Source organism: Phoca vitulina, unplaced genomic scaffold (assembly GCF_004348235.1).
Source record: "Phoca vitulina isolate PV1807 unplaced genomic scaffold, GSC_HSeal_1.0 scaffold10, whole genome shotgun sequence".
Classification (NCBI taxonomy): domain Eukaryota; kingdom Metazoa; phylum Chordata; class Mammalia; order Carnivora; family Phocidae; genus Phoca; species Phoca vitulina.
In genome coordinates this window covers 33926492-33998580 of record NW_022589713.1, presented here as the reverse complement: position 1 = coordinate 33998580, position 72089 = coordinate 33926492, and the positions used below count along the sequence as shown (strand labels likewise).

Here is a 72089-nt window from a genome sequence, read left to right as displayed (position 1 = left end):
GCTGTGTACCTTCTGTCAGACACCTCCCCATCAACAGATTTCCCTGGAACCCTAGAGGGCATATTTCCAGCAAATTCCACCAGAAGGGCCCCACAGCAACCTCTCAACTGTTCAGTGAACCATGGCCACATCTTCTCCAACAAGGTCTGGAGCTCAGTGCTGAAAGGGATGAACTCATCCTTGGGCACCTGACCTCAGCCACAGGGGTGGTGGCTGCTTCATATAGCTGCTGGCTCTATATTATTTAGAGATCTCTTTACTTCTTACCAATTCTTCATTACACAATCCTCTGTTATAGTTAATAATTCTTTATATGAAACTTCCCCTATTCAAATTGCTATATGGTTTCTTTCCCTTTATTGAACTAGACCATTTTATCCTTCAATAATGCTTTAGTATATCAGTATGTAAAATAATTCATTATATGCGATGACTCATTTCCCTCTCTCCATTCTCACCACTCTCACCATTACTATTTAATATAGTACTGGAAGTCTTAGCCTCAGCAATCAGATAACAAAAAAGAATAAAAGGCAACCAAATTGGCAAAGAAGTCAAACTTTCATGATTTGCAAATGACATGATACTCTATGTAGAAAACCCAAAAGACTTCACCAAAAAATTGTTAGAACTCATACATGAATTCAGCAAAGTTGCAGGATATAAAATCAATGTGAAGAAATCTGTTGCATTTCTATACACCAATAACAAAGCATCAGAAAAAGAAATCAAGGAATCGATCCCATTTGCAATTGCATCAAAAACAATAAGACACCTAGGAATAAACCTAACTAAAGAGGTAGAAGATCTGTACTCTGGAAACTATAGAACACTTATGAAAAAAATTGAAGAGGACACAAAGAAGTGGAAAAGCATTCCATGCTCATGCATTGGAAGAACAAACATTGTTAAAATGTCTATACTAGCTAAAGCAATCTGCACATTCAATGCAATCCCTATCACAATACCACCAGCATTTTTCACAGACTTAGAACAAACAATCCTAAAATTTGTATGGAACCACAAGAGACCCCAAATAGCCAAACAGCAAATCTTGAAAAAGAAAAAACTGGAGGCATCACGATTCTGGATTTCAAACTATATTACAAAACTGTGATCATCGAGACAGTATGGTACTGGCACAAAAACAGACACACAGATCAATGGAACAGAATAGAGAACCCAGAATTGGACCCACAACTATACAGTCAACTAATCTTTGATAAAGCAGGAAAGAATAGCCAATGGAAAAAAGACGGTCTCTTCAACAAATGGTGTTGGGAAAACTAGACGGCCACATGCAGAAGAAGGAAACTGGACCACTTTCTTATACCACACACAAAAATAAACTCAAAATGGATGAAAGACCTGGGGCACCTGGGTGGCTTAGTCAGTTAAGCAGCCAACTCTTGATTTCGGTTCAAGTGATGATCTCAGGGTTGTGAGCAAAGTCTGCTTAAGATTCTCTCTCTCCCTCCCCCTCTGCTCCTACCCCCATTCATGCTTTCTCTCTTAAAAAAAAAAAAAAAAACAAACAAAAACAGATGAAAGACTTAATGTGAGACAGGAAACCATCAAAATCCTAGAGGAGAACACAAGTAGAAACCTCTTTGACCTCGGCCACAGCAACTTCTTGCTAGACACGTTGCCAGAAGGAGGCAGGAGAAACAAAAACAAAAATGAACTATTGGGACTTGGAGAAGATATCTTCAAGCAACATATCTGATAAAGGGTTAGTATCTAAAATCTATAAAGAACTTAACAAACTCAACATCCAAAAAACAAATAATCCAGTTAAGAAACGGGCAGAAGACATGAACAGACACTTTTCCAAAGAAGACATCCAGAGGGCTAACAGACACATGAAAAGATGTTCAACATCACTCATCATTGGGGAAATACAAATCAAAACCACAATATTACCTCATACCTGTCAGAATGGCTAAAATCAACAACACAAGAAACAAGTGTTGGCAAAGATGTGAAGAAAGGGGAACTCTCTTATACTGTTGGTGGGAATGCAAACTGGTGCAGCCACTCTGGAGAACGGTACGGAGGTTCCTCAAAAGTTAAAAATAGAACTACCCTATGATCCAGAAATTGCACTACTAGGTATTTACCCAAAGTATACAAAAATACAGATTTGAAGGGGTACATGCACCCCGATGTTTATAGCAGCATTATCAACAATAACCAAACTATGGAAAGAGCTCAAATGTCCATTGACTGGTGAATGGATAAAGAAGATGTGGTGTACATATATATATAACGTAATATTACTCAGCCATCAAAAAGAATGGAATCTTGGGGTGCCTGGGCAGCTCAGTCAGTTAAGTGCCCGACTTGGTTTTGGTTCAGGTCATGATCTCAGGGTTGTGAGATCGGCCTCCATGCTCAGGGCAGAGTCTGCTTATCCCTCTCCCTCCCGCTCTGCCCCTCTCCCTGCTCATGCTCGCTCATTCTGTCTCACTCCCTCTCTCTCTCTAAAATAAAGTCTTTTTAAAAAAAGAATGAAATCTTGCCATTTGCAATGATGTGGATGGAACTAGAGTGCATTATGCTAAGTGAAGTAAGTCAGTCAGAGAAAAACAAATACCATATGATCTCACTCATATGTGGAATTTAAGAAAGAAAACAGATGAACATATGGGAAGAGGGGAAGAAGGAGAGAGGGAAACAAACCATAAGACTCTTAATGATAGAGAACAAACTGAGGGTTGATGGAGGGAGGTGGTGGGATGGGCTTGATGGGTGATGGGTATTAAAGAGGGCACTTGTGATGAGCACTGGGTGTTGGATGTAAGTGATGAATCACTGAATTCTACTCCAGAAACCAATATTGCACTGTATGTTAACTACCTAAAATTTAAATTAAAATAAAAAACTATAACCAGTTCATTGAATAGTATCAACCAAATAGAGTGCAAGATAAAATGGTTTTCTTTTTTTCCAAATACTCTCCCCATTTGTGTTATGTTGTATCACTCTCTCCCATCACATCTCAGGTAGATCCTGTAGCTTTCTGTCACTTTCAGCTATTAAAATTCCATTTTTAAACTTTAGCATAAATGTTACCATAACCTCTTCTCCTCCAGGTCAGGCTACATCATGAGTAGGAGAGTAGAGTAGTATGGTCTGCTTCTGGAGTACCTTCATTCTCTCTCCCTCCTGTGTGCTGGGGTGAGGAGGATGAAGAAAGAGAAAAGTATTGCTTATAACTGATGCTCGATGTCAAATGAAGGACATGGGGCACATCCTTTAGGAGCCCTGGAAGGGCCTCTACACTGGAGATTCCTAACGGGAGGTCCAGCCCTAGTCAACTTCTTTCAGATGCCCCCTCAGCTCTTGCCCCTGACAGTGCTCCCACAGCAGCTTCCTGCTGGAGTCCCAATGCCCAGCGGGCACTCCTTTTGCCCTGGGTACCAGCAAGCTGCTTCAAGCCACACCATCATCTCTCTCTAGTTTTCCTTTGCCCTGCCCAGGTAGGCCCAGGGTCCACCACCAAATCCTAATCCACTGCCTTAACAGTGTTCCATCTGAGGAATGGGATGCCTGACTCCCATTCTTGCAGATACCTCCAATCCTTGAATTCAAATCTCTTCTAGTTGCATCTTCACTTGGTTTAGGGAAAAAAAGAGAACAAACATGGGAGAATCACAGCACTCCCTACCAGGCTGACAACCTACAATTCCAAAAATGAACCCCTTCTACCCTTCCAAGTCATTTAATACCTAGAACCATATGTTTGGGGGTAGCATTTCCAAGTCAGCTCTTCCTCAGAACGTCCTGGGGTAGATATTAGGCCCAATCGTTGACAGCTCTTCTTTTTTTTAAAAAAAAAAAAAGAGAGAGAGAGATTTTATTTATTTGAGAGAGAAAGAGAGAGCGCATGAGCAGTGGGGGAGAGGGAGAAGCAGGCTCCCTGACACAGAGCTCAATCCCAGGATTCTGCAGGACTCGATACCAGGACTTTGGGATCATGACCTGAGCCAAAGGCAGACACTTAACTGACTGAGCCACCCAGGCACCCTGGCAGCTCTTACACTGTGAAAGACTTACCATCACTTTCAACCCCAAATGAATCCTATTAATAGTTCTAGACAGTAATCTCTCTCAGCCTCCTCACACACAAGGAAATATCGATTAAAATACAGCATGATTCTTTTAAAAGATTTTATCAGAGCGAGAGAGAGTGCGTATGCGCACATATAAACGGAGGAGAGGCAGGCAGAGGGAGAAGCAGGTTCCCCGCTAAGCAAGGATCCTGATGCAGAACTCGATCCCAGGACCCTGGGATCATGACCTGAGCCAAAGCCGGATGCTTAACGACTGAACCACCCAGGTGTCCCTAAAATACAGCCTGATTAGCACCGTAATAATGATGCTCTGTGGGTACCTAACCCAGGCTTGAGATGGTTTTTGCAGAGTAGGTAATACCTAAGTTGAGTCCTAAAGGACATGTAGGTTTATCTAAACACCAAGTATGGGGAGAAGGTACCTAAAAGAGAGAAGAGCTCATATGGAAGTCTGGAGGATAGAGTGTTTTTTCCCCCAGGAATTGCGAGTTTTTCCTCCAACAAATATTACCAGCATTTACAACATACCAGGCATTGTTCTGAGTGCTGGAGGTATAGCAGAAAGCAAAACACCACAAAGATCCTGACCTCACAATGCTTGTTATCCTGGTGGAAGGGAGGGGGCAAGACAGGGAGCAGAGAGAGATGAGGCTTCAGGGGAAAGGGGGCCAGATACGAAGGGCCTTGGAGCCTAGTCAAGAAATTTTGGCTTATCTGAGGGCATGGAAATACCACTGATTTTAAGCAGAGAAGAAATGTGATAGATTTATATCATACTACTCTGTTTCAGAGTATATTTTCCTTTGTATTTTCCGTAAAAATCCTCTACATTCATTTTTCAAGGCTAGCACAATCCTCTTGGTACACCTGACAAAAGTATCATACGAAAGAATCTCAGTTACAAATGTAGGCACAAAAATCCTAATGACATTGCAGCAGTTAGTTATAAATTCAGAAAAGAATACAGATAGGACCTCATGCTATAGATAAGTAAAAATAAATTTCAAGTGGATAAGAGGTTTCAATATAAAAATAGAACTATAAAAACACTGGAAGAAAATATAGAAGGATATTTTATAATCCCGGAGGGGAAAGACATTTTTAAACATAACACAAAATATTCAGATTTGACTACTAGTCAAATTTTTAAGCATCTAAGAGGCAAAAGTGACTGTACACAAAATTTGAAATCACACCTAGGAAAACAATTACAATGTATATGACTACAAAGGGGCAATACATATAAAGCTCTCATGAATCAACGTAAAAAAGTTTAATTTCACTCCCAATAAAATAAGGGCAGGCAGAAGATATAGACAAACATTTCTTAGTAAAAAAAATATAAATCAATGTTATGAAACACTTTTAAAAGATGTTTCACATTTAAAAATAAAACCTAAAATTGCATTACCATCTTTGTATATGTTCTTTTATTTTTTTTTAGCTTTATTGACATTTTCTCAGGTTTTTTGCTTCGCTGTGTTGCTGAAGTTTCTTAAGTGGACTCCTGATCTCTCCCAGAACTGTATTTGTTCACGGATAGCTGTCTAATTGTTGATCTTTGTTGGGGGACAAAGGCAAGGGTCTTCTACCTCACCATCTTAGGATGTCCTGCACTGGCTTTTTTAGTAATCACATTTACAGACTTGTGTCACACCTTTTAATGCTTGTAATCAACCAAATGCTCTAGGATTTTTTTCACAAATTAATACCAAACTGGGTTTTCTCCATTCTATGCTGGTATGATTGCTCTTTTGAAGCTAAATTCCAGGTCTTTATTTCTATTACACTCAAATTTCAAAATGATCTTAACAGGTCTGAATTCTGGGCTGAAATGAACAATCATAATTTCCTATCTGTCATGCCAGCTCTCAATCCCAGGTTATATTTTTATCCCGAGTAATTCTTCTTAAAGATGAACATCTCAGGAACAAAGACAGAAAGCAGATGCAGTCAGATCAAAGGAGGAAACCTCAGCATAATCCGTGCATGGGAGAGGGCTTCTGTGAAGGTGGGAGCTGCCCCAAGAGAGGCCCAAGCTTGGAGATGGCAAAAAAAGGGTACACAAAGGAGAGGCAATCAACCACATGCCCGGTGACATTAACAGGTAATGTCACCAGGTGGTTCATCCCACACCACCTATGCCAAGCAGAATGAAGCAGACGGATAGATGCTTGGATGAAAGAGGCCATACAGTGCCTGGGGTAGCTGGAGAAACCAGAAATAACATGGGACTCTCACCATCAGATAAATGGATACTAGCATTCTACCAACACCACATCTTAACTCTCTCTCCATTAGAGGCAATAAGGCATACAATAGGAAATCTCAACTATCCAGATGAGTACAGAAGCAATAATGTTCTAAAATCTGTAGGAACCTAACAGCAGGAAAAGGAGGTATTAAACTCAACAAACAGGGGCGCCTGGGTGGCTCAGTCGTTAAGCGTCTGCCTTCAGCTCAGTTCATGATCCCAGGGTCCTGGGATCAAGCCCCGCATCGGGACTCCCTGCTTGGCGGGAAGCCTGCTTCTCCCTCTCCCACTCCCCCTGCTTGTGTTCCCTCTCTCGCTGTCTCTCTCTCTGTCAAATAAATAAATAAAATCTTTAAAAGAAAAAAAAAAAACTCAACAAACAGAACTAACACCCAAGGAAACAAAGTTAATGGAACAAACAGGTAAAAACATTAAAAGAAGTATTGGGAAAAGAACCAATTAGAGATCTTGGGAAATAGTAAAAATAAACAGCACAATAGATGCAGCTGAGGAGTAATTAATAAGCCAAGAAATTCAGAATGCAACCCAAATTTTCAAGGGAATTAAAAGATGAAATAAAAGTCAGTGTCATTTCTGCTGCATTCTCTTTGTAAAAAATGAATCACAGGTTGGTTAACTAGCCCAGATTCAAGGGGAGGGGACTACACAAAACCGGGAAGGATGACTCATTAGTAGCATCATTGTGACACCCACCTCCCATGCTCTCCCATTACTCTGTATGGGCCTCTATTATCACCTGTCACGTGATGTTATAATTCAGTTGTCAGCCTCCCCATTACACTATGAGTGTCATGAGGCAAGAACCATCTCACTCATCTTTCATAGCCACAGTGGCTGGCTCAAGTCCTAGCACGTAGCAGGTGCTTACTAAAGGTTTGTGGAACTAAATTATTCCTGTTGTAATCATCCAGAATACATAGAGTCAAAGTACCTGGTTCTAAAGATAGTTCTGGACCATGTGGGCTGTATCTCTAAAGAAAGTAAATTAAATCAATTATTTTCAATGTAAAGGTAACCTCCAGAAGAACTAAAGTAGAACATGTAACTTCCAAGACATTAAGGGAAGAGGGACACAGAAAACATAATCAATTTAACAAAAGCCTTTTATATATCTCACTCAGAAATCTACATATAGACAAAACATAATAATATAACATGGTTATGTTATTTAGATCTGCCATCAGACTTGAACTAAAGATACAAAAAGAGAACTTTGCTGTCAACAATTTGTGAGCAAACACATGTCACATTTACAAAAACTATGTATGAGGCCACACAGAAAACCTGAAAATTTTCAAAATGCAAACATCATGCAGATCATATTGTAACATAATTTAAAATCCATAAAACAAAAAAATTGATAGTCACTTCCCCCCCACCCCTCCATCAAAGAATCTATCTACATAAAAATGTGAAATCTTAAAAAATATCTGGGTACACATGAAAAGATGCTCAACATCACTCATCATCAGGGAATACAAATCAAAACCACAGTAAGATATCACCTCACACCTGTCAGAATGGCTAAAATTAACAATACAAGAAACAACAGGTGTTGGCAAGGATGCAGAGAAAGGGGAACCCTCTTACACTGTTGGTGGGAATGCAAACTTGTGCAGCCACTCTGGAGAACAGTATGGAGGCTCCTCAAAAAGTTAAAAATAGAACTACCCTATGATTTACCCAAAGGATACAAAAATACAGATTCAAAGGGATACATGCACCCCAATGTTTATAGCAGCATTATCAATTATAGCCAAATTATGGAAAGAGCCCAAATGTCCATTGACTGATGAATGGATAAAGAAGATGTGGTATATATATATATATATATATATATATAGACAATGGAATATTACTCAGCCATCAAAAAATGAAATCTTGCCATTTGCAAGGACATGGATGGAACTAGAGTATATTATGCTAAGTGAAATAAGTCAGTCAGAGAAAGACAAATACCATATGATTTCACTCATATGTGAATTTTGGAAACAAAACAGATAAACATGGGACAAGGGGGAGAAGAGAGGAGAGAAGGGGAGGCAAACCATAAGAGACTCTTAATGATAGACAATAAACAGAGGGTTGATAGAGGGAAGTTGGTGGGGGTAGGCTAGATGGGTGATGGGTATTAGGGAGGACACTTGTTATGATGAGCACTGGGTGTTGTATGTAAGTGATGAATCACTGAATTCTGCTCCAGAAACCAGTATTGCAGTGTATGTTAACTACCTAAAATATAAATAAAAAATAAAAAATAAAGTTCAGTGAAAATCAGAAGGGGAGACAAACCATGAGAGACTATGGACTATGGGAAACAAACTGAGGGTTTTAGAGGGGAGGGGGTTGGGGTATGGGTTAGCCCAGTGATGGGTATTAAGGAGGGCATGTATTGCATGGAGCACTGGGTGTTATACACAAACAATGAATCATGGAACACTACATCAAAAACTAATGATGTAATGTATGGTGACTAACATAACATAATCAAATAAAAAATAAATAAATAAATAAATATAATAAATAATAAATAAAATTTCAGTAGAAATTTTTAAAAATGTCTGGATAAAAAAAGAAATAAATTAGATATTATAAACCTAAGTAGAACACTAACCATAAAGAAAATATATAAAAGATAATCAAATGTCTCCTCCCTGAAATTGTATCATTTAATTTTATAGGTGGGTTCTGTCAAGCTTTCAAGGTCATAATTTCCAAGTTACATAAACAAGCCCAGGTCACAGAGGTGAAAAGATTTTTAATTAGTATTATGAAGTTAGCATAATACTGATATCAAAACCAGAAAAAGCGGGGCACCTGGGTGGCTCAGTCAGTTAAGTATATGACTCTTGATCTCAGCTCAGGTCTTAATCTCCAGGTCATGAGTTCAAGCTCTGCATTGGGCTCCATGCTGGGTGTGGAGCCTACTTTAAAAACACACAGAAAAAGAATACACAAGGAAAAAAACGCACAGGCCTATCTCATGTATGAATATATAAGCAGAATATTTACATAAGAGAATATTTAAATAATGGAAAATTACGACTGATTCCAGGAATTCAATGTTAGATCACATTTTTTAAATCTTACATACTGAATGACATTAACAGATCAAAGAAGGAAACACACATAAACATTTCAATAGATGATAGAGGAGCACCCCGGTGGCTCAGTTGGTTAAGTATCTGCCTTCAGCTCAGGTCATGATCTCCGGGTCCTGGGATCTAGCCCTGCATCAGGTTTCCTGCTCAGCAAGAAGTTTGCTTCTCTCTCTCTCTCTCTCCCCGCTGTGTCCCCCCGCCAAATAAATTTTTTTAAAGTGGTAAATTTAGTGAAATTCTGCCTCTTGAATGTTGAGAGTACTTCCCAGTTCCCTTTCCCAACCAAGCTCCCAGAACTCCCATAACCACGGTGCAGAAACCTCCAAAGCGCAGGACAGACAGACCCTTCTCAGGAGAAACTGCATAGCCCCAGAGAAAAGACATCCAGTTACTAAAATCTCAGGATCTCCCAGTGAAAAAGCCAGCTCACCCTCAATCACTGTATGATGGAGGCCAGCAATGAGGCCTGCAACCCACCACACACACACACACACACAGGTCTGCCAGTTTTCAGCACCTCACTCTTCATTCTAACAGACCCATGGCTCAGCAATACCTGATATTTAAAGGAGGACTTGAACATAAAACAGAGAGCAAAGCAAATAAATAGGAAAAGGAACTGGAAGAAACTGAGCTATGCACAACATTTTTAAAAAAGCAACTTGTAGAAAAACACTTAAAATGAAGAGACACAGAGTCATAGGAGATATTGTCACATCCACAAACCAAATACAGGCTGCTATTTTTAAAAAGCAACAAGAACAAGAAAGAGAAAGAGCCCTGGGAAGCTAAAATTGTGATAATGACAACTGAAAATTTAACAGGAAGTTTAGAGATGTCAACAAAAGAGATACCCCAGATGATAAATAGAAGGAAAGGACATAAAATAAGCAAAAAGCAAAGAAGAGAGTAAGAGAATTAGAGGTTCAATCTGTGAGATTCACTATCCAAATATGTGGAGTTCCAGAAATGAAGATGGGATTGGGAGGGCAATGGGAAAAAGAACTTTAAAAAATAAAAAGAAAACTTCCAGAACTGGAACATGTGACTCTCTGCATAGAAAACAGCCATTTATTGGTTAAAATTAACATTCAAGAAACAATAGATGTTCACAAGGATTTGGGGGGGGAAAGGAACCCTCTTACACTGCTGGTGGAATGCAAACTGGTGCAGCCACTCTGCAGTATGGAGGTTCCTCAAAAAGTTAAAAATAGAACTACCCTATGACCCAGCAACTACACTACTAGGTATTTAACCAAAGGATACAAAAATACAAATTCAAAGGGGCATATGCACCCCAACATTTATAGCAGCATTATCAACAATAGCCAAACTATGGAAAGAGCCCAAGTGTTCATCGACTGATGAGTGGATAAAGAAGATGTGGCATATATATACAATGGAATACTACTTAGCCATCAAAAAAAAAAATGAAATCTTGTCATTTGCAATGATGTGGATGGACCTAGAGTGTATTATGCTAAGCAAAATAAGTCAGTCAGGGAAAGAAAAATACCCTATAATTTCACTCATATGTGGAATTTAAGAAACAAAACAGATGAAGATAGAGGAAGGGAAGGAAAAATAAAATAAGATAAAAAAACAGAGAGGGAGGCAAACCATAAGAGACTCTTAAATATAGAGAACAAACTGAGGGTTGCTGGAGAGGTGGTGGGTGGGGGATGGGCAGTTGAGTGATGGGCATTAAGGAGAGCACTAGTTGTGATGAGCACTGGGTGTTACATGTAAGTGACGAATCACTAAATTCTATTCCTGAAACCAATACTACCCTATATGTCAACTAACTTGAATTTAAATAAAATCTTGGAAGAAAAAAAAAAAAGAAAGAAAACAGCCATTTATAACCCACCACAATAAAATTTAAAAGACACACCCCACAATAGATCATTGTGGAATTTCAGAACACCAGCAATAAAGAAGAGATTTTAAAAAGCTTCCAGAGAGAAATGGAGGAAAATAATCAAGGCAGAAGAAGGCACAGAACCAGGAAACAGAGAACCCAAAAGAGAAGAGAGGAGAGAAAACTTCTAAGAGGAAAAGAAGTCCCATGAGGACAGTAAGCCCCAGAGCACAGAGTCCAGATTTAGGCAGAAAGGTGGACTCTAGGAAGGAGGTCTGGGGAGGCAGGGGAGTGGGATTAGTAAATTATCTGCCAGAGGGTATGGGAGAGATTAGCAGTAGGTATGAAGAAAACTAAGCAAAATAAATGGATGTGATTAACTACTCTGGGAAAAGTAAAACAAAAGGAACTGTAATCTTAGTGCAGTACTTGGTTCAGCAATAAACAGTCTGTACATGTAAAAAATATCTACACAGGTGCTGAAATGGGGCAAATGCAACAGAACACACTGGATGAGGTGTGTTTGATCCTGGGTTCTTGTCTCCCCCAATTGCTACCATCCTCTAGTTGTCATATTTGTTCAGGTTTTGTAGGACTTCATGAGTAGCTGATTTGCTGATTTTGTAAATATAACGTGTTAGTCTTCTCCATGTTCTTTTGGAGTTGTATTGTTTACAAACTTCTTTTTGTATTGAGAAAAACAGCCAAAACATCTTTGACCAAAGTTCTTACAACAGGCAAAAGAATCTGGAGCATAGCTCAGTGAGCCCTCTTCTTCAAGTGTGGGGGTCTTAAACCATCCTTTCTTCTACGTTCCCCTTCCCTTATTTCCTATATTGGGCCAGATCTTCTGCCCTAAAAACTTGACTCTCACCCTATTCCCACTTCTATCTCCCCCAAAAAAAGCCCCCACACACACATATTAATTTGTGGTGTGTCTCCACAACTTCTAAATGATTTGTGCAAAAATCTCAAAGAAGCTATGAACACTCCATCCCTGGCTCCCAATCTCTTGTGTCAAGACCATTCTTTAATGTGATTCATACTGATACACTTGTATTTGGATGGATCAAACCTACTTTAATCTCTAATCCTAGGGTAGAGAGAAGCAAAAGCAGTGAGGGGGACTTCCACATAGAAAACAGGGTCAGGGAACACCTGAGTTGCTCAGTTGGTTAAGCATCTGCCTTTGGCTCAGGTCATGATCCTGGGGTCCTGGAATTGAGCCCCAGGTTGGGTTCCCTGCTCAGCAGAGAGCCTGCCTTTCCCTCTCACTCTGCTGTTCCCCATGCCCCTCCCCCCCACTTCTGTTCTCTCTCATTCTCTCTCAAATAAATAAATAAAATAAGAAAGAAAGAAAGAAAGAAAGAAAGAAAGAAAGAAAGAAAGAAAAAAGGAAAGAAAGAAAGAAAAAAGGAAAGAAAGAAAAAAGGAAAGAAAGAAAGGTAGGAAGGTCAGAAGACAAGAAAGGGAAGACAAATATATATCCAAGTCACTCAGGAACTTTTATGCAGGTACAAGAAACATGTCAAAGTGGCCACTAGATTGTTTAATAAGAGATGGACAAATGTAGCACCCTGCATGTTTACTACTAGAAACCAAAGCTTCTGGTGCAATCTTGAACTTATTGGGGCAGGGGGTGGAAGGGAGGGTACAAAGTGTGTACCTCTCTGTTCTTTCCCTGATTCCTTCTCCTCTCATTTCTGAACTGCAGGAGACTGAGCCCTCTTGGACTTTTGTGACCCCATCACAAGGGAATGCTTATTTGATGGTTGATTTTGCTGTGCTAGGTACTTCCTTTCCCATTTGCTAACGTTTTATAACACACATACTGACCTTTTTCCCTTCTCTTTACCCTGGAAAAATACAATGAATAAATAAAAACTTACTGGTACTGAAAAAAAAATTCCATTCACTATAGCAACAAAAATTATAAAATGCCTAAGAACACACTTGAAAAGAAATGTACACGGGAGCCTGGGTGGCTCAGATGGTTAAGTGTCTGCCTTCAGCTCAGGTCATGATCTCCGGGTCCTGGGATTGAGCCCCACTCTCTCTCTCTCAAATGAATAAATAAAATCTTTTTAAAAAAAAAGAAATGTACAAAACTTATATGAATAAAACTATAAAAATTTTCTCCAGATGATAAAATGTGATCTGAATAAAGGGAGAGATATTCCATGCCCCTGGGTGTGAAGACTCATTATTGTAAAACTCATTATTTCCTTCCTACATTAACCCCTAAATTCTCAATACAAACACACCAAAATCCCAATATGATTCCTTAGTGAAATCTGATAAACTGATTATAAATGCCCTCTGAATGAGAAAATATTCAAGAATAGTCAAGCAATGCTTTAAAAATAAGAACAATACATGAGACTTAATCTACCAGATATTAAAAGATTTTTAAGGTGTCACTGGTGCAATAATAGACAAAGAGAAAGATGAAAGAGAATAGGAAATTGTAAAAAAGACTCATTATGGATCAGAATACATTTAGATAAAAATAATATTTAAAACCAGTAGGGAGAGGCGCCTGGGTGGCATAGTCCATTAAGCAGCTGACTCTTGGTTTCTGCTCAGGTTGTGATCTCAGGGTTGTGGGATCCAGCCCCACGTCCAGCTCTGTGCTCAGTGCAAAGTCTTCTTGTGACTCTTTCTCCCTCTTCCTCTGTCCCTTCCCCTGCCCGAAAAAATAAATAAATAAATCTTTAAAAAAAGAGGGGAAGGAAGAATTATATAAGAAATGTTTTGGGGAGGGGGGCGCCTGGGTGGATCAGTCGTTAAGCGTCTGCCTTCGGCTCAGGTCATGATCCCAGGGTCCTGGGATGGAGCCCCGCATCAGGCTCCCTGCTCCGCAGGAAGCCTGCTTCTCCCTCTCCCTCTACTCCCACCCCTGACTCGTGTTCTCACTCACTTTGCTCTCTCTCAAATAAACACATCAAAAATCTTTAAAAAAAAAAAAAGAAAAGAAAAGAAATGTTTTAGGGACAACTGGACACTGATTTAGAAAACATTTAAGTTGGATCCCTACCTGACACAAATACTTAAGATCTAGTCCTAAGAACAAAAAGGAAATTTTCTGTTGTTGTAGAGCTAACAGGTAAGAAAAAAGATATTAAATCAAAGAACCATGCAAATAAATAAAAATTACTATTGTTGTAAGGGCTACAAAAAAAAGTGCTTTCTGTTATAAAAACTCAAAAGAGTAGGAATTAGATTAGGAAAGTCAAGATAGGCTTCCCTGAAAAGGAACTGACTGAACTTCGTCCTGAGATCTGAAGAAAGAATAAGGATTTGCTCAGCTAAGAGTTGGAAGGCAACATATCTAGGAAAGGATATAGCTGTACAAAGGCTTGTGGAGAAGAATGTATGGAGCATTAAAAGAAGTGGGGGTGGGCTAGTAGGACTAGAATTTAGAAAACAGAAGGGAGCATAAGGCCAGATCCTGCAGGGCCTTGGAGGTCACATTAAAGATTCTGATCCCTATCCTAAGAGCAATGGAATCCCTTGGGAGTGACAAAAGGAGATTTGGGTTTTGAAAAGATCACCTCTGGCTGCAAGGTAGAAAAATGGACTGGCCAAGAAGCTGTATTAGGTCAGAGGATATACAGAATGTAGGCAGCAGCAGTAGTCCATACAAAAGATATTAATTGTTTGGACAAGAGTGGTAGCAAGGAAAATAGAAAGACGCGGGCTTATTAAAGGTGTATTTAAAAGGGGGCGCCTGGATGGCTCAGTCATTAAGCGTCTGCCTTCGGCTCAGGTCATGATCCCAGGGTCCTGGGATCGAGTCCCACATCGGGCTCCCTGCTCAGCGGGGGGTCTGCTTCTCCCTCTCCCACTCCCCCTGCTTGTGTTCCCTCTCTCACTGTGTCTCTCTCTGTCAAATAAATAAATAAAATCTTTAAAGAAAAAAGATGTATTTAAAAGGTAAAGTGCACATGAGTTGATGATGGATTGGATACTGAGGGTGGGAGAAAAGGAGGTGTCAAGAATGAAGGGATGGTTGCACCACTCACTGAGATAAAGGGCACAGGACCAGTTTGGTTGCTGGGGAAATCACAAATTCAGGTCTGGACATGTAGAGTTTGAAGCATCTTGAGATACGCCATGGGAGCTACCAAGCAGGCAGTGTAGAACCTCAGGGAGAACATTCCCATGTCACTCTTTCAACAGAACATGAAGTAGAACAATATTAACTGCTGTAGCAAACCAACCTCACAGACTGACCCAGTCACCAGTGCCTTGCTCACTCACCAAGCAGTCCAAAGCAGGGTGTGAGCGGCTCCCCTTCATATGCGATGCAGGGACACCTGTTTCTCCCCGCCTGTGGCCTGCTCCTCCCCTCAGGCACCCAAAGCCTCTGCATTCAGGCAGAAGGGGAGAGTGGAACACACACACCTTAACCACCTTAGCCAGGCGGCGACATACACCACGCGTTACACGTCATATCTCACTACGTTCCACTGATGAGAATAGAGCCCCTGACTGAGCAGCTACTTTCTGGTGTGGTGCTGCCAGATAAAATACAGGATGCATAGTGAAATCTGAATTTTGGGGGGGAAAAAAAAAGAATCATTTTTTAGTATATGTCCCAAATATTGTACCTGAAATTCAAATTTAATTAGGTGTCTTATTTTTCATAATCACTTGCTTGCTTGCTTGCTTGCTTGCTTGCTTGCTAAATCTAGCAACCCTATCCCAGGGACAACCCTATCTATGAGAGAGCATCACACATTTTGAGGGAGAGTTAATCATTCCTGCCATTGGATACAAATGACTAGAAGCAGACTTCCCCCATATTTCAGGCAGGCCACAGGTGCTTTATAGCAACTTGTCCTTGAGTTTGAAAGACCAGGGAAGGGACGCCTGGGCAGCTCAGTCTGTTAAGCATCTGCCTTCAGCTCAGGTCATGATCCCAGGGCCCTGGGATTGAGCCCCACGTTGGGCTCCCTGCTCAGCGGTGAGTCTGCTTCTCCCTCTCCTTCTGCCTGCCACTCCCCCTGCTTGTGTTCTCTCTCTCTCTCTCTGACAAAGAAATAAAATCTTTAAAAAATAATAAAATTATATTAAAATTAAAAATAAATAAATAAAAGAAAGACCAGGGAAGAGGAGCCTTAGAAATAGAGGATGAATGAGGAGCACTCTTAGCAAACCTAAAGTCAAAAAATTCAAATCAATGTAATTTATTCATTTAGCCAATGGGCATTTATTGAGCACTTACTATGTTCTAAGTGCCATGCTAAGGGCTAAAGATACTGAGATATTTATAATCCATGCCCTAAAAAGCTCACAGCCTTGAGAGAGTTGGGGGGTGGGGGGGAGAGACATAAATAAGCAGATGAAGATGCAGCACTTAAGTCAAACTGGTAGGAATCCAAAAGGTTTCCCAAGGGAGACGATGGCTGAACCGAGCCTTAAAAGTGTGACAAGTAGGAATCCACCAAATGAAGGCGTGCAGATTGTTACATAAGCCCATGGAGTAGTAAGTGGTACAGGACATACCCTCACACTGTAAACAACTAGAAAACTGGACAAAATATATGAAACAGTTGACATCAGCCAGAGCAATCCTGTAATCCCTGAGAGAAAGGAAATAAACAAGGTGAGCCCTCCCTACAATTGACCTGGTTTTCTGCCTGGAGGCAATTTCTGGACTTTGGCACAAGGAAGGGGACCGAGACAGAACCTGGCAGACTCACTGGAGTTAAGGATATAAATATAGGCCCTTGGGGAGGCTAAAATAGCTAGAATCTATATGCAGAAAAAGTTTCAAGAAATCTGCACAGGGGTCTCCTCAAATCTTCAACTGAATACTAATCTGTAAATATTTTGATAAAGCTCCACAAAACCAAAAATGGGACAACTGCCAGGTAGCTATCAGCTGAACAATTCCCACAAGCCATTTAGGGCAAGGAGATGTTTTGAGTCCTTCCCATCCCCACCCCACCCCACAGCCAGAGTGGAGAGGACTCACTGAATACAAGGGCATTCAAAGCAACCCCAAAATTGTCATGCCTTAGTAGCAGAGTAAACGGTACTCTAGACCCATCCTAACAAAGCTTAAAAACAAGCATAGAAAGGATCAACCGAGGGTGCCTCAGTGGCTCAGTTGGTTAAGCATCTGACTCTTGATTTCAGCTCAGGTCGTGATCTCAGGGATGTGTGATAGAGCCCTGTGTTGGGGTCTGTGCTCAGCACGAGTCAGCTTGAGATTCTCTCTCTCCCTCTCCCTTTGCCCCTCCCCCTGCTCATGCTCATGCATGCTCCATCTCTAAATAAATAAATAAAATCTTTTTTTTAAAAAAAAGGATAAACTGATCTGCAAGTAAGTTGACTGCCTACCAAAACAAACACTAACATTCTATTTAGACAACAAATCTAAACACCCAACAAAATATCATTTATAATGTCAACATCTAAAAAATTACTAGACATGGAAAGAAGCAGGAAAAAATGACCCAAATCCAAGAGAAAGATTAGTTGAAAAAAAAACAGACTCCAAAATAACAAGGATAATGGAATTACCAAGGGAAGGTATGTGGGTAAGGGATGGAATTCCAAACCAAGAGAGTAGGTAGAATACGCAGAGCTTTGGGACAACTCACCTGGAGAATGTCTAGCTCCTTTTGGTTGCACTGATGAGAATAGATTATTCGTGACAGACACCCACTATTATCAGAGGAACTGGGTGACCTGAGGCAAATGTAGAGGTAGGCTCCATCTGGAGAAATCTAGAAGATTCATGTCAGTCTTGCCTACTGTCAAATAGAATGTCTGTCTTCCTTCCCCACTAAGGCACTCCAAATCAAGTTCCCTGGGACAAGTTGGAATCTGAGTATCTCTATTCTAGTCATAGCTTTCTCACTCACTCTAAGATGAACTTGGATTAAATACTTGCATTTCTAAAGAAAGGAAAGGGAGTTCAGCTTAAAAGAGCACTTACTATGTGCCAGATACCATACTAGGCACTCCAATATACATTATTTCACTTAATCCTTATATTAACCTGAGAGACCGATACTTATCTCCTTAGAAATGGAAACACTTAGGTCCAGAAATTAAGGAGTTTGCTTGTGGTCAATTGTGTAAAGGCCAGTTTGAACTGAAATCTGCAAAAATGCAGTAAATCAAACTTCAATGAGTGCTTTGACACCCTCTTGTGTAACACAGTCTTTGTAGTCAAGCACAACCTGAGTCCAAATTCCAATTCTGCCACTAGCTAGCTGTTTGCCTTTGGAAAGTTCCCCAGCTCTTCAAGACTGAGGTTCTACGTGGGAAGAGCAAATCATACTTTTTACGATCATAGGGAAGATTAAGTGAGAAGATTAAGAACTCAGAATAGAGCCAGGCACATAGTAGGTATTCAACAAATATCTGCACACTCTGTCGTCCTCCTCTGTTAGTTAAATATCTGATGTGAGCTTATAGCATGTTGGGGGGGATGGGGGACCAAAGTTACAACAAAATCAAATAAAAAAAAAAACTTTCAGCAAATGTATAAGACAGTGGTTCTCAAAGTGAGGTCCCTTGACCAGGAGAATCAACATCACCTGGAATTTGTTAGAAATTCACATTTTCTGACCCCACTCCAGCCCTAATACTGAAATCACAAACTCTGAGTAGGACCCAGCTGTCTGTATTTTAAGGAGCCCTAAGGTGATTTGGATGCACACTAAAGTTTCAGAACTAAGCATATAATAGTTTTGTCATCGCATTAATTTAACTTAAATATTGCATAGACTGTGGTTTGATCCTAATAATCTAACAACTGCTGTCCTTTGGTTTTTATGCATTGTTTTCAGATTACTTTAATGTACTCTGCTGATTAAACCTCGCTATAGGAAAGAGTAAACCAAGTGAAATGATGTTGCATTAAACACCTTACAAAAAGGAATTCTCTAAGTTATTGATTTGATACAAAAAGATAAATGTCGAGAAGTTCTTGAGAAAAGTCATTTTAATGGCCAAATGGAGGAAGTGAAGACTAAATGGGAACATTTTTCCTAATCCCAGGAAGAGGGAAGCACAGATGACACTTCAGAAATCCAACCAATTTCACAGTGAATTATTTTCCCTCTCAATTTAGCTGTTCCTGCCCCAATCCCTTTCACTAAAACTGGGTTCCTAACTCATCTATTCTGTTTTCCCAACTTGAAAATCTGGAAAACAGCAAAGCCATATCAATCCAGAAATCACATACTTGTCATTAGGTGCAAAAGTTTATGTGCTTGAAGACCTCAAAACATTGAATGCTACAGAACAAGAACAGGATGTGGGCTGTGGGCTGGGCAGCTGAAACCAATTATGCAGGAAATTTGGCATCTAAAGTAAATGGTACATCTGAATAGTTAGAATGACTCTCAATTATTTTAAAGTAGTTTTAATTTTTTCCAATTGCTACATTACTCCTCCACATCCCTCTCCCAAGGCTCTACTCTTCCATGCTTGCTTGCAGATGATTTCAATTGTTTTCTATTTTCTTAATCTTCTCTATTATCTCTGCTGGGTTTTTTTCCTTCCTCATTTCATGATTTTTTTTTCTTACAAGGCATTCATACCACGTCTAATGCTTCTACAAACGCAGATTTTTCTTCCTGTCCTTGAAGTGACAGCCTCTCGTTCCCCTGAAGTGTCTTTGTCGCAATGCCTGATAAACTGTTTATTTTTCCTAACAGCTTTCCTTTTTTGCCTGAAAAACAAACATTAACCAAAAAAGTCCTTCTTTTCGATAAATTGATACTTTTTATGCAATCTCTGGTGCTAGAGCGCCGCCTGCTGAGCAAATCAGGATTAGCAGGTCACACGGCTTTTGGTTTTGCAGAGGATAAATAATTGGATTGGAGTGGCCATTTTCTCATCGTAGGTACAGATTCTTCAGGAACAAGTGTAATATTCTTGAGAATCCTTCCTCTCACTATCCTGCAGAAGTCACTGGACATTACCCCTAACAGAACTTCACCACGGTATAATAAACCTATTTTTTACGACCATCTACCAAATACCTAAACAAAATGCCCTGTGTGGAATAGAACTGTCAGCCACTGAGGTAGGGCCTTTCTCTGAATCAGCTAATGATATGGAACCTGTGACCTCATATGGCAGGCTATTCTGCCCATTACAGAAAGCCCAAATTATTGCATAGGCCTTTCTTATAATAAACTGAAGTCAGCTTTCTATAATCCTCAAAGCTTTTATCTGCAATTCCCAATTCTTCTTCTGAGACACCACAAGATTTAATTACTTTTCCACATATGAGCCCTTTAAATATTGGAAATATGCTACCATATCCCCCTAAACATTTAAAATACCGCTCACTCCCCAATAAATATAACCCAGAAAAATCTGATTTTGTGTGCAACTTGTTATGGACTAAATGTCTGTGTCCCTCAAAATTCATATGTTGAAGTCATGGCCCCCAAAGTGATATTTGGAGGTGGGGCCTTTGGGAGGTAATTAGATTTAGATGAGGTCATATGGGTGGGGTCCTCATGATGGGATTAGTGCCCTTATAAGAAGCAGTAAGAGCGCTTTCTCTCCCCTCCCCCCTACCTTTCTCTAAGTCTTGCTCCCTCCCCAGCCAGAAGGCAGAGTCTGCAAGCCAGGAAGAGAGCCTTCACCAGAACCCAACCATGCTGCACCCTAACTTCAGACTTACTAGCTTCTAGACTGTGAGAAATAAACTTCTGTTGCTCAAGCAACCCAGTCTGGTATTTTGTTATGAAGTGATCCCACTCTACATACCACTGTTATATCTTGCAATAGTCCATAGTATATGCTATACCCTACAGGTTTTATATTCAAGTAGTTACATTTTCAAGTGAGCTAACTGGATGTCCCTATTCTACAGCTGAGACACCGAAGCAAAATTTTGTACACACACACACACACACATATACAAACATGTTCATATATACACATATATGCCACAGCAAGTTTTTCCCACAATCGCTTTTGTAAAAAGCTCTTCACCAACTGCTGACTTGCCATCTCAACTGAACTCAAAATTCTCATTTTCAGGGCTTCTCTGTTACTCCAACACATTCATAGTACCTGGTTTCTCAGAAACTTATATTTTCAACAGTAGCCTGGGAAATTTTCCTGCTAGTTGGCCCATTCACGAAAAATACAAACCCGGTGTGGTAGACTGAAAAAATGACCACAAATTCTTTTCCTCCTTGTACCTATGCCCTAGCAATGTGACATTGTAGTTCCTTCCATCAAGAAGTACAGTCTTTCTCCACTTTTGGGCTGGCCCTGAGATTTTCTCCGATAGAAATGGTATTGTACAAGTTCAGAACCTATGTCTCAAGAGGTTTTGTGTGTTCCTGATTTCACTCTTGGAACCCTGAATTGCCATATGAATAAGCCTAAAATAGCATGCTGAAAGATAAGTGGAGAAAGGTCTCAGTCATCTGAGCCATCCAAGCTGAATCCATTACAGGCATAACTCAGAGATATTGCAGGTTTGGTTCCAGACCACCACAACAAAATGAAGAGTGCAATAAAGCAAATCAAATGATTTTTTTGTGTCCCAGGGCATATAAAAGTTATGTTTACACTGCTCTGTATTCTATTAAGTCCGCAATAGCACTATGCCTAAAAAACAATATACATACCTTAATTTAAAAATACTTTATTGCTAAAAAATGGTAACCATCATCTGAGCTCTCAGCAAGTCATAATCTTTTTGCTGATAGAAGGTCTTGCCTCGATGTTGATGGCTGCTGACTGATCAGGGTGATGGCTGCCAAAGGTTGGGGTGCCTGTGGCAATTTCTTAAAATAAGACAAAAATGAAGTTTGCCACATCGACTGACTCTTCCTTTCACTTGAACACTTAGATGTCATTGTAGGGTTATTAATTGGCCTAATTTCAACATTGTTGTGTCTCAGGGAATAGGGAAGCCAGAGGAGAGGGAGAAAGACAATATTTATCTATTAGGTTCATCCTTATTATATGGGTGCAGTTCATGGAACCCCAAAACAATTACAATAGTAACATCAAAGATCACTGATCACAGATCACCAAAACATAATGCTGAAAAAGTTTAAAATATTGCAAGAATTCCCAAAATGTGACACAGAGACACAGTGAGAAAATGCTGTTAGGAAAATGGCACCAATAGCACTTGCTTGACCCAGGTTGACACAAATCTTTAATTTGTAAAAAACGCAATATCTGCAAAGTGCAATAAAATGAGGTGTGCCTGTATAAGCCAATCAAACCAGTCAAACTACCAACTGACCAGCTACATGAATAAACCCAGCCAAGATCCACCAAGCCCAGCCTAGACTAGATCTTCCCAGCTGAGCCCAGCCCCACTTGAAGAATGACCTTCAGAATCATGAGCTAAATAAATAGGTATGAAGCTATATGAAACTACAACATCACCTATAGTGCATTGTAGCCATAAATAATTAACTTGAATCTAATCAAGTCTTTAGTTGTAATTTCCAGTTTACAGGAAATACATGGGATAAAGGAACAAGCTAAATTCTATTTGGCAATGAGCAGGTATACATAAATAAGCACACGCATAGACACACTCTACCCACATATCAATTTACAATCTTACTTAGTTGTTTTAAGTTAGAGAATGCCCTGAGAACTTTGGGTGCACATTTCCTCAGCAGTTCTCCTTACTGTGCCTAAAACCTAAATTAGTCCCAATACGGTTTACAGTGTTCTGTAAACAGAAGACATAAGGTGCATCTCAGGGATCCTAAGGAATGTTGAGGTCCAGCCACTTTAGAACCTATGACGAAGATTTATCTATATGCAGTCTCTGAATTGATCACTTCTCAGTTAAATTTTTTTAGGACCATTTTAGCCGTCAGTCTCTGAAACCCAGCCACATAATCTTTATGACTCACACAGAGTCAGGGAAAACCATCAGACTAACCATTTTTTATCTCAAAATGTTTATTCTCCTTGACATAAAGAAGGACTATTATCAACTTCAGGTTGATTATTATCAACTGCAGGTAATAAATCAGTCTAGGTGTTTGAACTAGAAATGCAATATGAACTAAATATGACAGGAGTTTGGGTTCATCTGGTGTCAGAACAGTTTAGAGTTTTGAAATTCTTTTTAACTAATATTACATATTTAAAAAACCAAAACCATATTTTCTTAAGGCTTTTCTCCTTCATTTCCAAATCCAAGTGTATTATCAAGGAAAATGGAATCCATGTGCTGTTGAATGTATTTACACTCCATTCATTACAGTGCATTACACTATACAACACTGACATTCTCTTTTGTAAGAATTATTTCCAAGTTCACATGATTCTGAGGCTAAAATTTCAGAGAAGTTTCTTCTCCCAGCCCCTCAAAGAGTCCCAGAATATGTAAAACATCCTCTTGACTGGAACATCAAGTTCTTTTTTTTTTTTTTAAGATTTTATTTATTTATTTGAGAGAGACATAGAGAGCGCACACACAAGCAGGGGGAGTCGTAAGCAGAGGGAGAGGGAGAAGCAGGCTCTCCGTTGAGCAGGGAGCCTGATGCCTGATGCGGAGCCTGATCCCAGGACCCTGGGATCATGACCTGAGCCGAAGGCAGACGCTTAACTGACTGAGCCACCCAGGTGCCCCTGGAACATCAAGTTCTTTAAGAGTTTTTGTCCAAATTTAATATTCACAAGATGGAAAGATTTCCAGATTAGTTAAACAAGTCATTCCCCTTATTTCCTTTGTCCTTGATTCTAACTGCTTTGGATAAAGAAAATGAAAAGGTTTCTCTATGAAACAGCAGTCCATACAATCTTGCAACTGAATAGAACAGGGTAACACTGGAGAAGGCACAGTATGAGTGCAAGGTGCTACCAGGCTCTTCACAAAGCCCTTTTCAAAATATTATCTCCCAGTATTGCAGCATTCCCAGACAGCAGATGGGGAACTGTTAATAGCACAGCTGGGGGAAAAAAATGCTAATGTGAGCTCAGGTGAATATTTTTACCTCCTTGGGCTTCCAGTGACTTCTCTGAAAAATGGCAGGTTACCCTTACCCCAAAAGGTGTTATGTGAGCATTTCCTCGATACCAAAAGTTTCCTGGATAAGTGTTCCAGTTACTATTCTTGTATAACAAAGTACTCCAAATGTAAAAGTGTAAAACATTTATTTATTTGTCTCATAGATTCTGTGAGTCAGGAATTCAGGCAGTGCTTGACTGGACAGTTCTCCCTGGGGGTTTCAGTCAGATACTGGCCGAGGCTACAGATATCTGAAGGTTCAACTAGGCTAGACATCCTAGATGGTTCACTCACATGGCTGGCAGCTGACTGGGAGCCATTGCTTGGGAGCTCAGCTGGGGCCCCTGACTACACATGGCCTCTGCACCATGGCAGCCTCAAAGTAACTGGACTTCTTACATAGCAGATCAAAGCTCCAAATGCAAGTGTCCCAGCAACAAAGGTAGAATTTGCATGCCTTTTTATGACCTAACCTTAGAAGTCACATAGATCACTTTTATCACCTTTTTATCCTATTGGTCAAAGCAGTCCCAAGGCTCTCTTGATTCAAGAGAAAAAAAGCCATAGATCCCCATCTCTGAATGGGAAGTATGCCAAGAATTTGCAGATGAGATGTTAAAACCACCATGATAACCATGGATACTCAAAAAGAGTAAGACAGACATTATTGCTGCCCTGATCCATGTCTGAGTTCACCTACAGCTGCAGAGGACAGTCCCTGTGATTGCTGACAGTGACCCACTTCAGGGGCCCAGGTCTTTGTTTCTCAGCCTAAGAGCTTTCTCTCTATGTAGGAAGGAGCTAAGCCCTTAAGGGCAACCCTCAATCAATAATAGAGTCAGTGGATAAATACTCAACTTCCTTACCCCTTGGCAGGACAGTTCTGAGGTAAAGTCAGGTGGTGCCCAACATGACAGAGAGACACTTGGCCTCAGTGGCAGCTGGTTCATTAATACCCCCTCTACTGGCCTTCTTCCCTTCTCTCTCCAGCACTCCCTCCCTCATCTCTGCTTCCTGGCATAAATTCCAGCACCCGACTTCCTGTCTTCCAGTCTGCTTTTGGAGAACCAAACTAAAACACCCATTACGTGTTTCCAGATGAGAGAAGTCTGGGAACTGTTACAACAGGTGACCTCCCCAATTTAAATTCCTGCTGCTATTATTATCATCCATATCAAAAATATAGTTAACTGGGAAGGTCTGGGATTGCCCTGAGTGCTCAAAGAAGTCCTAGTAAAAGCCGAAACTGCCCCAGTGCCTGGGTGGGTAACTGATTCATTAATGGATCCCACTTTCCCCATGAAATAAAGTACCTCCTATAGCAAAAAAGGAGGTCCTTCCTTGGTCCCTTAAGAGTAGCCATAAAAGGGGCACCTGGGTGGCTCAGTCAGTTAAGTGTCTGACTCTGGATTTTGGCTCAGGTCAGGATTTCAGGGTTGTGAGATCGAGTCCCACATTGGGCTCAATGCTGGGCATGGAGCCTGCTTAAGATTCTCTCTCTCCCTCTGCCCCTCTCCTCTCTCTCTCTCTCCCCCCCTAAAAAAAATTTAATTTTAAAAATTAAAAAAAAAGGTAGCCATAAAAATCAGCACTGAATGATGGCCTACAGCCTAAAAAGAAATTAAGCAAGATTGGAAATAAATACACCCAAGTAAAATCTAAACTTTCAGAGCCAGCAAACTTCAGGCAATTGCAATTTCAGCAGCCAAGGGGAGGTTTTATTTTATTCTTTAACTTCTCAATCATGCCTACTGGAAGTACTACAACCCAGGCTCAAGGTATGCTCTCAAATTAGCTTATCAGATGAATCAGCCTTCCCTTGGCTCTCAAGATCTTTTATAATTAGCTTTGTAACATAATGCATACAGTGGCTACAGGCAAAGCTTAGAGGAACGAGAAAATTCATTTAGAGCAGTTGCCAGAGTTCCAGTGTTTTCTCAAGCTTAGCCAGTTAATTCTACTTCTGGGCATAACCAAGAATGGGTCCCGGGGTCTGCCAGGCTTTTCTGGCTTCCCTTTAGTTGGAAATGTCTGGAGAACCAGTCTTCAGTTTCTTTGGAGTGTTCTTTTGCTATCCCACCTGAATGAAAGATGTGCAGTTGCAGAAATGGCAGAAGTCTATCATCTGTCAAACCTTGTATGAAGTGTGAATTTAACTACATATATGCCAACCAACCCCAAACCTCCTTAACTCCCATAGTTTGTTACGAACAAAGGTAACAAAACTGCATGGGACACAGCAACGTGGTTGTTTTCTTGAAAGAACTCCAGAGACCAAATTATACAATTTCTAACACTGGGCTATTCAGGGGCCTGGTAAACACAGAAACCACAAGAGGGGAGGAAGGGAAAAGAAGTGGGGGCAGGATGTCTGCTCTAATTCCTCATTCACTCTGCTGTGCTCTGTTTTATAACAATGTCAGCTCTATGGAATAAAACCAAATGTGGTTTCTGTGTCTTTAAGGCCCAGGCAACTTCAGCAATGGATACGTTGCCATGGCAACTTGTAATTCTACTGTTTACTAAATGGAAAAGCAACAATAGAAAATCCCTAGCAAATAAAGTGGGATACCGCTCAGTGACAATTATCTGCTTATCACAGTCTGGTTTTGAGTTCTTCAAAATACAAACACCTAGAATCCTTTGCTATGTTTGATTGAAGCAGGGCTAATTTTTTCTTTTCTTTTCAAAAGCTCTCAGGCAGAAAAGAAGAAAACAAACAAACAAACAAGTTTCTGGGAGAATTTAGATGTCAAGCATCTTCTATGGCCCCAGAAGAATGCTCCCACTATGTAAACACACAAAAGGAAGAAGCAGGATTAAGCAACTCAAAAATCTATAGCAACATGAGGTAGTAAAACCTCAGCCAGTAAGTATCTTACATCAGACCTCCTTGAAAAAAAGGCCTGAGACCATAATAAGCTTTGAGATGTGTGCTTTGCACCTACACATACAAAAAAGTGTTTTAAGATTACAACCCCAATAAAACATCAAAAAGTTCTTCCATCCACAGTCAATTTAAATTTACCGAAAGACTGTTGGGCATCTTGTAAGACACTAGAGCTACAAAAACAAGGAAGACCCAGTCTCTGACCTCTAATAAGCTCATAACTGGGGACTGGAGTGAAAGGCACATAAAGTATATGACCGGTTTTCCCAAGTATTATGGGCTGAATTGTGTCCTCCAACGAATCCATATGGTTTAGTCATAACACAGAATGTTACCATATTTGGAGATAGGGTCTTTAAAGAGGTCATTAAATTAAAGCAAGGTCATTAGGGTCAGTGCTAATCCAATCAGACTGGTGTCCTCATAAGAAGAGGAAATTTGGACACAGACATGCCCAAAGGGAAGATGATGTGAAGACACAGGGAGAACACAGCCATCTACAAGCCAAGGAGAGAGGAACCTTCTCCCACGGCCCTCAGAAGGAAACAACCTGGAACAGAGCATTCTCTCATCGCCCTCAGAAGGAAACAACCCTGCCAACACTTCGATCTCAGACTCCCAGCCTCCAGAACCGTAAGAAGTAAATTTCTGTTGTTTGCCACCTGGTCTGTGGCACTTTGTTACAGCAGCCCTGGCAAATGATTACACTAAAGTTATATTCTAGAGTAGTGGTTCTCAATCTTTTACCTGCATCAGAGTCCCCTGGAGGACTTACCAAGACACTGTTGGACCTACTCCCAGAGTTTCTGATCCAAGAGGTCTGGGGAGGGACCACAGAATCTGCATTTCTAGTAAGTTCTCAAGTGATGCTGATGCTGCTGGTCTAAGCACTACCCCTTGCGAACTACTCTTCTTAAGAGATACAGATTATATCAAATCCTAACAGACTCAAGTCAGGAGGCCTCTTTCTCCCTCCTTCCTGAATCTAAAATGGAAAGGATTCTAACCTGAGCATCACACCCAGGTACAGTCACAGGTGAGCTTGCCCCATATACTGCAATCATAAAAGCTGCATCTTGCAGAGATCCTAAACTTTAAGACACAATAACCCTGTCTGCTACTAAAACATGGCCTGTGAATGGGTTCTGATAAATTAACTTCACTGAGAAGTTAGGCAGGTATATGAGGGATGGAAGGGTTCCCTTCCATCCAGTCAAAGGCAGAAGATGGGGGAGAGTGGACAAAAGTATTTCACTCTCTTGCCCACCCTACCACCCAGGCTACTGGTCCCCTGCCCGGGAGTCACACTCTAGAAGTTCCAAGTCTAAAGCTATGCCACTCTCCTCAGGCCAAGTATGCCCAGAATCCATATCCCATTCCAGATCATGCTCCAGTACCTGAACTCCCTACCCAAATGACCCTGGGCCTGCTTCCAGGGCCTGCAGAAGGTTCTTTCCTTGGTCCTCCCACAGCCAGACCACACTGCCAGTATGCACAGCACTCAGCCCAAGGGATAGTAAAAGAGAGAGGATGAATAGAGCTTGGACCTAGGAGCTGGAGTGTCCATGAGCATGTGTGAAAGGCTCAGCAGGGCACTGGTACTTGGGGTGCAAAGAGTCCTAATCTGTAGCATTTACCGATCTCCATAGTATCAATATTCCCACTGTGGCCAATTTCAAGATATCAATATGAAGTCAACTGGCTCACAAAAATCCTGGAAAAACAAAAACAAAAAAAGTCCTTCATACTATGGGAAAAGGCAGGAGTGGGAAAAAAACAAGGGCAAGCTGGCGGTCTTCATTTGTATTCTTGCCCTGGCCCTGCACATATTAAAGGTAAGCCAAGGGCATCATCCTTGTATCAACCAAGATTTGCTCTGGTCACCACTCATAGTGGCCATCAGTGCTGAGCTCACAAAGAAGGACCCATCCTCCCTAACAGTATTCCATTCAGAAGATAACATTGTTAGTTGTCTACCCAAAAGCCATTCCCCAACCCCTTGTTCCCTCTGGAAGAGTCTGCTGCTCTCTACAAAGGCCGAAATATGGTACATACTTGCTTTCCAAACTCCCTTGTAGCATGAGACACAATCTGGCCAATGGGAGCTGAGAGGGAAAGTCTGCTGGGGCCTCCTGAGAAAGGCTTCTCCCTAAAAAACAAGAGGAAGACCTTTCCTATTCTCTGAACATACTCCTTCTGCTGTGATGTCTAACAGTGGCACCCACCATCTTGCAACCATGAGAGAAAACATTGCAAATATGCACAAGATGACAAAGAAGGATCAAAGGCTACTCGGTTGTTTTTTTATTTTAATTAATTTTGGTCAAATACATATAACATGGAAATTTACCACTTTGACCATTTTTAAGAGTACAGTTTTGTAGTGTTTAAGTACAATCACATTGTTGTGCAACAAATCTCCAGAACTTTTTCATCTTGCAAAACTGAAACTCTGAAACATTCCTCCCCTCCCCCGCCACCCCCAGGCAACTAGCACTCTATCCACTCTATTTTCTATGAATGTGACTACTCTAGGTACTTCATATAAGTGGAATCACATAGTATTTGTCTTTTTATGACTGGCATATTTCACTTAATGTAAGGTTTATCCATGTTGTAGCATGTGTCAGAATTTCCTTCCTTTTTAAGTTTGAATAATATGCCATTGTATGTATATACCACATGCTGTGTATCCATCAGTGGACACTGGGTTGCTTCCATCATTTGGCTATTATGAATAATGCTGCTATAACGTGGATATACAAATTTCTCTTCAAGACCCTGCTTTCAATTCCTTTGGGTATATACCTAGAAGTGGAATTGCTGGATCATATGGTAATTCTATTTTTAATTTTCTTTTCTATTTTTAATTGTTTAAAGAAGCACCACACTGTTTTCTACAAAACTGTACCATTTCACATTCCCACCAAGAGTGCACAATTGTTCCAATTTTTCCACATCCTCACCAACACTTGTTATTTTCTTTGTTTTGTTTGGTTTTTGTTTGTTCCCTTGATAATGGCCAATCTAATGGGTATGAGGTGAGCTCCTGGGTTCTTCAATGGTATTTGGAGCTACTGAGCCAGCCTGGAATTGCCCTGCCTCCAGAAGTCTTATGCAGGAAATAAGTAATAAATATCCTTATTGTTGAACTCCCTTTTAGATAAGTCTTAAGTATTTTCTAGTTGATGAACTGCTTTTTCTGTAAGAACTCTAAGCAGAAAGAATTAAGATTTAATTCTCTGTTTCTCATGCTTTCCATTATATGCTGTTTCTTGCACTTGTGGAACTAACAAATTCTACCCCAAGGTCAAGTCATGATATAGTGCAACAGCAAATACAAAGGAGTATTCATAATAACTTTATCCATAATAACCAAAAACTGGAAAGAACCCAGATATCCACTGACAGGATAAATAAACTGTGGTACATTTATATAAAGGAATACTATTTAGCAATAAAAAGAATAAAATTATGATGGATAAATCTCAAAAACACTATGCTGAGTGAAGAAATCTTACACAAGACAGTACATATGGCAATGATACCATTTATATAAAGTTGTAGAATAGGTTAATCTAATCTACGGTGGAAAAAATCAGAACAATAGCTATTGCCTCTGAGGGATGGGGATTGCCTAGAAAGGTGCATGAGAAAACTTTCTGTGATGATGGTAATGTTCTATATCTCAACTGGGTTTTGGGTTACACAGTGAGAATGCATTTGTAAAAATAAAGTGGCAGATATACCCTAAAGACTTGTGCATTTCATTGTCTATAAATTGTATATCAAAAGAAGAAACTATGAATTAATATTTAACTCTAGTAAATTATATGCAAGATGAAAAACTTAGGGGGCAGTTTATTAAGGACTGCAATTTACTTTGAAATGCATTTTTAAAAATCCCAAGATAGACTGACGGATGGAAGGACAGATAGCTCTGTAATTCACAAGTATAATAAAATGTTAATGGTGGAGGGGTCTGGATGTTCACTATAAAATTCTTTTGATTTTGCCAGCTAAGAGTGTTGGAAAGTAACAATAGGTACAAGTTTTGGTTTTATATGGTAAAAATTTTCCTGACTATCTTGAGGATTGGAATAAAATTAAAAAGATTTAGGGGAAGAGACAAGAGAATCAATCACAAAAAATTTTACACTTTTTCACACTTCAACTACAAAAATTTACATTTTTGGGGTGCCTGGGTGGCTCAGTCAGTTAAGCGACTGCCTTCGGCTCAGGTCATGTTCCCAGGGTCCTGGGATCGAGTCCCACATCGGGCTCCCTACTCAGTAGGAGGCCTGTTCTCCCTCTGCCTGCCGCTCCCCCTGCTTGTGCTCTCTCTCTCTCTCTCTGACAAATAAATAAATAAAATCTTTTTTAAAATAAATAAATAATTTAGATTTTTGTTATGATCAAAAACTGGGAAGTGCTGCCATGCAGGAAAGGGCTCAGCTTGAACATAAACTGTTCCACCTAAAAATTCAGGACCTACTAGAGCACTGCCACTGGGCTTGGGGCTTCCTGATGTTCCTTGTGCTTTGTGCGTCCAGTTTCAGTTGCCCCTTCCACTGGGCATTGGGAACCTTGGGGGATATGAAATTCCTACATGATCCCTCTTCCCCCCAGCACACTTCCTGTCCCTGACCTTAGGGTGACTTTGAGCTAAAGATATTGTGAACACTGAGCAGTGAGGCAGGCGTCAGGGAGCAGGGAGTCACACCACAAGAACCGTGGACAGATGGCCAGCAGGGTGCAATGTCACACCAGGTTAAGGCAAGTGTGTGATTAGTCAACCTTTAGCTGCAGGAACTGTTTCTTTGTCTTCCCTCACCTCACTCCCGACAAAACAAATTCTTCACTCTCTGGCTTTTTTTCTTTTTTAACTCTGCTGTTTATATATCATCATATCACAAATGTTAGCCCTGGAAGGAATGAGGGAGGGCATACAGTTAAATTCCTTCACTTCACAGAGGGGAGCTGAACAAAGATGAAGGGATCTTCTCAAGATCACTGAAGAGCAGAATCACAACTAGAAAGGTATCCTCTATCCTCAATAAATGGTGAGAATATTCAAAACTCAAAGACATGGCAATTCTTCCTACCCTTTCAGGGTATTTATGTTATGTTTACTATGAAGGAGCATCGAGCCCATTATCCCTGCCCCTTGTGACAGATGTACACCTTGAACAACGACAGCATCCACTGGAATACTAAGGACCTTCCTATATATAGCCGCATCCTCCTGGCTGCAGGGGTATAACTTCCAAGACCCCTAGTGGATGCCTGAACCACGGAACTATCGAACCCTAAATATAGCATGACTTTTGCTAAACATACAAACCTATGATGAAGCTTAATTTATAAATTAGGCGCAAAAAGAGATTAACAATAATTTAAAAAGAATAATGTAACAACAGACTGTAATAAAAGTTATGTGAATGTGCTGTCTCAAAATACCTTAGGGCGCTGTACTCACCCTTCTCCTCATGATGACAGCAGATAGAAAATGCCTACGTCACAACTAACAAGACGACGAGAGGCGAACGTCGCCACCCTATGACGCAGCGTTGGGCTCCTACTTCCCGTCGCGGTCGGGGCTGAGGGCAGGTGATTGGCACTGCAGAAAACCAAACTGCTGGTCAGGGGGTGTACTGTATCCTTGAATGAAGGCTTGGAAATGGGAGACGGACTTGGTCATCTTTTACGCTTGGTTAGCTTCTCCTGAGGAAGTTACTGGAAATCAGTAGTCTCTGAAGGTTGCGGTCACCACAGTCAACGGTCCGAGCAGTACCCCGCTGAGAAAGGCCTAAATCGGGAACTGCCTCCTCACTTCAGCCCCAACATGCCCGTGAGAGACCAAGCCACACAGACTGACCCAGGGAGAGCCTCCTCCAGGGCCCTGCGCTCACTTTCCCCACCCCCTCCCCAGGAAACTCTCCTTTCTCTTCTTCATGTCATTTCCTAAGGAAAGACAATTACCTCATGTCTGTAGAGGACATCACCGCAGAGTTTTTAAATACATCTCATTTAGTCTTGCAATCACTCTAAGTAGTTTATACTTCTTACAGATAAGAGAAAAAGGTAAGGGTTGGAGGAAGACATTAAACTCGTATTATGTATTGAATCCTGACTAAAGAGCTTCCTCTTACCTATCTCCAAACAATCCCATAAACATGAGCTCTACATATGTATAGATCAAAGTAGACTTACTAAAACCACTCTGCCAAGGAGACCCCAAGCCCAGTGCTCCTCTATTATGCGGAAGTTGAGAGTAAACTCTTGGCCCGAACATCTGGGGTTTATAGTCCAACTCTCCCGTTCAGTAGCTGTCTGACCTTGAGCCAATTACTTACACTCTCTGAGCCTTGGTTTCCTTTATCTAGAAAACAGAATTATTTCTTGGGGTTAATAGTGGCATGCTGGTAAACATTTACCTCTCTGGGGGGGGGGAAATACCTTATGAATGTGTATGTATTTATTTTTACTGAAAGGATATATAGCACACAATTTATGTATTTATAAGAAATAAAATATCTCTACTATAAATCCAATAAAACCAATTAATTTTCACAGAATGCATTCTTTTATTTTTGCTGAAGTCACAACTAACAAGTACAGTTCTGACATGAATGTTGCTATTTTAAGTATATTAATAAAACAAAAATGAAACAAAATTTATGTCAGAACTTGATTTGTTCACCAAAGATGTGAGCAACTTCTTTGCTGAATCAGGTAATGGTTTTCAAATACTGGACTATTTCGTCAATTTTCTATTTGCAATGGCTATAGGCATGACACACTTTCAAGTTCAATTTGTATTATTAACACTTTCTCCATCACGTTCTTAAATTTAGACAACCAACAAACTACATCAAGCCCTGATTCATAGCATTTGCAGCTTTGCATAGTATAAATCCTACCACAGCCAATTTTGAGCTACCAATGGGCTGTCACTTAGGGAGTTGAGAAGAGATGTGCAGGAACACCATTATAAAGTATTGCCTCCATACCCATAAAGGTACTGAGCCTCAAAAGCATAAATAACAGTAAAATGTAAGATAATTAGGAAGTGAGGAGTTTTGAGTAGTATCTTCTCAAATATAATTCAATTGTAAGCTTATATAATTTAATTTTTAATAATGGCTGTTTCTAACAACCAGCTCCATAAATTCCTGGCAATTTAACAGTGAGACCTCAAGAGACCTTATAAGCTGGCTCCAGCACACCAGGCTAAAACAGCATTTGCTGGCAACTACTACTTAAGATGCTGTGATTGGTGGCCATTTATTTCATGTGCACACAACTTCCACAACACTGTCTGGATCAGTGCCCTGCATTTTCAAGGAAACTAATTTTGCATTTGGATAAAAAAAAAAATTCTTGAGCCATACATTTATGTTCAATAAATGTATAATGAATAACTAAACCATCAGTTTATTCCTCCAAAGTCCTGTTAGATAAAACAGCTTAGAAAGAGAGCAGCCTAACTGTAGGGAGCAAGATGATCAAGAGAGAATGAAAGTGTAGGTGCTTTCCACTTTGGAAGCTACCCTACTTACATATAACTGCAGAACCTGAATAGGAAATGAAATGGCTGTTGTAGGGGGGGGAAATAGATGAAAATTTACAAGCAAAGCAATGAAGTAATGGGGGGGAGCCGAGGGAACCGCTGGGGTTACGGATAAGGAGAATTCAGAGAAAAATGAAACCGTAGAAAAGAAAAAACACAGAACTTACAGACTTTTCAGAAGATCATTTCAATTCTATGGTTACCAGTAGGAAAACAGAGAAAGAAAATTTGAAACACCATTTTCATCCCAGGTATTTGAGTCTTCTTTGAAACACTGGTCTCACCCTCTTTAGTAATTTATATTAAAATGCTGATTTTGAGACCATCTTTACGTTCTTGGGAACGTGCCCCATAGAAAGCAATTTTTTTTTTTTTAAAGAGTTCATTTATTTGACAGAGAGAGACACAGCGAGAGAGGGAACACAAGCAGGGGGAGTGGGAGAGGGAGAAGCAGGCTCCCCGCAGAGCAGGGAGCCCGACATGGTGCTCAATCCCAGGATCCCAGGATCATGACCTGAGCCAAAGGCAGACGCTTAACTGAGCCACCCAGCCACCCCAGAACTTTTGACATTGTGAAGAGCAACTCTGATGTGACTACTACAACACAGGCCATAGTTGTTGCTAAACCTTTAGACAGACCAAGAATTAAGAAAAGCAAATGTGACAAATTTTAACAGGCCCAAATGAGTGTGAAACTAAAAAAAGATCCACGAATTGGCTGTCTTCACTCATTCACTCACATGCAGCACTTCCAAAATTCAAAAGGAATTTAATCTATTTTGTTTTTCATCAACCACACATTTATATAGAGCTCAATGTTTATTATACTTGGCTATGCTAGTGCAAAAATGGGACAAAATACAAATTTGTACAATAATCCACAGAATATGATCAATATCCTGATCAACATCCAAAGTGGGTTAACGTTTTTTCTCCTGAAAGCATACCTTCCAAGGAGCCCCAAGAAGTGCTCAACACAGAAAAAGGGAAGGGCGCTACTTGGCAGAGGAAGTTTGGAAAGACTGCATCCCACTAAGCCCTTCCTAAAAGAACTCACGATACACACTTGCTCATTAGAGAATGAGACTGACATAAAAGACATCTCAGTAACCTTAACCCAGCATTTCCAAGTTTATTCAATCAAGGAGACCAATCCTCCCACCTAACATCTATTATCATCCTCAGAATAGTGGGTATTACTGGTCTAGGAAACAACTGTAGTGAATGCAGATTTAAGTACCTTCAACTTTGCCAGCATGGCTACAACCCCTGGGAAAGGAGAAAGGAGGTGGTGGTCTTGCTGAGGCATCTTATCCCATTCATAGCCAAGGCTGAGTCTTGGCTAGATCAAGCACCCCCTTCTTCTCTCACTAACCCCTTCTAAGAATGATTACCTTACCAGATACAGTGAACCACTACTCAGCTGTCATTATAGAAAACCCAACAACCCTTGCTGGACTCACTAAACAAACTAAAATCCAAAGAGCCCTGCATATATACGTTCCATCATGCCGAATCAGAGATTTAGGTTAAGATGTACTGCTAAGCTCAGGGGAAAGTAGTAAATTAAATTAAGAGTCTTACAAAAAACACCGAGATAGATACCAAAAACCACACTTGGTTAGAAATAATATTTATTATCCCCTCCCCCCATGTACAGATTACTTTTCAGAAACATGAAGATATTATCCATGTCCTCATCAATAAGTTTGTAGAAAATAAACTTAATTCATATCTTGACAATATATTTCTATCACTTTTTTTTAAACAATAGCCATTTTATTTTTCCACGTTAGTTCAAGAATAGCTTCAAGTTTTATGTTTTGAATCAAATCAAGACAATCTTTGTTTATAGGCAATTTCCTGACAGATCCCATCCCCCCAACCCCTAAAAAAAATTCTATATCCTAAGTGATAAACTCTTCTTGTACATTCAGCAAACTTTATATTGGAAAAGAAAAAGAATAATTGAGATAGGTACTTACTCTCGTGCACAGTAATAAATCTAGCTGAGCTTCTACACCTTGCTTTGCAATGATGTTTACATAAAATAAATCATTTCTTATCAAGTTACAATGGTAATTTCTTGAAATGTAGATAAAAAAGCTATACACTTAATCCACTGAAATTGCCTTCTAATTTTTTTTTAATCTGTAATTAAACCATCACCCTAAGGAAAAGCTTCAACTCAAGAAGATGTTTCCCCTTTCCCTCAGCTATTTCTAAAGCTTGAATCCTCTCTCAGATCATGTGAAGAGATACATTAAAAGCACAGAAAAAAAATGTTTTAGCTTGCTAACATAATGCCCTTAAGTTTGCTGACATAATGCCCATATTTTAATTTAAAATGTAAAATCAGAGTTAAAGCATCACTTAATTCATACAGTACATTATCAATTAATCAACAGTGTCCCACCGACCCAGAAGTTTTCCAAACTGGTTGTCTTCTCCACATTTAGTAAGTTTATACCCAATGACTCAATCAAAGAATGTGCTTATAATAGGCTGCTGGTTTAATTTTAGTAGTTTTAATATTGGGCTATTTTCAAATATAGAGATGCTACAAGTGGCACATGAACTATTATTTTTGTTTCCCATTACCTACAGGAAGAATTTGTTCAAATAAAATCTTACAAGACAAAATGCGAACCTACATACCTATATATAGATGTATACATGTATATATTGAACCTAACTAAAGTTTTATAAGCAATACTAACATAGTTCTGGTTACATATTCCTAAAGACACTAATTGTTTTAAAGATAACATGTTATAAAGAGGCTTATGCAAAAGGCAAAAATTAAGAATAAACATGATCTTTGAGGTTTTCAGGATTACTTCAAAAAGCCGTTTCTATCCCCCATAGAAGAAAACTATGCATTTATCTTAAAAAAAAAAATTATAAAAAGATAATGCTATCATGTAAAGAATTCACAAAAACTATACTGTATATCCCATAAAAGTCTTACCTATGTAAGGTAAATCACAATTATGGTTTATACTGTATGACAGACATCACCATCACCCTTCCTCTTTAATAATGAGAGGATTTAACTTCTTTTTTTGACTTACTTAACAAGTGCCACAGAAATTCAAGTCCCAGTAGCAACAAGTTAAACAAGATTACAAAATAAGGCATTCTGCTCACATGTCATTAAAGTAACAGGCTGAGTATAGTAAAGCGGGCTCTTTCTATTCTTAAAGTTTTATATAATCCAAAAATTATACAGAAGGCAATCTTTTCAAAAAAATTCCAATTAATTGCTCTTTTCCAGGGAAACAGAAAAACATACATAAAATCCTCAACTTTGGCTATTTCTCCCACTGCCATAAACAGAGGCTGATCTTCTCTATTTAATAAAGCCCAATATTAGAAATGTGGATGAAATGTCTCTGTACCACTTCTAAGTCTGTAGGTCTCACACACTAAATGATTTTTCAAATTACAGAGTAAATCTAATTTGACAAAATCCCTGTAGTGTTATTTAGGAAAAAAAAAAAAACAGTGGACTCAAAACACACTTGCACACAAATGCATACATACATACACTCTCTCTCTCCCTCTCTCACACACACACACACACACACACACACCACACGCAGGACCAACACATTAAACAGTTTTCTTAAAACATTGATTGGTTCTCCAAAAAGAATCAAAATATTTATCAAGCTGCAGCATGTATATAAGGGGCAGCAATGTAACCTTTTTCAGTACAAGGTAAGAATCTGAATGAACTTTTAAACTAGTACCTTGAACCAAAGATTTAACCAAAGATGAACTCTAAAATATGTATTTTTTGAAATTTGGACTCAACTGCCTGTTGTACTTTTACATTAAGTGCTGCTTAAATAAAAATAGAGCATAAGTTCAATAATCTACTGTCTAAACATTTAAAGCAATGGTTATGTCATCAACAGGTAAAATGCACCTAATTTGAGTCTTTGACACCACTTGTTTTAAGTTTACTGTATGATAAAGTTCTTCACAGTTTAAAATATTGTGAAGAAATGTGTTTATGTATAACTATATTCACATAGATATTATGTACACATACTATGTATTTGATGTACCCATAAATTTTGAGTATGTGTGTGCCAGGAGCATACCCCACACACATGCAGGAACCCTGAATAATAGGTTGGTGTGGACTGTGAAATGATTTCTCAGAAATACTTAGAAATAAGGGAAGAATATTATGAATAATTATAATAACAAAAAATTTACCTTATTTACATAGTGCCTATCTCCCAAGAGGTAAATATGCTTTATAGACATTTTTTAGTATCTGTGAGGTGGGACATTAAGTACACTATCAATTTTCATTTTCCACAACCAACTAACCTGCCCGGGATCATACACTTTAACAAGCGGCAGAACAAAATACAGACATGAAGATCTCCTAACTTGCAATGTCTCCAATTACCAGATCAAATGGTCTTGTGGTGAAATCAAGCCTTCCTCATACAAGAGAATTTCTACCACAGAGGATTAATTTTTAAGTTCTCATATATTTGTGATTGTGTGCTATATTTATACCACAGGGCGATCAAAATGATTTTTGGTTTTGGCAGATGAAAAAGTCTAACATTCAGTGTGACTATAATTCAGTGTAACTTCTCCAGTTTAAGTGCGACACAGCTGATTGGTCTATAGGGGAAATGCGGTCAATGTCTAACCATGGCTGAAGAAACCTCAATCCAAACAGCTACTGCATGATTACAGAGATAGCCTACAATCTTGTGTTGTCGTAAAGGTCTTTTCTATCTCCACATATGGTATACACACATAAATAAGCATTTTAGCACAAAAGGTACAGTTAGCATGAATCAGTTCATGTTTAAATAAACAAAGGCCTTAGGGGTGAACTTTAAAGGCCAAGAGCTCCTCAGAGTGCATGTTGTTTAAAGATCGAAGATCTGGCAACTTTAGAAGAAGTTTTGTAAAAATAGAGGCCTCGTTTGGATGGTTTTTCATTATTAAGGTCCTTAGTGCGCGGATGAGAGTTTCCTGCAAAGCCTCCACAGAGTTGACGTTTTCTATTCCAGATCGATCTAAAAGAGAGTAATGAATAGACAGACATAAATAAGAGGACATGTTATTAACATTAAATATATAAATATAATTCTTGCTCATCAATCTCATTAATGAATCCAAAACAAGGTTTTATACATTGGAATGAAGGCAAAAGATAGTTGACAACATTTTTTAAATCCCAATGGCAAATTTCTGTACCTATTTGTTATACTATAAAGAGATATCACACAGTACACTTGATAAATCAAAATTCTTTAGTATTTTGTTCACAAAACTAGAGGTTCTGATTTTTAAAATTAGATGCCATCTGCTAATTTCAACTGCTCCTGACAAAATAAAATGAATACTGTAGTTTACAAATATATTTTTTTCTTCATATGGAATATATCCACATTTGTATGTTACCATGTATGGCAGGCAATCTCTAAAATGGCAACCTCATCCTGGTATCCACACCCTTGTGCATCCCTTTTCCCTTGAGTGGGCTAGACTTACTGGCTCACTACTGATGAATAAAATATTAGATTACCAAAAAAAAAAAAAAAAAAATGGCTTCCATATTCGGCATACTTCCTCTGAGAAAAGCCAGATGCCAGGTGCCATGATGCAAGTTGCCTATGAGATGGCCCATATGCTAAGGAAATGATGGTGGTCTCAAGCCAACAGCCAGCAAAGAACTGAGGCACTCAGGCCAACATCCTGCAAGGAAATAACTCCTGCCACAACCACATGAATAAGCCTAGAAGCAGATCCTTCCTTAGCTGAGCCTTCACAGTCGACCACAGCCCTGCTCACAGTTTGACTACAATCTCCCAAGAAACCTTGAGCCAGAGGCACCCATCTAAGCCATTACCCATATTCCTAATCCTCAGAAACTGTGAGATAATAAATGTTTGCATTTTTAAGCCAGTAAGTTTTAAGGTAATCTGTTATGCAGTAATAGATAACTAATATACTATGCAACTTTATTACCTAGTTATATTAACCTGCATTCATTTCCATTTAACATACTGTGTTTATTAAGCTCGTCATACAAAATGTTAATAAACTAATAATGTAGTATAAGCCAGCATTAAAGGAAAGTATCTTAAAATTAATGCTTTTTGCCCATGGACTTTTTTTTTTTTCAATCATCAAGGGCTATTTCTTCCCTTTACAATAGGAGGCAGTAGAGCACAAGAAATACTCAATGGCTCCTAGTATAGGGAGCTGTAATTAGTAAGAAAGATACTGCGAAGGAAGTAAAAATCTCTGGCCATTCACACCCTTTTTATTCATTATTCACAAGGGTATTTAGGCTCTGCATTGTAACTGGTAGCTAAAAAGGCCACTTGCAATGCAAACACTAAAATTTCATAGTAAAGGGAAAAGTTTAACTCTAAATGCAGAAAAAAATGATGAAAACTGGTTTATCTTACATTTAATAAAATGTGGATTATTATTCAACTATGTGCTAATTATTATAGAAAAACAAACAATTTGAATGTTGACTATTGGTTTGGGGGGTCATATGCTTTCAGACAAAATTGTTACATGGACAAAAGACCTCTTAACATTTGACTGTGGTCATACAATCATAAGGGCCATATAAAACTACTTAAATAAGTCTCCAATAGTGCTTCCAAGAGTCTCCCTTGCTTTTAATCAAGTAATTGTTTTCCTCAACATCCTTGCAATTTATTAATTCCCTCACCAAACACTTACTGAATGTCTATGGCTACATATGTGATAGGTGCTAGGGAATTAGCAGTCAACATAACCAACCAAAATTCCTTCCCTGAGAGAGCTCTTCTAGCAGAAGAAAATGCCTGGTTTGAATCATATCATCAGTAATTTACAATACCAACAACAGGGAAAAGAATGACAGTGAGCCCTACAAACAAAATAATCTAGATAGGCAGAGAAGGATACTTGAGTTGGAACTAGTATTTTGAGTCTTTCAGTGAATACTCTGTGTTGGAAAGACCTATGCTTCTTCTCACAACTTTAGGAAAATGGATTCTTATACCTAAAAATGTAAATTTTTCTAAAATCGCAATTTCTAAAACCATGATTTCATGATTTCAAGGCCAAATAACCTACCTACAAATCTAGCTGGATCATAAACAATAATCCTCTAGAAACTGTAACAATAGAATGTACAGATTGAAATGAAAATTAATCTTCTAAATGGTGTATTAAATGCTACACTATTTACTTTATAGTATAGTTTTAATTCACGATATACCTGTCCTCTGCTTCCTCAAGCTTAGAGAAGTTCTTCATCCCTCACCACCAAATCTCACCAAATCTCCTCTCTATGAACATACACAAGATGGAAGTCAAATTCCTTCCACAAAAACCTCTATGAGGACAAGTAAAATCCATATCCAGATGAACTTTGTTCTCACACCTATATGCCTGTCCCTAATCCTCAACCACAAGTGACTGCTGCCATTTCACACAATCTAAAGAAGAATTTACCTTCCAGGTATAATTCCCTTTTTCTCCATGATATCAAGAGTCTTCTAACCTCACAGGCAAACATCATGTTTGAGATTCTCTCTACCTTAGCAGCTAGAGCTATTCTGTTAACAAGCAGTATAGCAGAAAGGCTTTGAAGCTAGACTAACAGTTCAAATGCATGCTCAGCCAATTTTTTAAAATGCACAATCTTGAGCATATTAATCCTTCTGTTCCTCAAATTTCTAGCCTGTATTTGAGAATAACATATCCTAGCTCACATCAGAGGTCTGTTGTAAGGATAAAATTATATAATGAGATCTAGAAACTAGCACTTTTTCTGACAACCACCAAAACAAAACCCAGATGGTAACTGTAGATTCCAAGAAAAACAAAAAGTTACTTTAAATATAAAGCAAATATAATGGTTGCTTAATTCTAAGCAATTAATAGAGAATATAAATAATCCATTTGTTATCTGATACTTGGAACATTCCCCCTTGGGAGGCACAGGTTTAGGGCAAGATTTATACTGCCTTGGGGCGCCTAGATGGCTCAGTCAGTTAGGCATCTGCCTTCAGCTCAGGTCATGCTCTCAGGGTCCTGGGATCGCCCCACATTGTCACGTTGTCAGGTTCCTCGCTCAGCAGGAAGTCTGCTTGTCCCCCTCACTCTTCCTCTGCCCCCCCTCCCACTGCTCATGCTGTCTTTCTCTCTCAAATAAAATTAAAAAAAAAAAATTTATTATCACCTTGTCTACCATTTCAACCCCGCTATGTGAACACTGTACTATTTACATAATCCTAATACTGTAAATGAGTATTTTTTACTTTTCAATATTTAGAATCATCTGATAAAACATGGAAACTAATCACACCTATAGAACATAATGTAAATATTTTCATTCTTGACAATGTAAAAGAAATGGCATAGCAAAAGAAGCCAGGATATGGAAGAAGGATACTGTCTTCCTAAGGAGAAGATTCAATCTAAACTATCTGAGAGATTATGTAAAAATGAAGGGTCAAAGAATGTGAGCATATTACAATTTTATATAAAACAAAGCAACATAAAAATAAAACTTATAAAAAGAAGATACTTTTATTTGTCAGTTATATCTAGTCAATAAAAAGAGGTATAAACACAGTATTTAGAAGTGAGTGGCAACTGTCAGAACAATTAAGAAGAAAGATGGTTAGAATTCTAGTTCTCTGAAGAGTAGGCTGGGAGAAGGAAGGAGAGACTTTTATCCTCCTCTATAATTTCTGAATATTATTTTCCTGTATAGATACTGTTTTAAAAATAACAATAGTCCTTTTTAGGTGGTAAAGATTTAAGTTTGACATGAACACTATCATATGTTTAAGTGAAAGCAACATATTATTTTAAAATGCATGAAACTGTGCACGTGTATGTGTTGCTTGTATACCTTCATATAGTCAGACAGAACAAAAATAAGAATGCATTATATTCTTCTATAATCAATTTTTCCACTTGGTATGTCAAGTATTTTTTTATGTACCATAGATCAGTAAGCAGGCAAATGGTACATGGATGGACAGGTGAACAGATAAGAGACCCCCTAATGTTGACAGTGATCTTTTTTGGTAGCAATATTATCATCTTTATGTTCATCTTAGTATTTTCTACTTTTGCAAAAAACCCATATTCTTCTTATGATCAGTAAACAAGGCTTTTTCAAAAGGAGATTAAAACAAAATAAAATTATGTTCGCTTGGTAGAAAATATAAATAAATAGCACATTTCCTGGTACAGAGCTCCCCCTTATCCCCTGCCACTGTTTCTTCCTTTTCACCATCTCTGACACAGTCCCTCCTGCTTCACCTCCTCTACTACACCTATCTCAGGAGAGTTCACTCCACTGCCTCCTACCTGAGGTTATTTCAACAGCCTCTCAACCTGACTCTCCAGCTCTAATCACTTGTCTAATCCGCCTAAGATAAACATGCAGAAATTCTAATGTCAGACCATCACTTTGTTATGCCTCATCATTCCCCTACACTGACTTTCCACTGCCCCATATTTCATTTAAAACTTCTCTGCTTAGTTCTCCTCGAAGTCATTCCGTAACCTGGTGCCCCTTCAACTCATAAGCCTTCTTTCCTCCTTGATGTACACTTTGGGCTTTAGCCACCTGCCCCTACCCTACCTCATGCTCTCCCAAGTTGCTCCATCACTGTTTTGATGGGAAAATCTACTAACCCATCCTTCAAATTCCAGCTCTACTTCCGTCTTCCCCACAAAGCTTTCTCAGGTAATTTCCTTCCTAGAACCCCTACTTCCTCAGTCAGAACCACATGGCTTAATACCATAAAGCTTTTTGTGTTATTTCTGTCTCTCCAAATAAAACATAAATGCTTGGAGAACAAGCTTGTGTCTTAATGCTTGTTGTCTCCCCCCTCGCACATATTGATCAGATAAAGAAATTAACAAGTATGGATTACCTTTAGTTTCACAATAATAGATTAATCTGATGTCAACTCAAACCATTAATGATTACTTATCAAGAGAATGCAAAATGGTAGGTAAAGTGCAAGAGGCATTAATTACAAGGTTACTAAGAAAATAGGTATCCCTTATTAACCTGTTAACTTTCATACTATTCCATATCATAAGTGCATTTTTAGTTACCTAGGTAGAGCTGATCAGAATAGGTAGCCAAATTATGCTTCCAAATGACATAAGTCTTTATTTATACCACTGATATACAGGTCCTTTAAGATATACAAAAAACTTATAGGAGTTACTGATTTACAGTTTAGCCACATAAGCAGGGGTTATAACTTATATTTTATAACCCCCACAGTACCTGGTACAATGGCTTTTACACAGTAGGAAGCAAACAGGCAACTTAAAGTAAGTCATATCGAAATACTGTAAAATTCTCAACAAATATATTAAAATAAAGTTAGTGATACCTAAAAATGGCTGGTACTTACTTATATATCCCTAGGAAAGTCACTGTGTATCAATTTCCCATTTGCTATTATCTTAATAGCAATTATCTAAATTGAAATATGTTGGTCAGAAATAGCTATAATATAAATGCAAGGTGGCAGGGAAATTGGAAAACATCATCAATGACTCATATAAATAAACATTAAATGTTAGGACTCAAAAATCTTTGTCACTCATTCAAACAGTAACTAAGTACCTATTCTGTGCCAGACCCCAGGCTGGCTCACATGGTACAATCCCTTCCTTCCACAGGATGAGGAAACCGAGACCCAAAAGAACAGAATTATTTACGCAAGTCACACAGAAAATTCAGTGGCAAAACTGGGTAAAAGCCTACTCGTAATTCCCCAATTTTTGGAACAAACCACACTAATATATCTTGGTAATTTTAACATTTTCAAGTAATACACATTTTAATTAAAACTTAAATTCGTATCAGAACCACCTAATGTTCCAAAAATTAAATCCACAAAAATAACAATTTAGACTTGTAAAAATTATGAGCAAAAGTTTAAAGACTAAGACTTGTGGTCAATGTGAGGCCTAGATCTAAACATCATTTTATTACTATACAGCACTTTTTGAATTTTTACTGTCTAATTATGCAAAAATAACAGATTCACACAGTCCAGCATCTGCTTAAGGCCCTCTCGCCTTATAAATAGCTTGCTGGAACATAGTTCCACCTTCTCCCCACTTGGTAACTGTATTCTGGGTGCGGCAAAATTTTGAACCAGCCTGCTTACCTGCAGATACCAGGACAACAGCTGTAAACAAACTCATCTCTTCATCACTAAGTTGGAGGGCATTTAGCTTCTCACTAAATTCAAACATAGAGTTTAGCAGATCCCCTGCTCCCATTGAGTGTAAATCATCGACACTGTATTTCTTTCCACTTAAAAAGGTGACCGTACGCTCCTTTGCGTCAAACAACGATGCAAACCGTACCATTAAAACCTGGAAAAAAAAAAAAAAAAAGACTTAAATGTATTTGAAAGAATTCAGTACTAAGACAATATTCAGTATTCAAGTCAATTAAGAAACATCCTACATATAAAAGAAAGTTGTAAAAGAAAAACCGAGTTTATTTTTACCCAGAGCCATTTCCTTAAGGCAAATTCTCTACCAAAACAATAAATATCCCAAGAACATCAAAAAAATTCCAGCCACCAGTGGCAAAATACTTGAGTCCTATGATACTCTGAAACTCTATTAATAAAGATTCTGAAATGCAAATATAAAATTAAAGCAGGCAATAATGCCAAGAAATCTGAAACTGGGCCTTGGCCAAAGGCATTAAAGAAACTCTTTAAGCTACCAAGTATACCACATGGTCTCTAAACCAGAAAGTAAAAAGAGCAGTATTTCAATGCAACAACACTTAGAGACATCAAAACACCAAATGCAGCCAAGGCAAATGCAGCGGGTAAACTCTAATTAGACTATTTTAAGAAACCATAACCCAAAGAGACAATATACAAAGGAAACTATTACAGTAGAAGTGTTCCAGACACCAAGTTGTATTTCAAATCCAAACCAAATCAGTCAACAACTGCTTATCTACGGCACTCCCTCCCCTAAAGTAAATGGCAACACCTAGGTCACATACTTCTCTCATAACCAGAGGAATACTGAACAAACACCTCCCCTTTGCAATTTTCCCAAAGACTTGTTTTATTCAAGACAATCCAAAGAGAGTGAGCCTTCTATGAAGATGGAACTAGAACACAGCAATCCCAAGACAAATCACAAGGTGGAGAGAACACAAGTGCTAGAGTCTGGGATTTGTGTTATGGTCCTCTGTCAGAAATTTATTGGTAATCCCAGAAAAATCTCTTCACCTCTCCGGACCACATTTACTTAACCTCAAAAAATGGGCGAATTGAACTTGATCACTGACACCCCTCTTAAGATTCAAAGTTTAAATCTTACCTCTAATGTTTTCCTTTACATTGAAAATCCTAACCTAACAGCTTTACTTTTAAATTATACCATAGGTATTTTATTTATGAATATGGCTCCTTCTCCATTCTGGTCCAGGTGCCCCCGTAAACAGAGCATAAGGCAAAAGTTTAAGCAGAATGTGCAGTACCATATGTGAGAACAGGTTTGAGGAAAAAGGAAATGAGCCTGGGAAGGGATGACAGCAAATTATCAGAGGAAGAATTACTGAGCTAGCCACCGCTCAGTATCATTAACAACTGAGAGCTCAGTCTGTGGGACCAGCAGGGAAAAGTAAAAATATATCCCGATTCCCGTCCCCCACTGATCAAAGACGTGGCCCACTAGACACCAACTTCCACCCACCACCCTGCATTTCAGAATAATGTTTAAGTGAGCTCTGAGCAAGTCCTGAGGCTCCTCACACTTCAGCAGCACCAGGGAAGCCCTGGGGAAGAGAGGTGGGAGGCACCTAACACAGCACAGAGACAGGCACTCTGTGTCCTACTCAGGTTGGCAACAGTAGCTGCCCCAAGTCCAGGCAGAATGCATCACAGCAAGAGAAGCCAGAGGAAAAAAAGGTAGCAAGGATTCTGGATGAGGTGAAGCCAACAGAGTCTAAAGTAGCACGTAAGACACGTCTCACATAACCCCGAAATATTCTACAATCTCCTTAAAGAGAAAAACCACATTCTATTTACCCTTTGTACTCTGTACTGAAACACCAGGCTAGGCTTTCAGACTCTGCCTGCGGTCCTCACCTGAAAATAATACTAGAACCTGGAGGAAGTCTGTATGCTGAGAACACAGAGCAGTTGTATTTCAAGTCCTAAGAATCTCTGGATTTATCTCATTTCTTCCCAAGATTCTGAGATGGTTATTCTTTTGTTGGTAATTTCAGCCTCTGGACTATAAATACTTCTTTAGAAAAGAATGACACCGTACATGAAAATAAAATACTACACACACCCTGCATCGATATTCTAGATAAATAAAACCTACCTCAAAAGTCCCAGCCTTCAAAAGGTTGACCTGGTCATGCTGAGAGAGATCTCTGAATCCAGGAATACGTTTTGCAAATTCCACCACTTCTTTCACTGCTGGGGTGAAGCTCATTGAAAATTCTTCCCAGATTTCATGACCAGATTTATGAGGATCCACATATGGAGACTTACTCATTGGACAAACCTAGCATGCACAAAACAGAAAAACTCTTAAATTGTGAGAGATGGTAAAGAAACTTCAAAAGTGGTATCTCGATCATTGGAAACCCCAATGTGAAATTAACTCTCAGACACAGGTAAAATCTACTAATAGTAACACTTTCTCTTCTTGCTACTTGCCTTATGTTAGAAGGCCTCAGGGCAACCTAGTCTGAACAGCAATTAACGCATCATAAAAGAGGTAGGCTAAGCTATTTCAAATACCTATGGCACGGGTTTAAGAGTTTTTGTTTTTGTTTTTAAACACTGCTGCCACCTTATGCTGGTTTTAAGATTTTCAAACAAATTCATACATACTTCATTGTCAATCCTATACTCATTAGTTGTGGCAGATATTATAGTTACTATTTCTTAGATAAGGAAATGAGATTCTAAGAAGTTTATCTAAATACAGCTAGAAGTCACAGGCCTAGAACTCAATATTTAGTTAATATTTCAAAACTCACTTTTTTCCAAATGGCACAATTACAGTATTATAATTTCAAAGGACAGTGAGATGCCTCACTTTTTTAAAAAGGTCATTAACCATTTATTTCATAAACAGTGGTGTGACTACTGGCCTCCACTTGTTCAATTAGGAAACAATGATGGGAGATACAAGGGGCACCTTTTACATAAGGATTGGTGAGGAAAAACCAGGAAGCCAAAGAAGGTATAAGAACACTAAAAAGATTATGAACATTCACTGTATATTCTATTAGTAAAATCGCCTTTAAATTTTCACTAAATCCATAGGCGATCCAGGAATGGGATGATTCTATAACCATGGAGAATACCACAAAATTAGAACCTAAATGCTTACAGATTTTTTCCCTCCTTAAGGCAGCCACTAAGTCTAATAAAATATAAGGTCACCTTTCAGACCCATGGAATCAAATCCTTGCAAGTGGGGGCACCTGGTTGGCTCAGTCGTTAAGCGTCTGCCTTCGGCTCAGGTCATGATCTCAGGGTCCTGGGATTGAGCCCCACATGGAGCTCCCTGCTCAGTGGGAAGCCTGCTTCTCCCTCTCCCACTCCCCCTGCTTGTGTTCCCTCTCTCTCTCTGTCGAATAAATAAATAAAAATCTTAAAAAAAAAAAAAAAAAAAAAATCCTTGCAAGTGACCGAAAAAAACAACAAAAGAATTGGGGTAGAGTCAGCTATTTTGAAAATGAAAAAAGAAGACTTTAATTACCTGGCTGTAGAAAATACCAAGCACTATCAAAGGACCTCATGGTTTATACTGGAAATGGTGCAGTACTGCTGTTTTTGATGAAATTTTGGCTGAACATAAACACTGTACTTTCATGTAGACTGTTGTATTTGATAAAAAAAAAAAAACTTGAATAACATTAACTCATCTCATAAGATGAAGTCTGAGAAAATCCTTAGAAACTAGCGTATTAAAATATTCCTAAATTTTCAAACAGTAAAACATCTATCAATGTTCTATATTCAAAGACCTTTTTGCATTATAATGGTTAAAGAAAACACTTTCCATAGAAATCAAAGGATTACTAACTGTGGCAAACTAAATGATCAGCCCTTTGAGAAAATCCCAAAGCTAGTAAGATAGTGATTAATCAGAATGCTTAAATTTTGAAAGGGATTTCTAAGAATTAAAGGACCAATTCTACATGATCCATATTTTATATAAAATCCTAATCCCAATCATAATATCAAATCATATGCTTTTACCTAGTTCTGTGTGAATTAGGTCAATCAACAAATGATGTTATTAGAAGTATTTAACCTAAAATATTGCACAAAACTGATTCTGTAAGTCTCAAGTTTTGACACCACCCCTGCCCCTAAAGTTGGTATACTGCCCCCAAATAAAAGAAAACCTTCAAAAGCTATCCTTGATGCAAGTTGGGCAAAAAAATTGATTTCACTATACCAGATGCATTCTCCCTCCAGTGTTGCACAGGTAACTATTCTTGTTCTCATTCTGAGAAAATCCATCTATCGAAACTCTATCACATACTCGTTGAGTATAAGCATTGGAGAAGTTCATACAATGTCCATTTGCAATACAAATGGCATGCCCATTTGGGTAATGCATTATGTTCCTCCCTTTGTACTGTCCATTGAGGTGCTGCTGGCTCTCACTACATGGAAAATGGCTGCTAAGCCCACTGCCACAATGGTCATGATTTAAATTATACTGCTCCATGCTCTTGGGAATTCGTTCTCTCTGAGGCTGCATGGTCTCTGCTGAGTTTTCTCGCTGCTCTTGATTATACATAAAGGTATCCTTGTGCGCCCTGGTCACCATGCCAATCACTTCATCCTTTGCAAAATCAGAAGAGGGAGAAGAGCTTTTGATGTTTTCTTGTTCCAGCTGGGGCTTGGGTCGCAGCTGTTCCTGGGCTGGTAAGGCTGTCTGTTCATGATGTTCTAATGTGTCATTCTGCAAATGACCACTGAACTGGCTGTTCATCATGGTCTTCATCGCACTCTGCATTTCAATTAGCATCCTCTGTTTTTCACGCTTAGGAATACGACCAAACCGAACAGCTATTGAAGAAAAAGATATTTTAACATGTATATTCTAAATAAGACCTGTTTATACAAATGAATAGCACCAAATTATCTCTGTTAACTATGGCCTCTAGTGATACAAATAAAAAATATCTGTATGTCTCTGGCCCAAAGTATTCTAAATTTGCTGGCTAGATTTTTGATGTACATAGGAAGTGAAAAGGAGAAAAATTTTTCATTTTTCTCCCAAAACAAAGCTAAGAGAAGATCTATGTCTTGGGTATTTTAGAAGCAAAGTTTTAAAAATTTGAAATTAACTAGTAAAAATCATAGTTTGAAACAGATCAGCATTACTACACAGCACCTATTAACAAGGCTGAAGGCTGGGTTCTTAAGAAGGCACATGGGATTCAGCTACCCATAGCCATTAATGTTAATGGAACCTAGTAGGTACAAGCACCCCCTGAACATCTAACCTTTGTCAATTCATTTTTGTAACCCTATTCTCAAGACCCAACTATTAAATGATTTGCTCTTTTTCCAGCTTCTTAAAAAAGAAAATCTTTTTAAAAAAATTTTTAATTAAAAAAACACAGTCAATAGAAATGTAGTTATTGAAAATTTGCTGGATTTTAATTAAAATCAATGAAACAAAAATTAAATCATTCATCCTCCATTATTTTAGAGGCCAAGTTTTAGAATGTGTTCTGTCTCCAACATTCCTATCCCTGAGGGACAGAAAAGCTTTCTAGTCTAATATTTATACGGGGATAATAAAAATCCAATATACCCACCCAGCAAGAACGCCTTCCTAATCTAATTGTAGCCTCTGATATTATTGTTATCATGGACAATTTTATCATGTTTCACTCTATCTCTACTCCCTCCTTCACAAATGATTGCCATTTTTGTTCTTTTGAGGAAATCACAATATCCACCAACTTTGGATCAGTATTTCTAGTAATATAAAAAAAATTTTCAGGCAAATGAAATCTAAAACATCAACCGCTAAAATCCATTACTCAAGAAGCTCTATTAAACAGTATTTGTGTACTATATTAGAGTAACTTAAGGGACTGCTTAAGTGACGCTTCCCTAGATAAATATCAGGTTCATTCTTAGCAATTCTTAATTAATCCTACTAAACTAATCCCTCTGAAAACCTCATACTCATCTGTTATGTTACTTAGAACTAAATGAGACTATCCAAAAGTGACTTCCGTAAGCATGATAGAAGAGTCAAATTTTCCAGTGATATCATCCACAGAAAATACTAATAGTACCGCAAATTAACTTTTATTTTTTATGGGACTGGATCATGCCAGAATTTAGCAACCACCTCCACTCCAGACCCTACTGTTTCTTTCAATTTTGTATCTCCTTTCAACATATTCAGAACCTGTGCCCTAAAGGCACATTATCATCTCAGAGCTGAGAAAGTCACAGAGATAATTCACACAGGAGAAAGGGTTCCTAAGAAATGTTAAGAAATCAAGGAGAAAGAGCCAAGGATTCCTATACGGGGGAAAAAAAAAAAAAAAGAGGGGCACCTGGGTGATTCAGTAGGTTAAGCCTCCAACTCTTGATTTTGGCTCAGGTCGTGATCTGGGGGTCGTGGGATCGAGCTCTGCATTGGGCTCCGCACTGGGCATGGAGCCTGCTTACAATTCTCTCTCTCCCCCAGCCCCCTTTACTCCCCCTCCAAAAAAAAAGAGACAGAAAGGGAGGGAAGGGAAGGGAAATGAATTCTTGTTTTAGGAAAAAAAGTATTCAAACTGTATACTAAAAAAGCAGGGGGGGTGGGGGGGGGGTTTTACAAGAAGCCCCAAAAGAGAGCCAAAAGCTATTTTTCCAGGATGGTAACACTAAACTTTAACTTTAATGAATTTGGCATCTTACAAGGCATCAAAATGTGTTTTCTAAAATCTGCTTCACTCTAAGCACAAGAAGGCCACTGGTAACTGGCCTATAGGTCTGGTTTATGCTGAGGAATAAAAGCCTAGCTCCATATGTTTCAAAAAGAAGAGTGCTCGTTAAAGTGGGAACATACCATCTCTCGACATTCCAACAGACAGACACTTTTTGAAGCGACACTGCTGACATCTGTTTCTATTCATTCTCATTATAGAACAGTTTTCATTCTTCAGGCACTTCTTGTACTGAATGTTTTGCTGAATACTTCTCCGAAAGAAACCCTAAGAACAAAGGAAGATGTACTCAGCCATTTAAAAACATCCAGATGAAATCCTTGTAAGCACTCCCTCCACAACTGACTATCAAGTATTTTACTAGCTATCTGGGAAATAATTTTGGCTTAGAACACAGGGATATATAACACTGACACACAATTTAACTAGATTCTTACTGTTTTTAGTAAGCACCTATGCCTACTAGCCAAACAAACTCTTCTTCCCCTTCTTCCCTTTGCAGAATCTTGGAGCTTGCCGAGCACCCCTTTACCACGCTTTACCCTGTTACCTGCCCCTGCCTGCAGCCACACTTTCCAGCCCAAACTTTAATCACATACAAATCCCAAAACTCTTGAAATCTGAATGACTGATTTTTAGAGTTGACAGAGAAATGTGTTCCATAGCTATAATTCCCTCACTAGAACCAAGGACTCCATTAGAAGAGCTTGGTCTTTCCTGCATCATCACCTGCTGACACCAGCAAGGTCTACTTGCATGTGCCAGACATTCCTGGCTACTTTGTCAGCAACAGGTACGTGTGACACCACACACCCGCAGAGCAGCTAGCAATCCAAGGAAAGACAGTCCCCAGCTAGATGGCTACAAATAACTGCCTTTACTATACAAACAACTTAAGCATGTGCTCTGTGATGGGTCTTTAAAGAGCTCCAGCTTCATGGTCTCAGAAGAACAGAAAAGTCAAGGACACAATTACCAAAATTTTAAATTACAGTTTCCTTGAATATCATAACTAACCACACATTTCATGAATCTGTGTAATTTTGAAATACAGTATTTTTAAATTTTATTACTGCAATATTATACTTGAACACAAAAATATATGAACTAGACATATCTCTAAGAGGGTATAGAACAATTATGTGTATTTAACAAGGATACACAATTAGGTTCATTTGCTTGTGCTTTTGTTTCTTTAGCAATAAACTGATAATGATGCCTGCTCTACAATTATTTCACATTCTTATTAAAAAAAAAAAAATGAGTAAAACAGTACTTACAGAATTTTTTATACAGTGGAAAAGTGCTACTTCTATATTAAATACTGACTAGTCTTGTGAAGTGACCCAGCCATTAAGAGCTACAAAACTCACAATTTATTCAGAGCTACCCTAGAAAATATTTCTTCTTCCATCATGTATATTCTTTATCTTGCTCACCCATCATATCTTGCCAAGCTGGATTCCTGCTCCTGCCTTTCAGTGAGAAAACAGCAAGAGCAAATGTCTTGGCCATATTAATTTTTGATACTCAGGAGAAAGAGTTGTGTCAGATTTTTAAAAAAGAGAGAGAGACTCCCTGGATATAAGTAGGAGGTATAGACTATCTCACTTGGAATTAGCTGACCCTCTAACCAAGAAATATTCAACGAACCTTAAAAATAAAATGAGGTTTCCCAAGCGTTCAATTTATATTCAAGATTCTTTTACTCACTTGGCACTACTTCTGAAGATACCACATTTTTACAAGTATGTAGGAATTATTCCCAACTCCTAATATCTGACGTATCAGAATGTCAACATATCTGAGGAGACCTATTCAAAGTTTGGTTTAAACTAAGTTCCAACAAGGCAGCAGTGCCTTGTCTGTTTTGCTCCCTGCTATTTCCCCACCACCTGGAATAGTGCCTGATGCATTAATGAATAAGCATCTGTGCACTTGGTTTCATACCATAATTAAGTTTGAGTGAGATAGCAAATTTATTCTGATCAAAATCTTAAAGAAAAAAGAAATATTTTCACTGAATTAAAAATATATTTTTCGAGGTGCCTGGGTGGCTCAGTTGTTAAGCGTCTGCCTTCGGCTCAGGTCATGATCCCAGGGTCCTGGGATTGAGCCCCGCATCAGGCTCCCTACTCGGCAGTAGGCCTGCTTCTCCCTCTCCCTCTCCCCCTGCTTGTGTTCCCTCTCTCGCTGTGTCTCTCTCTGTCAAATAAATAAAATCTTTAAAAAATAAAGAATAAAAATATATTTTTTAAAACAAGTTACATTTATATACTACATAAAATGCTTAAAACTTTAAGAGTAGCTGCTGACTTCTCTCATCCTCCCAGATTATCAATTGTGGAAATTGGAAAGGCTAACTCCAATTTCTTTAACCCCAGAATCAGTAGCTTACCTTACAGCCTTCACAAGCATGAACTCCATAGTGGAATCCTGATGCCACATCCCCACAGACTTTACACAGTAGAACCATGCCACTAAATTCTAAGACACAAACAGACACAAAAGTATAAAGCTGGAAGAAAAACTTCAACTGTTTTCTTTCCAACTGATTCCAATTTATTTTATTCAACTTGTAAGTACTTTCAAAAGATACATATTTCATATTTACTTTTACAATGGGAAAGAAAAATCTTTACACCAAATTAACAAATCCAAAGAAATCTTAGTTTTCTTTTAAACACAGTTTATGGGACTGCCAAAAATATCTATGAGAGCCTGATGATTTTAAACATACACTGAAATTCTATAAATCTAGGGTTACTTTACACCATATAGATGCAACCAGAACTAAAAACAATTTTCCTCAATAAGAATTATGAAGTCAGATAAAAGAGTCAATCAACAGAGGTGTGAACAGATGTCTCCACAGGCTGCTGTATGATACTCAGTTCAATTCACCTACAGGCACCATTCCCCTCTGTATCAGCCAGTCTTACCTCCACACTCACTCAGGGGTCCAAATTCCACCACTCATTTAGTTATCCCAATGCTGCTTTGTTTTCTAATCCCAAATGTTCCCAGCTCCAACTGCATGAAAGCAAACCCCTTCCCATAACAAGTACTCTGTTTCAGAAACCAGATTCAGTACCAAGAGTCCAGAAGAAAGGCAACTGTGAAAATGTGGTAAAAGGGGATACCCTAAAGGAAACATGGGCAGGCAGAGTGCATATCATGTATCTTGCTCCATGGCAAGAACCAATTATGACAACCCCTAGGCTGTAACTTTCAAAATCATCACTGATTTCTTACCTAACTACTAAACTATGATTACCCAAAAGGGGGTGAAATGACACCCAAATGAAAAACTGATAAAATAAACCCCACCTGCAATTAATGGCACCAACCTTTGAAAACTAAAGTAACTTACTTGTCACTCCACTATGACTCTTTGTCATCCCAGGTGCACTCGATTTGCTTGTTTTCATAGAACAATCTATTCGATCATTCTTCAGGATGCCATCAATATTGGAGAGATCACCATTTTTGGGATTACCATTGTTATCAGAATTTGAGCTATTTGGAGAAGATGGAACAGAGGAGGAGGAGGACTGGAAACTGTTCTCAGAACCCTCACTGTGACAAGAGGCGGGGCTAGAGGCTGAGCTGGAAGAACTGATATAGGCAATCACACCTCCTAGAAAAGAGGGGAGAATTCACATAATTAGATACATGACAATATGTTTTCTATTTTTCCAAATCTGAATAGTAAAGTCATTAACTTTAGAAACAGGTTGCTGACTAAATATCCACTCACCCTTAAAAGGAGAAAGTAACTAATTTCCTTATTTCCCCACTATTCTTCCTGCTTCCACAAAGTTCGAAGCACAATCATTTCCACTAATTCAAAAAATAAGGTCTCACTGGCTTAATTATTCTGAGCACACCAAGATCCAAACCTAAAGCTTTTCATTTTCTAGGGTTTTTTTCCTAAAAATCTTTTCCTAAAAGGAATGAAAAACCTTCCTGACTACATAGCTTAGAGTAAACAAACTTTTTCTCATGAAGAAGTCTGCTTCTGGTCCTCTCTTTGCCTCCTTCATTATAGTGACACAATCCTACAAACAATGAGTTCATTTGCCTCCCCCAGCACTTGGCTAAAACACAGGTTAACCAAGAACAGATGTAACATTTGGAACTCCAGATAATTTATGTCAAAATGGGGAACTTTCATAGCTATTGCTCCCAGAATATTTCCTAAAAGATCCCTGAAAACTTCTATGACTACCCACTAATCACCAGTTCCACGATCCCCCTTCCCCACCTGCTTCTGCCACTGGACTTGCAGACACACTTATCTGTAAACAGCTCTTAAGGAATCCAGACTCACCACCTGTTCTTCTGACTTGCTATTTACAGTAAATGTTAAAAGAGGCTGAAAGAATGCATGCTATAAGAGAATAACATTAAGGCTGACGCTAATTCTCTCTCCATAGAGCTACTCTCAAAACACTACTCACAACTGCACCAATATAACCTCCACAACCCTGGTGAAAACTGGTCTTGGCCTCTTAAGAGACTGTAAACCTCCCAGGTTAAGAAACAGTATTTAAAATTATTCTTAGAGTATAATTTCAAACATCTTCCGTCAAAGACATAAAATGCTGCAAGAATAATCTCATAGCCAAATATATTATTTTTCCAAATCCCAGGCCAAACAACTAATTCTCATCTTTTCTGCCAAGATCTGCTGTGGTTTCTTTTCCTCTTCCCTCTATCATCAACAAACATTTATGGGCTTTTTCGATATCAGAGCTCAGGACAGTGCATCAGATACAAAGGTAAAATTACCTCTCTTCTATCACCGTCCTGAGCTCTTATTTAAACCTACTGTTTACCTGTTTCCACCTCTTTCTCAACTAGCCTATAAGCACCTAAGTGCACAGTGTCTCTTAATTTTCTATACATGCTTTACAAGTAATAAGCCTGCCATAAATATTTTTAAGACCTACTTCTCTGCCTTTGTGAAGCCCACGTTTAATAATATGGACAGGGTGCCTGGCTGGCTCAGTTGGTTAAGCGACTGCCTTCGGCTCAGGTCATGATCCCGGAGTCCCAGGATTGAGTCCCGCATCGGGCTCCCTGCTCAGCGGGGAGTCTGCTTCTCCCTCTGACCATCCTCCCTCTCATGCTCTCTGTCTCTCATTCTCTCTCTCGCAAATAAATAAAATCTTAAAAAAAAAAAAAAAATTTTTTTTTTTAAATAATATGGACAGATCCCAAGTATCATAAAACATTACTAGAAAGTCACAAGCAAAACAGGGCATTTCTGACAACAATCTGGATAACTATACAGAGTAATAACTGGAAAGTTCTGCACGTTTCCTAAGTAACAACTGCAATTTAAGCATTCACTCTGAAATAAACTTCTCTGCTAATGAAAAATGATTCCCCAATCTTTTTTTTAGATAAAAGCCATACTTTATAAGTACACACACACACACACACACACACACAGCAAAATGCTGAGGCCAAAACAATTCCAAAGAATAAAAAGACAAGAAGAACAAAAAGAGAAGAAAAAAATGGACAGAAGAATTTTAGGTCACTTTTAGTCTGTTTTGTTGAAATAAGATCCCAGACATGTATTTAAGTACCAATTATACATATCCAGGATGGGAAGTTCCTGAGAAGTAAAGTAAAACCGTAACTCTTACGGATTTTGGTCACAACCCAGAAGTTAAAACAGCACCTACCATGCCAAGAAAAACACAACAGTGTTCATCATACACAAATTTAATATGCATAAATGCAACTAAATGTACTTGAATTTTAAAGACAAAAAATATAAATATGTGGAGAATTCCATCCACTTTTCCATTCATTAAACATATGCCTGCTATCAGTCTTGAAGTTGGAGGTGGGACTCTGGTCTTTCTAGACTAACCCACTTCCCAAATGTTCTCTTGGCATGTGCTTATCATCTTCCCAGAGTGAAGTCAGAGCTTTATGATTAATATTAGACCTGCAGTGTTCCCCACCTATAAACCAGTCATTCTCAAAGTGTGGTCCCTAGATCAAGAGCATCACCTGCAAATCTATTAAAAACGTAAGTTCTCAGGCCCCACTCCAGATCTACTGAATCAGAAACTTTAATCAACCTCTTGGTGATACTGATACACAATAAAATAGTTACACAGTAAAACTGGGACTATCACAAGCCAATGTCTTTATCTGTGCTCAATGGAAGAAAATGCGACCAAGGGTAATTTTTTTAATTTAAGATTTTAATTATTTATTTGAGAGAGAGAGAGAGTCAGAGAGAGCATGAGTGGGGAGGGGGACAAAAGGAGAGGGAGAAGCAGGCTCCCCGTGGAGCAGGGAGCCTGATGCGGGGCTCGATCCCAGGACTCTGGGATCATGACCTGAGCCCAAGGCAGATGTTCAACCAACAGAGCCACCCAGGTGCCCCACTGACCAAGGGTAATTTTGATAACAGAAATTTCATCTACTGATTTTGAAAGCTCCTAAAACTCCAAACACAAGGAGGAAAAACTTCCTAAGTTTGAGTTTATTCTCATCATCCAGAGAAATTATGTAAAATATGTATCATGAGAACCACCTGGTACTTTTTCAAAATACATGTTTCCAAGGTCCTGCCCAGACTAGAGAAGGCCCCTCAGGAATGACCATTTTTAATTTTTAACAAGTTCCCCCAAACAATTCTTTGCACAAAAGAATAGCTACAATCACTGAATTAAAGCACAAATTGGTTCATAGGTTTAAAAGTTGATGTTTTCATTGACTAACTGCCTGAATACCCTTAATATACTGTGAATCCAGAGAGAAACAATTTTAACTTGGAAGGCTAGCAAATGTCATGTTACTGGGTAAAACCACTGTGCCATCTGTTTTCATAAAATTTTAGAGATCTGAAGTTCACATTAGAAATTCCAGGTGTTAACAAACTGCTACTTCTTTCACATGTCTACACACTCAGAATAGAATGCAAAGGAAAATATTATTCTTAGTCTTCAATAAACTCCCAAAGGAACGTCTCACAGCTATTTATCTTACTAAAGTATTACCACTTTAGGTGGTAAATTCTCTTACATCTCAAGATAGTAAAAGATGAGAAAGTGATAGTTTTCCTTAACGTAAGACTTTCTTAGGGCCAGCATTTGAGAGAGCCACTTGTGTTCACAAGATATTCTGACTACCTCACCTTAGAAATAAACTTGCAGAAATCAGAGCTATCCCAATGGCTTAATAACTGTTTTAAAACACTGACTGAGCAATGGAAGGTATTGTTACTAACTACCCAAAATGCACCTTCTTTTCAAAACCTCCAAAATCAAACCTAAGAAAAATCACTGAGCTACTATCAATCCAGTTAATATCAATTCCTATCTTTAGGGAGTTTAACAATCCTTCTCAACAAGCATTTGTGCCAGGCATCATGGTATCAAAGATGACCCATCTAGAAGCAGCTACATGCTCCTAGCAAGACCTTCAACACTGATTTAGTTGTCTTAGCATCCACTCTTGCTACCGGACACCAATCTACTGATCTGATGGTTAGTAACCCAAACGGTCACATTTTAATTGCCTAGAAAATTAAGGAGTACATCTAATAGTTCCTCAACCTATTGAAGAAAGGGAAGTGAAAACTGCAAGTCCTCAAGTACCTACTGAATACCAAGAATAAAGTGACACAACTTCCTATCACATTTTGACCTCACAAGTATTTACTTTGATTATCCCATTTTTCACAGGAGGAACTCAGAGCTCGGAGAGGTTTAATATAAACACTGTTACTAAGTGGCAGGGCCAGGGTTGAAGGCCAAGGCCAGAGTATAAACTATTATCTCTTACTGCGAAGACCTGTGCAAGCAAGCCACTTTCAATCTCTCTAAAACTGAGTCACCTTCTATAAAATGGGAATATCTGCTAGAGTTATTATAAGACCGAAATGGTGTTCATAAAAGGGGATTATTAAAGTGCTTTTTACATACATGGTTTTTGATGATAAAGCAAGAAAGGTAAAATCCCCGAACCAGCAAGTCCCAACACTTCCAGAAACAGGCAGAATGTACTTCTTAGATGCCTCAAGCTAAAATTAGCTGAAGCAGTCTTCTCTATTTTTAGTTGGAAAAAAATCCCTGGAGCTGGGCCAGGTTCCCAGGCTAGGGCTTACCCAGTGGTCAACTTCAGACAAGCCAGAAGTCAATATCTAATTTTATACTGCTGGGAAACACTTACTGCTCGCCATATATTGGGGTTTTCTTACCCCAATTCTAGGCTTGCCCATCACCAAAACCTTCTCACTCCCACTGCCCACCATCCTGGAAAGAATGCTTGAGTTCAACTCATGACTGTGCCTTGTGACTTAGAACAAAACATATTTACCACCTGGAAGCTTTAGTTTTCTCATTTTAAGTAGGTTACTAATAATTTCTACTCACAGGATGGTATAATAGATCTAACTGAAGCACTAGCCTTCCAACTGTGTCCTGAGCGTCAGGGCTCCATAGAACATGGTCCCTTCCCTAAAAAGTCTTGTAGACCAACCGAGGAAACAGCTGTCTTAATCATTCATTCCAGTGCAATGCGAGCACTGTTTCATACAAATTTACTGTGAACTGCTGAGGATCACACAAAAGCACTCAGGAGGGCAAAGATCAAAAGGGGCAAACACAGCTAAGGTGACAATAAGTGGGGTCTTGAAGAACATGCAAATTACTAAGTGATATACCATGTAAGAGATTTAAGAAAACAAATAAAAAATGGGATGACAAAACAAATCTGGTCTTATTTTGTAAAATAGTGTTTTTGCTCTCCATGTAAATTACTGGGGGAAGAGGGGAGGGGGAAGACACTAATGTAACCTAGGGTCTGGGGGAAAAACAGTTTGACTAGCAACAAGATTGAAAGAAAGGAATGAGGAGATTAGGAGGCTTTATTAACACCCGCCCCTTTTCCATCAGGTACGACCCTATACCACTACAAATCAAGTGGATCTGCACAGTTATTTCCTTTTCCCCCAAGAAGACAAGACCACCAAGATGTGCATATACTATCAAATGTCATGTGGGCTTAGACCTAATACAGCATAGTAGCTTGTGCTCCCCAAGTGGACTTTGTGGATTCAAAATCTGGCTGCACCACTTGCCTGGATAAGTTAATTAACTTCAATCTACTTAGCTCTTCATCTTCAAATGGTAACAATACCTGCCTTCATAGAATTAAAGTGTGGTGTCAAAGTAGTGACACATGTAAAGGGCCTGACACATAGTAAGTACTCCACAGATACTGGTGAATATTATTTTACCATCATACTAAAGAATTCAAACAAAACTAACCCTCCCTATCCTTTCTTCGTTCCTTTAATTTTGAGTGTGTCAAATGGACCCAGTGGTTTCCCTGGAGGTTATTTCCACACCACCTTCTGAATATCTTAACTCCGTTGACTAGTCTACTTCACTTCTAAGTCTTCCCATGATCTTGCCGTTTCTCTCTCCAACTGACTTTTTTACCGTTACTGCTCTCTGACATTTTTATTTCCAAATTAGGAGAAATACAGGTTATAAAAACAAGAATGAACTATGTGGGAATGTCTTCCAAATTTTTAAAAATGTGAATTACAGCTATGTTATGAAGTTTGTGCAGTGAGTTATCATTTACTTTAAGGAACCTGGTATATTCACCCAAAATCTGTGACAGAAACGTATATAGTCAATTTCTGCCACTTCACTATTTCATATCTGCATTAGTCATGGATAAGGTAAAGACACAATTATGTCATAAAAGTTAGATGAAATGGTCACTGGTTGAATGTGTATTCACCACTGTACTAATACAATATCAATCAAACGGATGGGTCAGAGGTGAGCCACACAGCACTGAATTTGGCCCCACCCTAGACAACATCTGCAATTTGAGGGAAATTGAAGGGAATGCTTCCCAATGCTCCCTCTAACAGATATATGGCAGAAATTGTTAATGTACTGGATAACACCTTGAGACAGGTTGAAAATGGAGCCAAAAGGAACAAGAGAAAACTTAAAAATAATTGCAAATTCCTACACTTCAGGTCAATTATCTGCACAATAGGTGAAACCTAGCTTCAAAATAGTTCACATGTAAAGGTCCTAGTTGACTGCAAGGTTACTGTGAGTCAGCAAAGCCAGTAAGCCACAAAAGCTGAGCCTGCCAGAGAACTCATTTGCAGCAGAATCCGAAACTTGGAACTTGGTAACTGTCCAATCATTTCCACAGGAGTCTGTTCACTTCTGGGTGCTACAGCCCAAAGGGCAACAAGGATGATGATCAAAACAACACTGAGCAAGGACCAAGTAATGAGAACTGAAAATGGAAGAACTGGAGTGGTATGTTCAACAGTGATCCAAAGGAAGTTTTACTATCTGTAGCTCCAAAAGGCAAGATTAAAATCAGTGATACTGTTCCAGGAAGGTTCAAACCAGACAAAAATTTTCTAGCCTCCTGAGCTAGCCCACCTTACAAGGCTACAAATCTGGAAGAATTCGTTCATGCTAAAAGCTAGGTTGAAAAAGGTTGACCCTAATAATCTCTACATTCTTATCAAGCAAAAATTTAATTCCAGGACAGATTACCCAATTTTTAAAAATGCCCTCAAAGGCTAAGGAGACCCAGAGGTAATTAAAACACAGTTAGAAAATGTCTTTTACATTGGTGGAAAACTCACAGCACATTTGCTTCCAAGCTATCGTTTTTAAAAAGTGCATATAATAACTTAAAAAATATAAACTGGCTTCTTTTTCTTAATTTAAATTCAATTAGCCAACATATAGTACATCATTAGTTTCAGACGTAGTGTTCAATAATTTATCAGTTGCCTACAGAGCTCATCACAAACTAGCTTCTTCTGTAACCTCATGGCCTCAGGTGTAAGGGCCATCATTGAGGGCAGGCAAAAGGCGAGAAGGGAGCACAGTACTGTTCCGTGACATTGTAACAGGAAATACAACTAGAAAAATATTGATAAAGCCAAATTCTGTGGATCGGGTTCAAGAAAGGTTGGCAACCAATGCGTTTTTTTTAGGGGCGCCTGGGTGGCTCAGTCGTTAAGGGTCTGCCTTCGGCTCAGGTCATGATCCCAGGGTCCTGGGATCGAGACCCGCGTCGGGCGCCCTGCTCAGCAGGGAGCCTGCTTCTCCCTCTCCCACTCCCCCTGCTTGTGTTCCCTCTCTCCCTGTCTCTCTCTCTGTCAAATAAATAAAGAAAATCTTTTTTAAAAATCAATTTAAATAAACAATGACCAGTCTTTCATAAAGTCTCGGGGTCACTTGGGATCACCTGAGTCATCCCGACCCTACGTGAGCTGAAAGATTAGCTATGGGTGTGCCTATAGGCTCCCAGCCCGAGGGGATTTTCGAGCCTTTTTTATAACCGTGTGTAAGATAGGTCACGTCCTAGAGCAACCATTTTTCCTGGAAATACTGAAGCAGCATCATAACAAGGGCAGGTGCCGTCCCAGCTACCAGGCACTGCTCAGGATCTAAGCTCCTCAGAGCTCCGAGGGGTCTCGCTTTGGGGAAGCACCGGGTCTTCCCCAAGAAACCCACACTTCTTCCTCAGTATCCGCAAGGTCTGGGGCCCAAGCAGTCGGCCTGGCCCCGGCTCTGCGCGTCGAGGTCACCTCCCCGACCGTAAGGCGGCAGCCGGTGCACTGCGGCGTCCGCGCCCACTTCGGGACCGCCCGGGCGCGGGGTCCAGCACGCGCACGCGCACGCGCGGCCTCCTCCGCAATGTGCAACCCCGCGGGGGAGGAGGGAATCGCGGCCACGTCACAGCCCGGAGGGTTCCAAAGGGGCGGGGCCTCCCGGGATGCTGCGGCGCTCCCCGCCGGCGCGCGCGCGCACCCGCCCCCACGTGTCCCTGCGGCCCCAGGGAATATGGGTCACCGAGCCGAACGGCCTCACGTGTCCCCGCCCGCCGCCGCCGCCTCAGCGCCCATTATGTAATGCCGCGTCACGCGCCCGCCCAGCCAACCGGCGCCCGCGCGCCGCGGAACGTAAACACAGCGCGCACGTGGCTCGCGCGGCCCAGCCATGTGAGGGGGGGGCCGGGCCGGCGCCGCGGGCCGCGCTGCGGCGTTGCAGGAAGCCGGGAGGGCGGCCGTGGAGAGGCCCGGAGGGCGACGCGGGAACCGAGCCCGAGCCTATACGCACCGCGCAGCAGCCCACCCCACCAGTCCTGGGGTCACCCCCCGCCGCCGCCGCCACCCGAAGTGCCCCAACGGGATCCGAGCGCCCCCTCCGCCGTGCCCCCACCCTCTGCAATCCGGCTCTTACCCGCATTCACCTCCATGGTGCCCTCCGGGAGGGGACCGAGGCTGCCCGCTTCCCGCAGAAGTGGCAGCGCCGCCTCCGCCTCAGCGCCGCGCCGCCCCAGGCTGGAGGCAGCGGTGGTCGCGGGGCCCCCTCATGGGCAGGGCGGGTGGGGCGCCCGGAACCCGGGCCCCGCGGCCTGAGGGCGGGCTGCAGTGAGAGAGGGCGGCGGCGGCCGGCGAGCGGCGCTCCTCGCGGAGTCCCCGACAACAAAAGCGGCGGCGCGGCGGCTTCCTGCAGCCAGCGCACCGCGGCGGCGAGGGCGGCTGACGGGGAGGGCAGCTGCGACCATGTGACCCGCGCACACACCCCCTCCCTCCGCCCGCCCCTCGGCCGGCCGCTGCGGCAACTCCGCCCCTTCGCCGCCGCCGGCGCTGCCGCTCCTCTTCCCTTCGGTTCTGGCTTCTTGTCTACGTCCCGTTGCCCCCCTTCCCCGTTCCCTCCTCCCCAAGTCGTTTTTCCTCTTTCCCCTCCTCCCTCCCCTCCAGGCCGACCTCCCGTCTCGGACTGGGATTTCCCTCCATGTCCCCCTCCTCATTCCCCCCCACCTCCCGTGACACCTCAGGTCACCTCGGATGGTTACCAAGGACCGCCCCGAGGCGCCGAACAGACCGGCCTTTTGAGACCCCCGGCCGAGCCAACCCTTGACCTCCCCACAAGTTCCGCTCTCCTCCCGCCCCCCACCCTCCAACAGACCGTTAAACGCTGGACTCTGAGGGTAGAGCCCATTTCTCTTCACTCTACACCCTTTGGGTTATTTCATCCAATCCCGTAGCTTAAATAGACGTGTTCTGAGGCTTGCATTTCAAACCGAGACCTCTCTGAGCCCCAGAATCCCACTCTCGGCAGCCCTTTTGATTATGCCCCCTTGATGTCCCTTAAGCATCTTAAATTTAAGATGTGGACAGGTGTATGCACGTGTCAAAACTCAGTGAATGCACACTTAAGATTTGTGCATTTCATCTTGTATATAAATTTTACATCAAAAGAAAAAACTGGAAATAAAGGATATGTATGCTGAGGTATGCAGAGGGAAGCTCATTGGTGTCTGCAGTTGAAATGTATTACAAAAGTAAGATGGGCTGATGGCATGGATAAATGGATAGAAGTATAAGATGGTAGTTGTAGATCTTATAAATGGGTATTCATAAAATTACTTTCCAATTTGCTCTTTGAACATGTCCAGTATAAAATGTTGGGGGAAATGTAATGTGTAAAACATTTTTACATGTGCCACACTCCTTCTGCCCCCCCCCCACCAATCCATTACACACACACACACACACTTGTTGCTTCCCCATCTCAGTCTTTACTATATTGGCAAATCTGCCAGTTCCTGAAACCAGCAAATTGCATTTCTTCTGTCCTCTGTGTGTCTCTCTACCTTCTATACCCTATTCCATCCATTAACAAAGCTGAGCTGTTCTACCTTCGTATGTCTTCAATTTCTATCCTTCTCTCCATCAGCATTGCTGTTACTCTAGACCAAATGACCATCACCTCTTGCCTGGGCTACTGTAATAGTTCCCTAACTGGGGAGAGGGACTGTTCCTTGCATCCACCTACAGTCATTTCTCCCTCTCAGAGTGTCATTTTTTAAATGTAAATGAGATCAGATTACTCTGCTCAAAACCCTCCAAATAGCTTCCTATTGCACTTTGAGGAAACTCAAATGCCTTAGCCAGACCTGCAAAGCCCAGCACAAGCTGTAGGCCCTGATTCTCTTTCCAAGGCTTGCCTGCCACCCTCTAAACACTGTTCTCCAACCACAGTGCTCTCTTTTCTTCCCTACCTCAGGGCTTTATCACTCTATGTGATGCTATGCAAGAGTTCCCCAGGCTACACTTAGTAGCTTGCTTTTTCATTTTATTTATCAACCACCATCTGTTTCTGAGGCCAGTATGAGCAGTCTAGAAGGAAGAAAAGAAATCATAAAAGAGGATACCTCTCTGAAAAGGCTACATACTGTATGGTTCCAACTATATGACATTTGGAAAAGGCAAAGCTATGAAGAGAGTAAAAATATCATTAATTGCCAGGGGTTGGGGAGGCAGAGGGATGAAAAGGCAGAGAACAGATGATTTTTTAGGGCAGTAAAACCATTCTGTATGATACTGTGATGGTGGATACATGTCAAATGTACAACCAAGAGTAAATGCTGATATAAACTATAGACTTTGGATAATTATGATGTGTCATATAGGTTCATCGGTGGTAACAAATGTACCCCAGTGGTGTGGGATATTGCTAGTGGGGGAGGCTGTGTGTGTTCATGGGGACAGAATGTATATGGGGAACTCTCTATACTTTAATTTTGCTGTGGATGTAAACTGCTCTAAAAAATAAAACCTATTTTAAGATAGAGGATAGTACCATTTAAATTTGAAAAAGAGAAGAATGGAATTGAAAATAAACCATTGCAAAGGAATGTCCCTTAAGCATCTTAAATTTAAATAAATGAAATAAAATCTGTGTCCATGAGCCTCATGTTTTCAAAAGGCCACCTCTTACCTGGGAGGCATTGTGGATAACTATCAGAGGCTATAAAACTATAATCCAGTTCAGTCACCAGTGACCACTGAAAACGTTAGGTTCATCAGTGCCAGAGGAGGATGCTGAGCAGCATCCGAGTTGGACAGTCCCCAGAGTGCTGTAGCTGCAATGGAAATTGCCTTTTGCTGCTGTCATTCCAAGGAACCTTATGTATTAACCCTGTAGAGTCCATGGCTCAGTCTGTAGGGATTCTCAGACTATTCATAGTGGATTTCTACTTACTCCAACTTCCAAAATAATAACTCTGCTGAATGAAGTGACTGTGTCTTCAAAAGCCATCTGTTAAAAAAATGCAAATTAGGGGGTACCTGGCTGGCTCAGTTGGTGGAGCATGCGACTCTTGATCTCGGGGTTGTAGGTTCGAGCCCCATGTTGGGTGGAGAGATTGCTTAAAAAATAAAATCTTTTTTAAAAAGGCAAATTATTTCCGGTGAAAGCTTCCTCATTAATCCTTATATCCCACTAACACCAGGGGCCCTGGGAAACTGAACACAGGATAGGTCAATCCGGATGTGGATGAAGAAGAGAAGAGCCTAAATATCAGAGTCCTCTAGTCCTAAGATCCAGTAAAATAGATCAAGTGAGGTACTGCGGTATGAGGACCTTGATGAAAGAGAGGTATTGGGAAAGAAGATGGAATTTTCTTTTAAGTTAAGGCCAGTTAAAAATGTGCAAGGTCATTCCTCATTTTAAAATGTTCTAATGAATAATGCTAGTTCCCAATACCATAATAACATTCCACTTTGCCTTCTCTATGCCCTGGTTCAGGAGTTCTCGAACATTTTGATTTACACTTTTACAGTGATTGAAGACCACAAAGGACTTTTTTGTCGGATATATTTATCCATATTTACCTATTAGAAATGAAAACAGAAATGTTAAAAACACAGGAATACACAACATAAATGTCACAGAGCAGCGGCATCATCACATGTCAGTGGCTTTGGGGGTTTCCTCTGCCATAGCAAATTGAAATTGCCAGGCATCATGATATTTGTGATGTACTTTCTTCCAGGCTCTTTTTTTCTTTACTGTTCCAGTCAAAGTACTAGCTTCTATATCATCACTCAAATCTGCATCAAAGTATGCCTTTACTGTAAATTCAAAAATTTGTCTGTACTTATTTTTTAACCAGAAAAGTAATTTAATTGAGGTGACTGGGTGGCACAGTCAGTTAAGCCTCCAACTTGATTTCAGCTCAGGTCATGATCTTGGGGTCCTGGGATTGAGTCCCGCGTCAGGCTCCAGCATGGAGTCTGCTTGGAGTTTCTCTCTCCCTCTCCCCCTCCCCCCTAAATAAATAAATATTTTTTAAAAATATTATAACTAAGTAATAAACATTCAATTATGACATACATATGTATCATTAGGTAAATCGTATTCTCATTTTATGTCTTCATAAAATATTCAAATAAATACAATATATCTGTGCATAGAAAAAATATCAACAAGATCAGTGATGTGTTTATGTGCAATACTAGAAATGATACACACATCCAACACACACTATAATGCAATAATAATATCTTACAAGATGCAATAGTTAAAGTGAAATATGGTCCTAGCAAAAGAGTCAAGTTTGCTTAACAGAAAAATATTTTTACACTGTTCCAGTTTTTAAATTTAAATTTAAATTATTTAAAATGGAGACGAACCATGAGAGGCTATGGACTCTGAGAAACAAACTGAGGGTTCTAGAGGGGAGGGGAGTGGGGGGATGGGTTAGCCCGGTGATGGGTATTAAAGAGGGAACATACTTAATGGAGCACTGGGTGTTCTACGCAAACAATCATGGAACACTACCTCAAAAACTAATGATGTAATGTATGGTGATTAACATAACATAATAAAATTTAAAAAAATATTAGATAAAAATGAGGCGCCTGCGTGGCTCAGTTGGTTGAGCAGCCAACTCGTGATTTCAGCTCAGGTCATGATCTTGGGGTGGTGGGATCAAGCCCTGAGTTGGGCTCCGCACTCAGCATGGAGTCTGCTTGTCCCTCTCCCTCTGCTCTTCCACCCCACTCACGCTCTCTCTCTCTCTCTCTCAAATAAATAAATAAAATCTTTTTAAAAATTAGATAAAATTTAAATTTAGCCCCTCAGTTACACTAGCCATGTTTCAAGTGTCAAAAGTCACATGTAACTAACAGTAACCATGTTGGTCATTACAGATTTATAGAATCTTTCTTCCTCTGTCCAAGTCAGTATGATAAATTACCATTCTAGGAGTCTATCCATGTTGTATAAGTTTTCAAGTTTATTGAAACAAAATTCTTCATATTCTCTTATTATCTCTTTAATCTCTATCAATTCTAGTTTCTCATTCTTAATTTTATTTGCACTTTTTGTTCTTTAATCAGTCCTACTAGAGATGTATCTATTAGCTTCTTCAAAGATTTAATTTTTGGCTTCATTGGTTCATTATTTTTGTTTTCTACCTCACAAATTTCTGCTCTTTATCTTGATCTCCCTTATTCCATTCACTTTTAATCTGCTTTTTCTAACTTCTTGATTTGGACATTTATCTCATCAATGTTGCTTCAGTTGACCAGAGTCAGTTTCTCTTATAACTAAAGAAACCTCATTGGTACAACGAGGTACAAAAACTGCTTTAACTCCTTCTCACCTATTATAGGGATTATTCTGGTTACTACTGCAGTGTAACAAATTATCCCAAACCAAAACTTAGTGATGTAAAATAGCAGCAATCATGGGGTGCCTGGCAGGCTTAGCCAGTGAGAAGCATCTGACTCTTGACTTCGGGGTTGTGAGTTTGAGCCCCACATTGGGTGTAGAGTTTATTAAAAATAAAATCTTATAAAATAAAATAAAATAGCAGCAATCATGTTATTATCTCTGATGGTTTCTATGAGTCAGGAATTTGGGGAGCCCTGGTTGGGCATTTATGACTCAGAGTCTCAACACTGGCAATCAGACAGTAGGCGGAGCCAGAACAGCAGGGGCCTGGAGCAGCTAGGGGCTAGCCCCTCCTTTCTCTCTCTTCAGTACCTGCAGAGCTTCTCTACAGAGTCTGTCTATATGGGCTACTCCGGAGTCCCTCTCAGCTTGTTGGCCTCAGGGCAGTAGGACTGCTTACAACAGAGTAGGCCAGGGCTCCAGTGCAAGCATTCCAGGGAATTAGGCAGCAGTTGTCTCAATTTTTCTGACCAAGTTTCCGAAGTCAGACAACATTGATTTCACTGCATTATTGGTTTGTAACAAGAGAGTTACAAGCATACCCAGGTTGGAAGATAGGGCACATAGACCTCATCTCTCCATAAGAGGAACATCAAGGTCATATTTTGAATAGCATGTGAGATGGAATATATTGTTGCAGCTACCATTGCTCAAACCATTGTACAATTTTAAAAAATTGCACACATACGCAGTCCACCTTGATCTGAATACCACATTGCAAGGTCAAAAACTTAAGATATATTTCTCAGGGTAAGCATTGTCATCCCCTCTACCTGGTAGCATTTTCTAAGTGTTGGTGTAAGGAGAAAGGATGCTCTAGAGAAGGAATGAGTCAGATAACAAGTGGGTACAGAAAGGCCCCCACTCCACAGGATGGTTCCACTCCATTGTTTTATTCTCTGTGCGTCTGAAGGTCAATAGAATAACATTCAAACACAGACCCAGTCTCTTGTCTATTCTAAGTTCTTTATTGCCCAACATCAATAGTATCTTATGGAATTGGAATGGGACTGCTCCCTCAGAGGAGAATCTAGTAGGAGAAAGGGTTATGTCTACATACAATGAGTGCAAACAATACAACATGACATGGAAACCCTGGTTGAATTGAAGTGCTCCATTGATTTAATAACATACTAAACAGAAATTTGGGGAAAAAATAAGAATGGAAATAAAGAAGAAAAAGTTTCATGGCTGTTCAACACATTAAAATGCTATAGGAAACACTTGATTGAGTATTGAGTATTGATTATCTTCAATACTCTTTATCACAGTTTGAAAAAAATTCTACAATACTTCCTCTGCGGGAAAAAAGAAACCAAAAGCATCAAATACAAAGAGCTAGCCCTAACAACAGGGCATGCTGTATCACTAAAGGAACAACACATCTTGTTGACTTTCTCACTCATCTTCCCATCTGATCTTCCTACTTTTGAAAACTCATCTAATTGAGAACCCCTCCCAGCAGTGGAATCTGTCCTAGTGTGACCCCCATTAACTGAACAATCTCCTAAGTTCTCTATCCCAAATTATCAGCAACACTCAGAGGGGACTTAGAGACTCGGGTGTCTCCCTTTCACCTAGACCAGCGGCTCTCAAAGTCTATAGTCACTGGATCAGCAGCAGCGGCAGCACCACCACCACCTAGGAACTTGTTAGAATGCAATTTCTTGAGCTCCACCCCAGGCCTAATGAATCAGAAACTCTGCAGCTGGTGCCAGCAATTTGTGTTTTAACAAACCCTCCAG

General features: G+C 39.8%; 1 protein-coding gene across 1 annotated transcript; it reads right to left on the bottom strand.

Annotated features, from left to right (window-relative positions):
• Positions 1–36382: 36382 nt before the first annotated feature.
• Positions 36383–65352, bottom strand: NR1D2 (nuclear receptor subfamily 1 group D member 2). Its single transcript, XM_032408801.1, has 8 exons — positions 65056–65352; positions 56151–56417; positions 55176–55264; positions 52900–53044; positions 50266–50885; positions 48166–48351; positions 45969–46179; positions 36383–39818 (listed from the first exon to the last, which is right to left on the bottom strand). The coding sequence occupies exons 1-8, from the start codon at positions 65069–65071 to the stop codon at positions 39622–39624; spliced, it is 1731 nt and encodes a 576-aa protein (XP_032264692.1). The 5' UTR covers positions 65072–65352; the 3' UTR covers positions 36383–39621.
• Between the last annotated feature and the right edge of the window lie 6737 nt (positions 65353–72089).

Excerpts from the sequence above, each read along its gene's own strand:
- NR1D2 (XM_032408801.1), bottom strand. Across the intron at positions 55,265-56,150 it reads GAGTCATAGTGGAGTGACAA|AATTTAGTGGCATGGTTCTA; the intron begins GTAAGTTACTTT and ends TTTGTGTCTTAG. Across the intron at positions 39,819-45,968 it reads TGTTGTCCTGGTATCTGCAG|ATCGATCTGGAATAGAAAAC; the intron begins GTAAGCAGGCTG and ends ACTCTCTTTTAG.